Source organism: Ovis aries, chromosome 1 (assembly GCF_016772045.2).
Source record: "Ovis aries strain OAR_USU_Benz2616 breed Rambouillet chromosome 1, ARS-UI_Ramb_v3.0, whole genome shotgun sequence".
Classification (NCBI taxonomy): domain Eukaryota; kingdom Metazoa; phylum Chordata; class Mammalia; order Artiodactyla; family Bovidae; genus Ovis; species Ovis aries.
Window position 1 is genome coordinate 175,859,600 of NC_056054.1, and position 72,089 is coordinate 175,931,688.

Genomic DNA, 72,089 nt, shown 5'->3' on the forward strand with positions numbered 1-72,089 from the left:
TAGTTATGAGCCCAACTTTGCTTTTAGTTCAGAATTTATGTGTGTACATATAATGTATACATATGTACACATATTGATATATATACACATGTATTCTTGTGACTATATATATATACACATGTATGTTTGTAAGTATATACATATATATACATTCAATGTATATACACACTACATATACTCACATGCATATGTGTATATAAAAGTTTTAAAATTTACCTTCTGTCATTTAAAAGATTTTATCCTGGGCCCTACTATAATTTGTAAGTTTATAAAGTAGATTTCTTTTTTTTATTTCTTCTTTCTTTCTTATACTTGTCTAAAGACCTCATTCAAAACTCTCAAAATGAAGAGGGAAACTGTCTTCTTTTTTTTTTTTTTAATGAAAATGTGCTTATATTTTCCAATTACCAATTCTGTAAGATAATGGCATGATTGCTAGCTATGAACCAGCAGCTTCCTTGAGTGATGATTTTCTCTGACAATTCCTTTGATATTCCCTGAAACAATATGGTATACTGTAATTTTTATGTGTGTAAGTTTTTTGTCTTTCAAGCAGATTCTAAGTTTCTTGATAATGTATCCTCTCATCATCCCCCACCAGAGACTTTTGGAACTAGCTCATTGTCTCCATTGGGTAATGTTTGAGCATAAGAACAAAAGTTCAGAAAAGTTGGTAAAGTAGCTGGTTTGTCTTAATACTGTGTCTCACAGAAAGCAAGAACAGGAAATATAGACAGTTCTCATGAGAAAAACAGCTTAAACTGTAGAGTCAGTGTAAATGATATAGAATGAGACATTTTCTAATGTTCTGAGATTGCAACTAAGGCTAATTGTAAATTAAGCTTAAAACAGACTCCTAGTGCTTTATATTCTAAAGAGAATTATGTGAACGACCCATAGTGGTGGCCAGATGTCTTTCCCCAAAGCTTACCAATGATTATTCCACCACTCTCACCCTGGAGAGTAAAGAGAGACTTGAGGGGAGATAGAAGAGTCCTATTGTCTTAGTAGTACATGTAGGTATTTGTTGTTTAGTCACTAAGTCCTGTCTGACTCTTTGTGACCCCATGGACTGCAGCACCCCAGGCTTTTCTATCCTTCACTATCTCCTGGCATTTGCTCAAACTCATGTTCATTGAGGCAGTGATGCCATCCAACCATCTCATCCTCTGTTGCCCACTTCTCCTCCTGCCCTCAATCGTTTCCAGCAAGGGTCTTTTCCAGTGAGTTGGCTCTTCACATCAGGTGGCCAAAGTATTGGAGTTTCAACTTCAACAGCAGTCCTTCCAATGAATATTCAGGGTTGATTTCCTTTAGGATTGACTGGTTTGATCTGCTTTCTGTCCAAGGGGCTCTCAAGAGTCTTCTCCATCACTACAATTTGAATGCATCAATTCTTTGGTTCCGCCTTCTTTATGGTCCAATTCTCACATCCATACATGACTACTGGAAAAACCATAGCTTTAACTGTATGGACCTTTGTCAGCAAAATGGTATCTCCACTTTTTAATACACTGTCTAGGTTTGTCATAGCTTTCCTTCCAAGGAGCAAGCGTCATTTAATTTTGTGACTGCAGTCATTGTCCATGGTGATTTTGCAGCCCAAGAAAATAAAACCTGTCACTGTTTCCACTTTTCCCTCTTCTGTTTGACATGAAGTGATGGGACCGGATGCCATAATCTAATTTTCTGAATATTGGGTGTTAAGTCAGAGTGGATCTCTGTGGGTAGAGTGCCACTGAAAATGCTAAGAGGGTCCTAAGTATCCCTCTTGGATCTCCCCCTCCTTCTCAAATACAGAATAGAGAAAGTAAGAGCTATTTACTGATAAATAGCCAAGTATGAGAGATGGTTGAAGAGAATCTCTAGAAGAGATTGAGAATACATCCAAGAAATAGAATTGGGCATCTCATTCCATGAACTGTTGTTGGGAAATTGCAGAACTTGAAGACCAGTTGTTGTCATCATGAGAGAAGAGAATAATGAGGAAACTCTTGGAGACCTTAACTTGTATCCTTTAAATTTGGGGTGTGTGCATTCATTGTCCACAGCTTTTGGCAGGCTGGGGGTCATCTGGAGAATCCCATGCTATTACGACATGGGGAAAGCATGATGAATCAGATTCGGAAGAAGAGTCAACCTCTATTCCATCCTTGCTGTCTTTGATTCTCAGTTCATAAGAGAGCAAATCTCAGCAGTTACTGGATGTTTCAGTGAAGGAGAAAGATAATTAATGAAGTAGCAGAAGACAGAGAGCTGGCCAGACAGCTGTCAAGCAAAACAATGAGATGTCCAACATTTTAAGAAAGGACCAGTCACAGGACTTCAAGCAGAATCACACAGGGACAAAGCTGCCTCTGTCCTAGAGGATGATCCACACTACAGGGGTCTAGGATCAAGGTGATGCTCATTCTTAAAAATCAAATGTATCTCCTCTGGAACATCTGGAATCAGATAGGATCAGACTAAACCAAAAGATCCAGGGATATTTATCACCAGAGATAACCTTTCTGACTTAAATTTGGGCACCTTTTCTCATATTTTTCCACCCACAAGCTGTTGAAAGAACAAGTAACTAGGAGGAGTGAGTGGGAGTGGGGCAGTGTGGGGAGTAAATCATTTGAATTAGATGTGTGACTGGGATATTACACTAGACTGAATTAAATTTTAGTGATGGACAGTGACAAAAGCATCTTTCTAAGGCAAGGGAAAGGGATCTAATAGGGCACATTTTTAAAGGGATAATCACAAAATAAAACCAACCAATGTTAATAAAATCTAATATTTTAAAGTCAACCTTTACTTCTCGCATGGGTTATCTTTTGCCTCTTTCAATCACAGGTATCATGCAGACTCATTTTCTTTTCTTCTTTACCTTTATCTTCTTGCTACATGAGTTTGCTGTCCCTGAATATAATTTGACATGGCCCGAAGGTTATATGATGTTATGTCTTCTAATATGTGTTTTCAAGAGAAGATATTTAATTTGTTTAACTCATCTAGCAAACTGATTCTCATTAGGTATGTTATTGGCCCAGTTAGTTTTGGATATGATGTGGACATATGGTCCAAAAAAAAAAAATGGATTGTAAATTTTCTCAGGAAGGGACATAGCAAGTAAATAGCCATTATTAGAATGAATGTTCACTTAATGTTTTGTGGATTGTGATACTTTTTGGATGAGTCAGTGTCTTGAACATGTATTGGAAACTTTCTCAAATCACAGAGTATTATATCAAGGTGAACCATAATAAACCTATTTATGTACTATTGGGGCTACCTGGATAGCTCTTGTGGTAAAGAATCTGCTTGCCAATGAAGGAGACACAAGAAATGTGAGTTTGATCCCAGGGTAGGAAAGATCCCCTGGAGAAGGAAATGGCAACCCACTCCAGTATTCTTGCCTGGAAAATTCCATGGACAGAGGAGCCTGGAGGGCTACAGTCTATGGGGCCACAAAGAATCAGATACAACTGAGTGACTGAGCACACACATACACCTATCTATTGCTCATGAAGAGGAAGTTTTGTTAAGCAGGTCAGATATGACATCTATTTTTGATCAGGAAGAAGAAGTGAAACAAGCAAGATAATCTTCCTTCAAATTATTTGCTCATGGTTAAGCAAAGAGCTTCCAGAAAATGAAAAGTGCAATTGCGTTAGTAAGGTACTTGTTCCTCAAAGTGAACCATATACTAATAGCTGACTGTATTCAGCTATGCAGATAGCTAGCTGAATACCTCTGTTCTTCAGGTTAGATGGGCTTGGACCTCCTGTGGCAGTGCTCTGAATGATACCTCACCCGCAGCATGTCCTTGAGAGCAAAAGAAGGCTTTGCATTTGATATGCAACTGAGGAGACACACATATGTGCTGGACACTGTATTTTCTTGTTACTTGGCAACAGTTTCTTTTTCCTCTTAGCAACAGTGCAGAGAAGAGCTTTTTGAAAACTTAAAAAAAAAAAAATGAGAGAACAGAAAAAGTCAAAGCCTTTCACATTTCCTCTGTCTGGAGGGCATAGTAGAAGGAACTGAATTCAGCCGTGGATAAAGTGAGCTATATTTGTTATCTAGCTGTGATTATGTTCCTATTGCAATATAACCAGAAGTTTTAACATCTTAGTCATATATTTATTTCACTCCTATACCACAGTTAGTTAAGTATTATAAAAATCATAGCCCTCTCAATCAATTTATATCCGCGTCAATTTTCCCAGTATGTGTGACTCACAGTGAAAAGGAACATATCAGGAAAGGTAATCATTTTCAGGTAACCTCTTATTGGTTAACTAGCCACTGCCTGGATTTCTCATTTAGTTGAGTTCTTAGAAAGACTGTAGTTATGGGTAGAGAAGAAAAAGAGACAAACTTATTTTGCAGAATTTTTGACTTATAAAGAAATTACTTGACCTCTCTTTGGATGGAAATGATTATCGCATTTAAGGCAAGAAATATATATTTACTAAGTCATTGAACATCCTCAGTTTATTATAGCAGCTTGTACCCAGTACGTTAGGTTACCAAACACACATACACACAAATTTATTAAAATAAATTTCAGATCTCAGATGGTCTTGTTTGGGAGGAAATAGTCATTGCCTTTGCTAGTGAGAGTGATTACCAGGACTGTACTGTATTTCAACATTCTTACCAGAGGCTGAGGCTCTGGCTGCTGAAGTGAAGCCCTGGATCTTTCTTGTTGTTTATGTTTGCTTCTCATAGGGAATGCACAGACAGATCTAAATTGTATGTTGTATAAGATTTGGTCAGAATGCTCCCTGTGTAACCATTATTTCAATTAACATCTCAAATATTTCTAACACCCCCTAAAAAGATCCCTCATGCCTCCTTCTAATCAATCCACACTGCCACCCAAGCAATCAAAGTCATGATATTTATAACCATAAATTAGGTTTTATTTCTTTCTTACTTACATAAGTAAGTAAAAATGAAACCATATCATATGACTCTTTTTTTTTTTTGTCTGAATTTCTAAACTCAGCGCGACTTTTTTAATGTCGTTTTTTTTCCCATTCATCCATTCTGTATATGTGCCAGTTGTTTTCTGTGGCATTTTTTGGTTTAATTGTTGAATAGTGTTTTATAACATGATTCATTTATTGATCCTTCTGTTGATATACATTCAGGTCCTTTCCAGTTTGGGGCTATTAGAAATAATATTTGTGTATTAGTTATAGATGTAAGTCTCCAGATTTCTTGAGCAAATACTTAAAGTGGAATTGTGCTTTATATAACAAGTATATGCTCACTTTCAAAAGAAGCTATGAAAAGCTTTTCAAAGTGATAGCATCATCCTACATTTTCACCTATGTGTGAGACTTCAATTTACTCCATACCATTACCAGTACTTGATACTGTCAGGCTGAAACAGTTTTCAGTGATTCTAGTGTGTGAGTAATGGTATTATGTCGTGATTTGTTTTCATTTTGCTGATGACTGTGATCTTAAGGATCATATGTCTGTTTTTGTGAAGAGACTTCTCAATACTTTTGTCTATTTTTTATTGTGTTGTTTGCCATTTTGATATTGATATGTAGGAGTCTGCTTTTTATGTTCTGCATACACGTGCTTTTGAAGACACACCCACCCACGCCCCTGCTCCTCAAACACATTTTTCTCCTACTCTGTTTCTTGCTTTTAAAAATTTTTTAAACAATGACTACTGATAAACAAACGTTTTTCATTTTAATGAAGTCTTTAATATCTTACTTTTATTTTGCGTTTTTTTTGGTCTCTGAGAAATCGTTACCAATTCATATTTTCTTCTAGAATAGTTCTCATTTTTCTTACATATTTAGGTCCATGACCAACTTGAAATTATTTTTGTGAGTGTAGTATGAGGAAACTTTTGAGATATCTTCTCCTCCCCCCTCATACTTTATCAACTTGTTCTAGAAAAAATTTGGCAAAATTTCCCCACTGAGTTGCCTTGGAACTTTTGTAGAAAATTGGTTACACATAAATATGTGGATCTATTTCTGGACTCTCTTCTATTCCTTGTTTCTATTTATGTATTAAAAAGTTACTTTTTAATTACATAATTTGAGCTACATAATATTTATACATGAAAATGTATGTGTATATGTACACACATAAGTACATGTGCCTTGACAATGCTCATTTTTTTCAGCTTTTCGAGTTCCTCATTCTCCTTTCATGCCATTGCATGTTCTGTGAAAACCACTATTACCTCTTCTTAAAAGGCACTATAGTATTAGGGAAGACCATGGACTCTAAGAGCAGACAGCTGATTTCAAACTCATTCTGCTCCTTACTGGTGCTGTGCCTCAGTTTCTTCACTTGTCAAATGGAGATGATGATAGCACCTTTAGTGTTAATACAAAGATTAAATGAGTTAAAGTATGGAAAGCACTTAGAACAAGTTGTCCTGCATTATGAGCACGTATGTGTTAACTACATACACCATATTATGTTTCCATGTTCTGCTCCAGTAACCCTTCCACTATGAAACTTTGCTGGTGCTTCTTGTCTGGGTGTTAGTCACCTCGAAAGTGTGTACATGGGACTTCCTTCTATCCCCAGTGTGCTAGAATCATCTACTACTGCCCCTAACATAAAACAAATAGAAAAATACAAAATCCTGAGACTCATCTCAGTAGCACTAGTCAAAGAGGTATAAAATTCAATATTTGAAGCTCAGCTTAATCTCTGCCCTCACCCTCCACAAACTGGCATTGCCTTTTATTAGTTTGTACATGAAAAAGATATCTGCTCACTCTCTTCCTCTTGCTCCCAATTTTCTCTTTTATTTTTATCCCCAAGCACACAAAGGAGCAATTAATAAGATAAAGTTTCAGATACACAAAAAATTGATTGATCACTTTCTCTAACGGGTAAGCTCAGTTCAGTTCAGTTCAGTCACTCAGTCATGTCTGACTCTTTGTGACCCCATGGGCTGCAGCACGCCAGGCTTCCCTGTCCATCACCAACTCCTGGAGCTTACTCAAATCCATGTCCAAGGAGTCAGTGATGCCATCCAACTATCTCATCCTCTGTCATCCCCTTCTCCTCTTGCCTTCAATCTTTCCCAGCATCAGGGTCTTTTCAAATGAGTCAGGTCTTTGCATCAGGTGGCTGAAGTATTGGAGTTTCGGCTTCAACATCAGTCCTTCCAATGAATATTCAGGATTGATCTCCTTTAGGTGGGACTGGTTTGATCTCCTTGCAGTTCAAGGGACTCTGAAGAGTCTTCTCCAGCACTACAGTTCAAAAGTATAAATTCTTTGGCAATCAGTTTTCTTTATAGTCCAACTCTCACATCCATACATGACTACTGGAAAAACCATAGCCTTGACTAGACATAACTTTGTTAGCAAAGTAATGTCTGTTTTTTAATATGCTGTCTAGGTTGGTCATAACTTTTCTTGCAAGCAGCAAGCGTTTTTTAATTTCATGGCTTCAGTCACCATCTGCAGTGAATTTGGAGCCCAAAAAAATAAAGTCTGTCACTGTTTCCATTGTTTCCCCATCTATTTGCCATGAATTGATGGGACTGGATGCCATGATCTTAGTTTTTTGGATGTAGAGTTTTAAGCCAGCTTTTTCACTCTCCTCTTTCACTTTCATCAAAAGGTTCTTTAGTTCTTTGCTTTCTGCCGTAAGGGTGGTGTCCTCTGCGTATCTGAGATTACTGATATTGCTCTCGGCGATCTTGATTCCAGCTTGTGCTTCATCCAGCCTAGCATTTCTCATGATATTCTGCATGTAAGTTAAATAAGCAGGGTGACAATATACAGCCTTGACATACTCCTTTCCCGATTTGGAAACAGTCTATTGTTCCATGTCCAGTTTTAACTGTTGCTTCTTGACCTGAGTACACATTTCTCAGGAACAGGTCAGGTGGCCTGGTATACCCATCTCTTGAAGAATTTTCTAATTTGTTGTGATCCACACAGTCAAAGGATTTGGCATAGTCAATAAAGTAGAAGTAGATGTTTTTCTGGAACTCTCTTGCTTTTTTGATGATTCAACAGATATTGACAATTTGATCTCTGGTTCCTTTGCATTTTCTAAATCCAGCTTGAACATCTGGAATTATGTGGTTCACAAACTGTTGAATCCTGGCTTGCTGACTTTTGAGCATTACTTTGCTAGCGTGTGCTGCTACAGCTTGAGCATTCTTTGGCATTTCTTTTCTTTGGATTGGAGTGAAAACTGACCAAAAGTTCTGGAAAAGCCAGTCCTGTGACCACTGCTGAGTTTTCCAGATTTGCTGGCACATTGAGTGCAACACTTTAACAGAATCACTTAGGAAATGGGCAAGCTTACTTTGCGTAAAAACTTACTGTGTGTACACCCACTCTTCTATGTCAGACAGTGGTGAGCCGATTCAGAATCCTTTCGGAACTCATCCGTCTTGCTCTCCACTCTTTCTTTCACCTGGTTTGAAGAACAGTCATGAATACTTTTCTCCCCTCTACCTGCAGTTCAGCCCAAGATTGGTAAAATGCCAGAATTTTAGTTTTGTATGTTTAGTTTTGTACATCTCTTGGGCCTTTGTGCTTGGCCATTTTTTTTCTAACTGAGCTTTACCATGCTTTTGCTTTCAACATCTCAAACATGAGACTAATTAATATCAAATTGACATTTTCTTCCATTTATATGTATCCCTTGTATGCAGAATGAGTCTCATGGTAAATTTATAAGAAAGGGTCACTTATCAAGACAGGATTAGCATTAGGATATTGAGATGAGGATTGATTATAATTACTTCTCGAGAATCTGCTTTGTTTCTAGATTTTCTCTCAGATTAAGTTTTATCCTGAATTCATCATGATACAGAAATTACTATTTTGTAAAACAGGCGTAAATAAAATTAGCATTCACAAATCAAATTTGTAGAATTATATAACTCTCTGCCAGAGACCTGGACTCCAAATTTACCTCTACAAACAAGAACCTAGTGTAGTACTGTGTGGCATTAGGCAAATCATTTAAACTGTGACCTATTTCTCTCAAAGAGAGAGATGTAAAATACATTCTACTCACTTTAGTATATTATGTGTGAGTGTATGCTTAGTTGCTCAGTGGTGTCCAATTCTTTGTGACCCTATGGGCTGTAGCCTGCCAGGCAAGTCTGTCCATGGGATTTCCCAGGCAAGAATATTGGATCAGGCTCCATTTCCTACTCCATAGGACCTTCCCTACTCAGGGATCAAAGCTATCTGTCTTGCATCTCCTGCATTGGCAGGCAGATTCTTTTACGACTAGTGTCACCTGGGAATGTGGTTGTTTAAACACACACACACACACACACACACACACACACACACACAGAAAGCCTATATATGGCTTCCCAGTTGGCCCTAGTGGTAAAGAACCCACCTGTCAATGCAGGAGACATAAGAGATGCAGGTTTGATCCCTGGGTCAGGAAGATCCCATGGAGGAAAGCATGGCAACCCACTCCAGTATTCTTGCCTGGAGAATCCCATGGACAGAGGAGCCTGGCAGGCTACAGCCCATAAGGTCACAGAGAATTGGGCACAACTGAAGCGACTTAGCATGCATGCACACATACATGTATATGGGCTTCCTTGGTGGCTCAGACTGTAAAGAATCTGCCTGCAATTCAGGAGACCTGGGTTTGATCACTGGATTGGAAAGATTCCCCTGGGGAAGGGAATAGCTATCTACTCTAGTATTCTTGTCTATAGAATTCCATGGTTAGAGAATCCTGGTGGACTATAGTCCATGAAGTCACAAAGAGTCAGACATTGCTGAGCGACTAACACTTTCAATATGTGTGCGCATATATATATATATATATATATATATATATAGATATATATATTTATAACATTATTTTAGAGATGGAGAAACTGGAAAGTTAACTAAATTGTTTAAAGACACAGTTTTCCAGTTCAGTTCAGTCGCTCAGTCATGTCCGACTTTTTGCAACCCCATGGACTGCAGCATCCCAGGCCTCCCTGTTCATCACCAAATCCCAGCGTCTACTCAAACTCATGTCCGTTGAGTCAGTGATGCCATCCAACTATCTCATCCTTTTTTTTGTCTCCTTATCCTCCTGCCTTCAATCTTTCCCGGCATCAGGGTCTTTTCAAATGGGTCAGTTCTTCACATCAGGTAGCCAAGGTATTGTAGTTTTAGCTTCAACACTAGTCCTTCCAATGAATATTCAGGACTGATTTCCTTTAGGATTGACTGGTTGGTTCTCCTTGTAGTCCAAGGGACTCTCAAGAGCCTTCTCCAACACCACAGTTCAAAAGCATCAGTTTTTCAGCCCTCAGCTTTCTTTATAGTCCAACTCTCTTATCCATACATGACTACTGGAAAAAGCATAGCTTTGACTAGATGGACCTTTGTTGGCAAAGTAATGTCTCTGGTTTTGAATATGCTATGTTTGTCATGACTTTTCTTCCAAGGAGTAAGCATTTTCTAATTTCATGGCTGCAGTCACCATCTGCAGTGATTTTGGAGCCCAAGAAAATAAAGTCTGTCACTGTTTCCACTGTTTCCTCATCTATTTGCCATGAAGTGATGGAACCGAATGCTAATTTTCAGGCCATTATCACTTGCATCCACTTTTGTATCATTCTTCAAAATGAAGAAAATTCCATAATGTGAGGTAATTCAGGGCAGCCTGGAATTCTGTCTTATAATTCTTTAGCATCTTAGGTATGGGAACAATAGTATATAAATGTTGTACAAATAATTGAAAGTTTTTACTCCCAGAATTAGATAAATATGCAGGCAGCAGCACTGATGAGTCTGAGCCCCAGCTGTATCATCTAGTCACCTACACAATGACATATCTGCCTGCTATGTTACAGATTGCCCTAATATCTCAATCACATGACCTCCTTCTCATGTCCTACCCTGGAGCCACTGTCTCCTCTTCACCTGTCTCTGTACTCCCATGACTGTCCTCTGGACTCTGAGGTGAGTGAGTTCTGAGATGGAACAATCCCCAGTAATTAATGCGGCCTCTGGACTCCAGGCCCTTTGCCTATTCATTTGCCTGTTAATCTTGTTATATACAGATCAGATCTCTCACAACTCCCTGAGAGTCGGTGGAATAGCAACCTCAAAGCCAGAGCCACACAGTCTATTTAGACAGAAAAGGACTCCTTCCAGGGAGAATAGAGTCTCCTGATCCATCAGATTCCCCAAATTTCTCAAAAGTGAAATCCACCCAGGCTATAACTGTCTTGTCTCTTTTCATCAAGCAAAACAAAAGCATTTTTTTTTCTTTTTTTTGCTATCATTGATTGTTTAGTTGCTGACTCTTTTGCAACCACATGGACTATAGCCTGCAGGGCTTCTCTGTCCATCGCATTTCCCAGGCAAAAATACCGGAGTGGCTATTTTGACACCCTGGCTATCTTGACCTCACTATCCTGGCTAATCCATCAATCTTTACCCTCATCCTACTTGTGTATTTTCTGTGGAAAACTCACTCACCAGTTCTTTCGACTTTTTTTCCAAATTTATGTCCCCCAGATTTCATGTTTTACATCATTTTTTAAAATCTTTAACCCTCATTGTGACTAATGTTTACAAACTACTTGGTATCACATCATCATTCTTTACTTTTATTACCATCCTGGGTGATTTTCATATTTATATGAAACACTTGTGTAAAACCCTATCCTCTCAATTTCTCAGCCTTCTTTTCCCCTGGATCATTACCTTCATTTCATTTGTATTAGTACTCCCACAGCTCTTCTTTGCATCTCTTGATCAAATTTGGAAGCATTTAGCTTTCAGAGTTGAGATGGAACACTTGTCAATGATGAAAACTCCTATATTTCCAATTATTTAACTCAGCTATGCTCATTATATATATTTAAGATAAGTCATAAGGAGGTGAGAAAAAGGTTGGACACCAGGGATTAGAGGCTTTAATGAAGTCAGTTTTCATGATTTAGCATCTCGAAGACTATATCATAAACTTAAATAAATATATGTTCAAATATATTTTGCCTGTTTTGTGCTGCTTTTGGAAAACTATTTTTTGAATGCTCATTCTCTTCTTTATCTCTCTCTATATGTAAATATATAAAATACAATAATATAAAAGCACATAATATTAGTTTTAACTTATTAAATATATTAAATAATTATCTAAATCACTTTTAAATATTTGGAAAATGGACAAAATAAAGTTTATAGAGAAGTACAACTTTTAAAATTTTCTTGTGACACCGCAATAAATCAACTCCTACTTTGGAAACAGTGCTCTAGTTTTTAGTCCCATTTTCCTTATATAAAACTTATTTAGAAAGTTCTGATTCTGAATGCCATCACTAGACCATTGAGCTCTTCCAGAGTAAGAACCACAAATGCAGATCTTACTCTTTGTTATAGACATGCTCTCCATTTTAACTGAGTACTCAATACCACCAAATGGAGAAGGCAATGGCAACCCACTCCAGTATTTTTGCCTGGGAAATTCGATGGACAGAGGAGCCCTGCAGGCTATATAGTCCATGCGGTCACAAGAGTTGGACATGATTCAGTAACTAAACCATCAATGATACCACCAGTTAATCAGTTCTTGTTCTAGCTAGCTTTCTCTCATTTCATACAGCTGGCAATTCAATGCTTTCTACTCTCTGAACTCTAACCTAGCTACTCACCTTTATTTTCACCAAGGCACTTGCTCTCAGTCTCACTAGATGACTATATATTTCACAGAGTGTATAGAAACTGTCAAGTAAATTCTCTCAACTTTCTGCCGCTTTATTAACAACATGACTCTGCACCCATGGTTTTTTTTTTTTTTTCTTTCTCTTTATTAGAAATGTCAGAGTTTGCCTAGAACAATCTCTTATGCAGGTCATCCCTGGATAATTATTAATAGTGCCTCCTTACATTATTGAAATGTTACCCTAATCATACTGGAAGCTCCCCCTACCCTCTACTTCTGTCCTAATAACAGGATGTTATTACTTTTCACCTATCTGTTGATTATGCCATCCTTTTCTTGTATCTTATACATTTGATTATCCTCTGGCTTCCATCAGTATTAATGTTTTCCTATAATAACAATTAATTTATTCCATGATTTCTTTAGCTACTTCTCTTTCTCAGCTCACACCTCTTGAAAGAGTCCTCAGATTAAATAAAAACTGTTTATAGTTTACAGTATATAAGCTACTTGAAAAAGTTTCCTTGATACTATAGTTAGAGAAATTTGGGCATCGTCCCTATCTACTGTTTTTATAATACTTTTTTCAGGGAAATAGAGACAATAGGAGATATATATGTAAAAAAATAAGGCATTGGCTCATGCAGTTGTGGAGGCTGAGCAGTTCCAAGATCTGTAGAAGACAACTTGCAGACTCAGGAAAGATGATGATACAGCTCTAGTCTGAGTCTGAAAGCCTGAGACTCAGGAGAACCAACAGTGTAAATTCCAATCCAAGTTCAAGTCTGAGGGCAGAAGAAGACTGATATCCTGGCTTGAAGGCAGTCATGCAGAGAATGAATTCTCCCTTAGCATAATTGCACCATTCAGCCTTCCATGAATTGGATGAGGCATACTCACACTGGGGAGGGCAACCTGCTTTCCTTAGTCTACTAAATCAAATGCTAATCTCATCTAGAAACACCTTCACAGAAATACTCAGAATAATGTTTTAAGCAAATATCTGGGCAACCCATGGCCTAGTAAATCTGACATTTAAATTAACCATCAGAAGTCTATCATGTCAACTTGGCACCTATATGCATCTCCTTTAACTATAATTAATTTCCAAGTAAAAAAAAAAAAAAAGACCAAAATGCTACTTAATGTGATACGGCTATGCTATGTACTGTCAAACTACACTGATCTCTTCCCTGTAATAGTGATGTTTAGTTTTCTCCTTGATATCTTATAAATTAAATACTATGATATAAAGCGAACAATACTTAACTAATTAGTATTAGTTAGTAATCCTGTCTGGATTGGCTTATTATAGTTTTAAATTGATCTTAAACAAAGGGCATTTGGGATCACCTATATTGCAGACTATGCCAAAACCTTTGACTGTGGGGATCACAATAAACTGTGGAAAATTCTGAAAGAGATGGGAATACCAGACCACCTGACCTGCCTCTTGAGAAACCTCTATGCAGGTCAGGAGGCAACAGTTAGAACTGGACATAGAACAACAGACTGGTTCCAAATAGGAAAAGGAGTACGTCAAGGTTGTACACTGGCACCCTGCTTATTTAACTTATATGCAGAGTACATCATGAGAAACGCTGGGCTGGATGAAGCACAAGCTGGAATCAAGATTGCTGGGAGAAATATCAATAACCTCAGATATGCAGATGACACCACTCTTATGGCAGAAAGTGAAGAGGAACTAAAAAGCCTCTTGTTGAAAGTGAAAGGGGATAGTGAAAAGGCTGGCTTAAAGTTCAACATTCAGAAAACGAAGATCATGGCATCTGGTCCCATCACTTCATGGGAAATAGTTGGAGAAACCGGCTGACTTTATTTCCGGGGGCTCCAAAATCACTGCAGATGGTGATTGCAGCCATGAAATTAAAAGATGCTTACTCCTTGGAAGGAAAGTTATGGCCAATCTAGATAGCATATTGAAAAGCAGTGACATTACTTTTCCAACAAGGGTCCATCTAGTCAACGCTATGGTTTTTCCAGTGGTCATGTATGGATGTGAGAGTTGGATTGTGAAGGAAGTTGAGTGCCAAAGAATTGATGCTTTTGAACTGTGTTGTTGGAGAAGACTCTTGAGAGACCCTTGGACTGCAAGGAAATCCAACCAGTCCATTCTAAAGGATATCAGTCCCAGGTATTCACTGTAAAAGACCCTGATGCTGGGAGGGATTGGGGGCTAGAGTAGAAGGGGACGACAGAGGACGAGATCGCTGGATGGCATCACCGACTAGATGGACTTGAGTGTGAGTAAACTCCGGGAGCTGGTGGTGAACAGGGAGGCCTGGTGTGCTGCGACTCATATGGTCACAAAGAGCCGGACACGACTGAGAAACTGAACTGAACTGAATATTGCAGACATACTCTTCCTTTCCTCCTTTGTGAAGCAGCAGTTCAATTCCCATTTGTAGTCACAACCAGGCACTCCATTTCACACAGTAATAAACTTTGTTGATTCAGAAACTCAGGAGTCCAACATATCTGGGTAGCCGCAACTTTCAGTTCAGTCAAATCATTGTTGTGGCTCTAGATAGAAGGATTCCTCCCTTTGGAACCAATACCATTAAGTCAACAGAGCATAAGATTGCAGTAACAGCCAGCAAAACTCTTACTGGAAGGTCATTTAGGGTAGTAAGGAGTGCTGCCATTCCAGTTTTACACCTTTATTCCTGGACACGTGAATTCTGGATTTGGTAGAAAGATCATCATATATTGGATACTTATTCAGATAAGAAGCTTTTCCCAACCCTGAAAGACATTGTCACCTAGCTGACACTTGATCTTCAAAATGCTCTTCTACCAGTTCATTAAATTAGCTACTTTAGGATGGTGGGAAATATTGAGTGACCATGGGCATATACCCATTGTGCTCACTTCATTTGTTATGAAGTGAATTCCTTGATCAGAAACTATGCTCTGTGTAATGACTTGATGGTGGATAAGGCATTCTCTAAGTCCACAGATGATATTTTGGCAGAAGCATTATATGCAGGGATTAAATACATAGCCATAGTAAATGTCTATTCCAATAACAATATCATGCTGCCTCTTCCATGATGGAAGTTGTTCAATATATTGAACCTGCAATTAAGTAGTTAGTCAATCAACCAATGGGATGGTACCATATTGGTGACTTGGTATTGATGTCTGATTGGGAACTTGAAACCAGTCATAGCAAGATAGCTTGTGGTGAGTGAAAGTCTGTATTGCTGAGCTCATGTGTAGCCTCCATCTCTGTTTCTATTGTCATTTTGTTAACGAGCTCATTGGGTAATGACAGGGATGGTTTGGGATGAAGGCTGATGTGTATTCATAGAACAGATTGATAATTAAATCACTTGATAATTAAAATCATCTCCTGCTAAGATTACCTTTTGGTGAGTATTTACATTGAAGACAAATATCTTCATTTTTTTTACCCACTTATGTACAAAAAAGATCTTCATGATCAAGATAATTGCAATGGTATGATCACTCACCTGGAGCCAGACATCCTGGAATGTGAAGTCAAGTGGGCCTTAGAAAGCATCACTATGAACAAAGCTAGTGGAGGTGATGGAATTCCAGTTGAGCTATTTCAAATCCTGAAAGATGATGCTGTGAAAGTGCTACACTCAATATGCCAGCAAATTTGGAAAACTCGGCAGTGGCCACAGGACTGGAAAAGGTCAGTTTTCATTCCAATCCCAAAGAAACACAATGCCAAAGAATGCTCAAACTACCACACAATTGCACTCATTTAACACGCTAGTAAAGTAATGCTCAAAATTATCCAAGCCAGGCTTCAGCAATATGTGAACCGTAAACTCCCAGATGTTAAAGCTGGTTTTAGAAAAGGCAGAGGAAAGAGACATCAAATTGCCAACACCTGCTGGATCATCAAAAAAGCAAGAGAGCCCCGGAGAAACATCTATTTCTGCTTTATTGACTATGCCGAAGCCTTTGACTGTGTGGATCACAATAAACTGTGGAAAATACCAGACCACCTAACCTGCCTCTTGAGAAATCTGTATGCAGGTCAGGATGCAACAGTAAGAACTGGACATGGAACAACAGACTGGTTCCAAATAGGAAAAGGAGTATGTCAAGGCTGTATACTGGCACCCTGCTTATTTAACTTATATGTAGAGTACATCATGAGAAATGCTGGGCTGGAAGAAGCACAAGCTGGAATCAAGATTGCTGGGAGAAATATCAATAAACTCACATACGCAGATGACACCACTCTTATGGCAGAAAGTGAAGAGGAACTAAAAAGCCTCTTGATGAAAGTGAAAGAAGAGAGTGAAAAAGTTGACTTAAAGCTCAACATTCAGAAAACGAAGATCATGGCATCTGGTCCCATCACTTCATGGGAAATAGATGGGGAAACAGTGGAAACAGTGTCAGACTTTATTTTTTGGGACACCAAGATCATTGCAGATGGTGACTGCAGCCATGAAATTAAAAGAGGCTTACTCCTTGGAAGGAAAGTTATGACCAACCTAGATAGCATGTTCAGAAGCAGAGACATTACTTTGCCAACAGAGGTCCATCTAGTCAAGACTATGGTTCTTCCAGTGGTCATGTATGGATGTGAGAGTTGGACTGTGAAGAAAGCTGAGCATCAAAGAATTGATGCTTTTGAACTGTGGTGTTGGAGAAGACTCCTGAGAGTCCCTTGGACTGCAAGAAATCCAACCAGCCATTCTAAAGGAGATCAGCCCTGGGTGTTCTTTGGAAAGAATGATGCTAAAGCTGAAATTCCAGTACTTTGGCCACCTCATGTGAAGAGTTGACTCATTGGAAAAGACTCTGATGCTGGGAGGGATTGGTGGCAGGAGGAAAAAGGGACGACAGAGGATGAGATGGCTGGATGGAATCACCAACTCCATGGACATGTGTTTGAATGAACTCCGGGAGTTGAGAATGGACAGGGAGGTCTGGTGTGCTGTGATTTATGAGGTCACAAAGAGTTGGACACGACTGAGCGACTGAACTGAACTGAACTGATACTGCTTTCCCAAATTCTTGTCATCAATTTTCTAATCATATTCTATTTAGTTCCCTGATCATCTAGCCAAGCCATGAATTCAGTATATAATTGCACATCTGGTCATTTATTCTTCCAAGCAAATTGAAAAACCAGGTGCACTGCTTGAAATTCTGCCCACTGGGTGCTATAGTGATCCACATTCTGGTGCTGCGTGCTTATTTTGTAGAACCATCTGAGCCTCTTGATGAAAGTGAAAGAGAAGGGTGAAAAAGTTGGCTTAAAACTCAGCATTCAGAAAACTATGGTCAAGGCATCTGGTCCCATCACCTCGTGGCAAATAGATGGGGAAACAATGAAAACAATGATAGACTATATTTTGAGGCTCCAAAATCACTGCAGATGGTGATTGCAGCTCTGAAATTAAAGGACACTTGCTCCTTGGAAGAAAAGCTATAACCAACGTAGACAACTTATTAAAAAGCAGAGACATTACTTTGCTGACGATTGGAAGGACTGATGCTGAAGCTGAAACCCTGATACTTTAGCCATCTGATGTGAATAACTGACTCATTTGAAAAGACCCTAATGCTGGGAAAGATTGAAGAAGGGAGGCGAAGGGGATGACAGAGGATGAGATGGTTGGATGGCATCACCGACTCAAAGGACATGAGTTTGAGTAAACCCTGGGAACTGGTGATAGACAGGGGAGCCTGGCATGCTGCAGTCCGTATGCTCGCAGAGTCGGACATGAATAAGTGACTGAACTGAACTGAACTGATCTGTAACCAGGCCAGAGTCTTCTCTTCCTTGGTCTAGTGATCATAGGCAGCTACCTATGAGGTAATATTTGCAGGCTGGGAGAGAGACTCCAGTGTGGCAGTGTAGCAGGAGTGGGGATAATGGACATTTAGGCCACTTTTCCATATAACTGGCATGAGCCTTCATGACATGTTCAGGCCCAAATACTTATATCCTACTTCTATGTGATGATGGCTTGCTGCTATGCAATCCACCTTTATAGCTTGATGGGTCATGTAATATCTAGTTCTTGATGGGTAGCTTAAGTCACATAGTAACTAAGGGGCTTAGTTAATCATTCCATTTTTTTGCTAGGGCCCAACAGGAGGATAGAAACTATTTCTTAAAAGAAGCTTAGCTCATTGTGATTTAAATTTGCATTTCCCGGGTGTTTAGTGATGCCGAACACATTTTCATAAATCTCTTGGCCACTTGTATATCTTCTTTGGAGGAATGGTTAAGTCCTTTGTCTATTATGGGTTATTTGGTTTTTGCTATTAAGTTATAACCCACTCCAGCGTTCTTGCCTGGAGAATCCTGGAGACAGGGGAGCCTGGTGGGCTGCCGTCTATGGGGTCGCACAGAGTCAGACATGACTGAAGCGACTTAGCAGCATTGAGCTATAGGAGTTCATTATATATTTAAGATATTAGCCCTTTATCAATCATATGGGTTGCACATATTTTTATCTGTTCTCTAAGTTTTCTTTTCATTTTGATTTATTTTTTTCCTTTGCTATGAAGAATCATTTTAGTTGGGTGTAGTCATACTTGCCTATTTTTGCTTTTGGGCCTATGCTTTTGGTGTCATAGCCAAGAAACTATTACCAAGGACAATGCCAAGAAGCTTTTTTCCTATTTTCTTCTAGAAGTGTTGTTTTCAGGTGTTAACATTTAAGTCTTTAATCTATTTTGAGTTGTTTTGTGTAGGGTATAAAATAAGTTCAATTTTATTATTTTGCACATGGATATTCAGTTTTTCCAACACCATTTATTGAAGGGAATATCCTTCCCCATTGTCTGTTCTTAGCATCCCTGTTGAAGATCAGTTTATCATATTTGTTTGGTTTATTTCTGGGCTCTCTATTCTGTTCCATGGTTTATATGTTTGTTTTTATGCCAGTTCCATACTGTTTCGACGACTGTAGTTTTGTAATATATTTATATATTGTATTATTTTCCTGATTTTTTTAGTTGTTCATGTTCTTTTGTAGTTCACTGAGCATCTTTAAGATGACTACTTGAATTCTTTGTCAGGCAGTTTGTAGGTCTCTATTTCTTAAGTTCAGTTTAGGAACCTTATTTTGTTCCCATTTCCTTCTCCAGGGGATTGAACCTGGGTCTCCTGCATTGCAGGTAGATTCTTTACCATATGAGCCACCAGGGAAGCCCCTTGGTCATGTCATATTTCCTTAATTCTTTGCAATTCTTGTGGCCATGCATTGGTCTCTGCAGATTTGAAGACAAAAATCCACCTCTTCTTTGTAGACTGGCTTCAGTAAGGAAAGCCCCTCATCAGTCAACCTGGCCAAAGAGTAGTGTATGAGTGGGCTGGCTGCCAGGATCTACATGTGGGCAGGCCCAATAACAGGTTCCCAGAATGGATAAGCCTGTTTCCTGCAGAAGTTGGGGAGCGATGAGCCAGGTGTTGAGATCCTTACTCTAGCCATTGAGAGTTTCTGCCCCTTTCTTTTGTTCTTAGCTAACACCAAGTGATTCAGCCATGCTGGTTCCCTCAGTGTCTTCCATGAGGCTTTGACAGAAGTGGTCTTAGAAGGTCTGGGAAAGTCAGATGCTCATTTTACTTTCTCTTTCCCCCATGGGGCTATGATGTGCTGCTTTAGGGGAGGGGCAAAGCAATACTGCTTTTCTTACTGCTTTCAATATACTTTTTCTTATTTTTATACTGCTCCAGGACCCTGTAGCTTCATCTGAATCGTGGAGATTTCATGAAGTCATATTTATCCATGGATGATGGTTAAACAGGTGTTTCAGTGAGAAAGGCTGGAACTTTCCATTTTTTTTTTATTATGCTGACATCACTCTTTCTTAAATTTAATATATATTAATCAGTGATGACTTTGTGATCAACTGAATCACTCATAATTATTGGCTTAATTATATTTAAGAGTTTGGTGTAACAGGTAAAACTATCATCAGTATTTTTCTAAGTTAGTAGTCATTTTAGCATAAGTAAAAACATCTATTTCTGCTTTATTGACTATGCCAAAGCCTTTGACTCTGTGGATCACAATAAACTGTGGAAAATTCTGAAAGAGATGGGAATACCAGACCACCTAACCTGCCTCTTGAGAAATCTGTATGCAGGTCAGGAAGCAACAGTAAGAACTGGACATGGAACAACAGACTGGTTCCAAATAGGAAAAGGAGTGCATCAAGGCTGTATATTGTCACCCTGCTTATTTAACTTATATGCAGAGTACATCATGAGAAATGCTGAGCTGAAAGAAGCACAAGCTGGAATCAAGATTGCTGGGAGAAATATCAATAACCTCAGATATGCAGATGACACCACCCTTATGGCAGAAAGTGAAGAGGAGCTAAAAAGCCTCTTGATGAAAGTGAAAGAGGAGAGCAAAAAAGCTGGCTTAAACCTCAATATTCAGAAAACGAAGATCATGGTATCTGGTCCCATCACTTCATGGGAAATAGATGCGGAAACAGTGGAAACAGTGTCAGACTTTATTTTTTTGGGTTCCAAAATCACTGCAGATGGTGATCGCAGACATGAAATTAAAAGATGCTTACTCCTTAGAAGAAAAGTGATGACCAACCTAGATAGTATATTCAAAAGCAGAAGCATTACTTTGCTGACTAAGGTACGTCTAGTCAAGGCTATGGTTTTTCCTGTGGTCATGTGTGGATGTGAGAGTTGGACTGTGAAGAAGGCTGAGCGCCGAAGAATTGATGCTTTTGAACTGTGGTGTTGGAGAATACTCTTGAGAGTCCCTTGGACTGCAAGGAGATCCAACCAGTCCATTCTGAAGGAGATCAACCCTGGGATTTCTTTGGAAGGAATGATGCTAAAGCTGAAACTCCAGTACTTTGGCCACCTCATGAGAAGAGTTGACTCATTGGAAGAGACTCTGATGCTGGGAGGGATTGAGGGAAGGAGGAGAAGGGGACGACTGAGGATGAGATGGCTGGATGGCATCATGGACTCGATGGACATGAGTCTGAGTGAACTCTGGGAGATGGTGGTGAACAGGGAGGCCTGGTGTGCTGCGATTCATGGGGTCACAAAGAGTCAGACACAACTGAGCGACTGGACTGAACTGAACTAAGCATAAGTAAAATTTTAATTATCTGATACATGGGAATTTTGAAGAGTAAAGAATTATTAAGGTGATCTTAGACCTGAATTTTGAGAAGTTGTACTATTTCCAAGGGCTTTCCAGTGGTAAAGAACCTGCTTGCCAATGCAGGAGACATAAGAGAGGCAGGTTTGATCCCTGGGTGGGGAGGATCCCTTGGAGAAGGGCACGGCAACTCACTCCAGTATTCTTGCCTGGAGAATCCCCATGGACAGAGGAGTCTGATGGACTACAGTCCATAAGGTCACAAAGAGTTGAACAAAGCTGAAGTGACTTAGCACACTCACCATTTCCAAGTATTTGTTGTTTCATGAAGCCAGCTGTATTGTTTTGCTATCTACTCATATTATTTGAAAATAAACAACTAAAATCTTGGAACTCACCCATGGGATAAAGGGTTAATTAACAATATAGATTTACATTTCTCTCTGATTGCATAAAATTCTTATTATAATTGGCTTTCATCATAGATAAGCTGTTTATGTTCATTTATGTTAATTGTTGACCTTTTCTTTTGATTAACTGTAACCAATTAAAATTAGAGACATATTTCATGCCCACCTAACATGGTATATATCTAGACTAAATGTGGAAATGAGTGTTTTATGCAGGTAGTGTAAAATTAGGCACACAAAGCAGAGATTTTTTAACAAACTCTTCTTCATTGTGAGAGCAATTGCTAATTCACTACAAAATGAAACTGTGAGAATTCTAAGAAACAAACAAAAATTAACATTGATTAAGTGTTCCAGGCATACCTAATCAAAGGCCTAAGATATCCAATTGTTGAATATGCTTGGAACCAAACTGTGAAAATCTAGAATTGTCAGAGTTTAGGGAGATGATCTTCCCAATATATGTAATACTATAAAGGCCAAAATGTAAGCATTGTGTTTGCTTCTGAACATCACCCTTGAAAGGAAATATTTATATGCTGGAGCTTGTCTAATACATGGATTGTTGGGACCTCAGACAACATAATTAGCTATTGGAATAACTGGGGAACTGGCCTGGAAGAAAGACCAATCAGAAAACAAAAATAAATAAATAAATAAACTTAACAGTTGTCTTCAAATATTTGAGGGGCTTTTATATTAAGCACCAATTAGAATTGGTTTCTTAGACTTTCAGGGGGTGGGAAGTAAATGAAAAATTAAGACTATAAATTTCACCTTAACTTAAAGAAAAAAATCTCCTTCTAATATTGAGTCACTTAAAAATGCTATAACATTTGCTTTACAAGAAGAGTGTTATCATTGGAAATAGTCAAGGATATTAAACTGTCATTGAGTTGTGAGGATATAGATTAGATTCAAAGATCTAATAGATACTTGGCTTAGCTATGTAATTAGGTTAACTCTATCAATGCCCTTTCTAAATGTGATTATTTTTGAATATACAATATAAAAATGATTATAGAATCTAATTTATAAAGGAATGACATACTAAGAAATATGAAATAGAGAGACATTTATCAAAATAGGTACTGGTCATACACACTGGAAACTACAAAATAATACTGAGAAACAAGAGTCCTAAATAAATGGCAAGATATGCCAAATTGATTTGAAAATCCAAACAACCTAGAATAGTTAAAGCAATTTTGTAAAATAACAACAAAGTTAGAGAAATAACACTATGATTCAAAATTTTACATGGACATATTTATATAATCTATATAATCTATATTTTGTAGAGAGAGATATACAGATATATAGATAGAGAGTTGTCACAGAATGAAAGATAAATTAGTGCAATGGGAAATGGGCAAAATCAAGACATTGAAACAAACATCTCACAAAGTAAGATATATGAATGTGAAGTAAGTATTGAAAGGATGCTTAGCATCTTTAGTAATCAGGAAAATGTAGCTAAGAACACAATTAGATACAATTCCTCACCTATTAGAATGGCTGACATTGAAAAAACAAGTGTTAGCAGGATGCAGAGCCACTTTATCACTTATACATTGTAAGAATGCAAAATGATAGAGCCACTTTGGAAAACTATTTGACAGTATCTTTAAATGTGTTCCTATTATACCATCCACATTTTCACTGTTATCAAAGAGATGTGAAAAAACCCATTCATAAAAAACTTGTACAGTAATATTCATAGAAGCTTTATTCATAAGGGTGAAGAACTGAGAGCAACCTAAATATTTATTAGCAAGTAATTTAACAAACATATTTTCATGAATTCATACAATGGGATGCTTCTAAATAACAGAAAGAAACAAGCTGCTGATATAGGAAGTAATATGAATGAATATAAAAATTAGTTTGCTGTAGGAAATAAGCCAGATGAATACAAGTTCATAGTGTATGAATCTATTTAAATGAAATGTTAGAAAGTCAAAACAATCTTTAGTAGCAGAAAGTAAGTCTGAATTTCATTGGTACATTGCACTGACTGTAAAGAGGCACTTTGGAAAATTTGGGGTTGGTAGAAATGCTTTATATTTTAATTTTGATAGTGGTTAAACAGGAGTATGCATTATCCAAATTCATTAATTGTATAATTAAAAATAGCACACTTTATTTATATATTCATATCTCAAAGTTTATTTTTTTTAAAGATAATGAAAAATGTGAAAAGATATACATGTTTAACATAATCAGAATGTAAGGAGCTAAGCAGTATGTAAACATCTTGAGTGATTATTTTAAGAACAAACAGTAAAAAATGTTGCCCCCAAACTACTGAATGATCAGGTCACTAAAGAAAAAGATACAGAATGGATAAAAAAGGATGTGGAAAAGGAAGGATAGACTGTTTGTATTAATTGCTACTTTTCTGCGTAAACAATGACTAAATATGTCAATGTAGACATAACATCTGATTATAAAGGAAAATGGTAATATTCTCCTAGTGTTTTCAGGAAATGATGTTTTTGTAAGTAATATAATTTGAAGCAGGCTTGAAAGAATGTTCTGCTGCTACATCATCCCAAACTGTCTTTTCAATAAAAAAGACATATGGCATTAATTATGGGATGGCAATGTGAAAGGCACATGTTAATTTTCATGTGAAAGAAACTGCATAAAATATTTTTATGACTGTCATCATCATTATTATAACACTTCTTATATACTTGCCCAGCCGTGAAAAAAAATTTTCAAATTTTATGTCAATTGCACCAGGCTGAAAAACAAATATGTTGTTCTTATCACATTAAGAATAATAATCCTTTTTCTTTAATATCTGAGTAAAAAATATCAGGGAGATGAAATGCACTTGCTGATATTTTTGAATTTTTTAGGTTATACACATACACCTTAGTGTAAAACCTCAGATATATATGGGGACATAAGTATGTATATATATATATACTGTGTGTGTGTGTGTGTGTGTGTGTGTGTGTGTGTGTGTGTGCGCATACTCACTCATGTCTGACTTTTTGCCACTCCACTGAACTGTAGCCCAACAGACACCTCTGTCCATGGAATTTTCCAGGCAAGAGACACTGGAGTGAGTTGCCTGCCCTCCTCCAGGGGATCTTCTTGACCCAGGGATCCAACCCGCATCTCTTATGTTGCCTGCATTGGCAGGGAGGTTCTTTACTACTTGCACCACCTGGGAAGCCCAAAGGGAAAGTGTTAGTTGATCAGTTGTAGCCTGAGACCCCATGGACTGTAGCCTGCCAAGTTCCTCTGTCCATGGAATTCTCCAGGCAAGAATACTGGAGTGGGAAGCCATTCCCTTCTTCAGAGGATCTTCCTGACCCAGGGAGCAAACCCAGGTCTCCTGCATTGCAAGCAAATTCTTTACCATCTGAAAGTGAAAGTGAAAGTGAAGTTGCTCAGTCGCGTCCGACTCTTTGCAACCCCGTGGACTATAGCCCACCAGGCTCCCCTGTCCATGGGATTCTCCAGGCAAGAATACTGGAGTGGGTTGCCATTTCCTTCTCCAGGGGATCTTCCCAACCCAGGGATCGAACCCGGGTCTCCTGCATTGTAGGCGGACACTTTATCCTCTGAGCCACCAGGAAAGCCATAGTGAAAGTGAAGTCGCTCAGTCATGCCTGACTCTTTGCGACCCCATGGACAGTTGTCTGCACCAAGCTCCTCCGTCTGTGGGATTCTCCAGGCAAGAGCACTGGAGCGGATTGCCATTTCCTTCTCCAGGGAATCTTCCTGACCCAGGGATCGAACCCAGGTCTCCCACATTGTAGACAGACACTTTACCGTCTGAGCCACTGGTAATCATAATTATTTATAGATTTCATATATAAGAATTCATCTACTTGCTAAAATTTATTTGTAAACTCCAAGATCGATATTGACGGCACTTTCACAGGCATTCTCAGAGATCAAAGGTCTTAGTCAAGTTTTGTGTACTTTTCCATCTGAGGTCAAAGCACATTCTCAAATGACTTGGAACAAAGTGATTCTCTGCTTTCTTGTTCCAACTATCATACAGTGAACAAATGTCCCTTCCATGATCTATTTAGTGCCATATTTCTCAGTATTCATGTTTTTTGGTTAGTGACTTCATTGTTTAAAAGCATAGTGCAAATGTATCCTGGTGTCTGTAAATACAAAAAAAGCTGTGACATTCCTCACTGAGAAAATATCAGTAAACATGGTAGATAAGCTTTATTCAAGCGTGAGTTACAGTGCTGCTGGCCATGAGTTCAATGTTAATGAGTCAGCAATATCTATTTAATAAAGTGCCTGTAAATAGAACACATATAAATCAAGACTATACATCAATCTGTGGATGAAAATGTTGTGACCAAAGACTCATAGGAACCTAACCTTGATTTCTCCTGGGAGCAGTGGTTCAGTATTCGCTAATGCAATGTTCATAGTGACTCTATAGAGCATGAATGCTCAGTTGCTTCAATTGTGTCCAACGCTTTGCAACCGTATGAACCCAGTAGGTTCCTCTGTCTGTGGGATTCTCTAAGCAAGAATACTAGAGTGGGTTGCCATCTCTTCCTCCATGGAATCTTCCTGACCCAGGATCAAACCCATGTCTCCTGAATTGAAAGGTGGTTTCTTTAACAGTGAACCACCTGTGAAGCCCTCTATAGAGCATAGTAACTATGAATAATGAGAATGGGTTATACCAGTTAAGAAAGTAGACACTGACTTCAGTAATTTCTTGTTCATATTACTTAAAGCAGTGACCATACAATTGTCAGGCAAGAATCATTTTGGGAACTTCCTGGTGATTCCATTATTTTTTTCCCAGTCTCTAACTGGCTATAATACTTCCCATCTCAGTTAGCACTTGAGGATCCAATGAATAGACAGAAGCTTCAGACAAATTCAGACTGGCTTATCAGTATTCTTTTCTCTCATAGCCATATTTTGTGAATATCTACTTTTGGGGGTCTAGGCTCTGCTTGTCTTCATGAATTTTTAGTACCTACTAGTTTTCTGCATTTCCCTGGTGGTTCAGATAGTGAAGAACACACCTGCAGTGCAGGAGACCCAGTTTGATCCATAGGTCTGGAATGGCTAACCACTCCAGTATTCTTGCCTGGAGAATTCCATGGACAGAGGAGCCTGACAGGCTATAGTCCATGGGGTTGCAAAGAATCAAACATGACTGAATGACTAAACACATAAACACTAGTTCTCTACTACTTTAGCTATTTTCTCTAAACTTCAACTCTGGCTTTATTGTTGAAGTATCACCATAGCTGGGTAGCTCCTAAGCCTCCTCCTGCTCTGGTTTTTTCCTGGGTGACTTATACCATGGCTAGAGAAGATATCAAGGCAAGATGCTTTTATATAACTATCTGAGAAAAAGGCTGATCTATTTGTTGTAACAGTTATATGGGTGTGAATGCTTAATTCTCAGTCATGTCCAACTTCTTGTGAGCCCATGGCCTATAGCCTGCCAGGCTCCTCTGTCCATGAATTATTTATGCACATGGCAATACAGAAGTAAAAGCAACACAAAGTCTATTAATAGTAAAAAGCTACCTACCTCCAGCTCCAGCTTAAGCCTTTAAGCCCTCAGTCCCTTCCCCTAGAAGAAATAATTTTTAAAATCTACTTTTCATTCCTATTGATGATTATTCCTTAAAAAAATAAACCATAGGCATAAAACATTATTTATTATGTAGGCATGATTTATTTACTTTGTGAAAAGAAAGATTTTTCATTCACATACTTATCTACCATTCTTACCCCTCCACTCTATACTTAAAGTAGTTATTTTTAATTTACCCTTTCATATCCTTGATTAACTTCCAATAACTAATAGTTATTTTAATGTTTGACTTTGTACCATATATTCTTTCATTCTTAAACTTTACGACTCTGTTTGTTGTGTTTTACTTTATTAGTCCCAACTTTTCCCCCACACCTCTCTTTCGTCTTTAAACCTCAATTTTTGTCAACTGTTTTACTAAACGTTCAGAATATATAATATTTATTTTATTTTTAAACCTTATTTATTATTTTAATGTTTTCCCTGTCTCATTTTTACTGAAATGTAATTGATACATAGCACTGTGCACCTTGAAGATGTACAGCATAACGATTTGCCTTATATATATCATGAAATTATTCTCACAATAAGTTTAGTGAATATACATCATCTCATCAGTTCAGTTGCTCAATTGGGTCCAATTCTTTGTGACCCCATGGACTGCAGCAAGCCAGGCTTCCTTGTCCATCACCAACTCCCAGAATTTACTCAAACTCATGTCGATTGAGTCGGTGATGTCATCCAACCATCTCATCCTCTGTCATCCCCTTCTCCTCCTGCCCTCAATCTTTCCTAGCATCAGGGGCTTTTCAAATGAGTCAGGTCTTCCCATCAGGTGGCCAAAGTACTGGAGCTTCAGCTTCAACATCAGTCCTTCTAATGAATATTCAGGACTGATCTTTAGGATGGACTGGTTGAATTTCCTTTCAGTCCAAGAGACTCTCAAGAGTCTTCTCCAACACCACAGTTCAAAAGTATTAATTCTTCAGTGCTCAGCTTTCTTTATAGTCCAACTCTCACATCCATACATGACTATTGGAAAAACCATAGCCTTGACTAGAGGGACCTTTGTTGGCAAAGTAATGTCTCTGCTTTTTAATATGCTATCTAGGTTGGTCATAGCTTTTCTTCCAAGGAGTAAGCGCCTTTTAATTTGTTGTTGTTGTTCAGTCACCCAGTTGTATCCAGCTATTTGCAACTCCATGGACTGCAGCATGCCATGTTGCCCTGTCCTTCACCATCTCCTGGAACTTGCTCAAACTCATATCCATTGAGTCTATGATGCCATCCAACCATCTTATCCTCTGTTGTCCCCTTCTCCCCCTGCCTTTAATCTTTCCCAGCATCAGGGTCTTTTCCAGTGAGTCAGCTCTTCACATCAGGTGGCCAAATATTGGGCTTCAGCCTCAGCATCAGTTCTTCCAATGAATATTCAGGATTGATTTCTTTTAGGATTGACTGGTTTGATCTCTTTGCAGTCCAAAGGATTCTCAAGAGTCTCCTTCAACATCACAACTTGAAAGCATCAATTCTTTGGCACTCAGCCTTCTCTATGCTCCAAGTCTCACATCCATATATGACTACTGGAAAAGCTGTAGCTTTGATTATACAGATGTTTGTGAGCAAAGTAATGTCTCTGCTTTTTAATATGCTATCTAGGTTGGTCATAGCTTTTCTTCCAAGGAGCAAGTGTCTTTTAATTTCATCACTGCAGTCACCATCTGCAGTGATTTTATAGCTCAAGAAAATAAAGTCTGTCTCTTTTCCACTGTTTCACCTTCGGTTTGCTATGAAGTGATGGGACTGGATGCCATGATCTTCATTTCTTGAATGTTGAGTTTTAAACCAGCTTTCTCACTCTCCTCTTTTACCTTCATCAATTGTCTCTTAAGTTCCTCTTCACTTTCTGCCATAATGGTGGTGTCATTTGCATATCTGAGGTTATTGATATTTCTCCCAGCAAAGAATGATTAAGAAATAGGAAAAATGTCTTTTTCCTTGGGGTGAGAACTCTTAGTTTTGACTCTCTTAATAACTGTCATATATTACTGATGACAGTGTTAATTATATTCATGTTATACATTTTATCCTTAGAACATGTTTTGTAACTGGAAGTTTGTACCTTGTGACTGCTTTCATCCATTTCCTCCTCTCCTCACCCTCCTGCCCCTGGTAACCACAAGTATGATATTTTTTCCTATGAGTTGTTTGTTAAACTCTATTTAAACACTGTTGTTTGATCTCAAGGTCAACTCTGAATGTTAAAAACAAATCAGAGGATTTGTTTTACAATGAAACATTCTCTCTCTCTTTCTTTAGTCGCTAAGTCATGTCCGACTCTTGTGACCCCATGGGCTATAGCCTGCCAGGCTCTTCTGTCCATGGGATTCTCCAGGCAAGAATACTGGAGTGGGTTACCATTTCCTTCTCCAGGGGATCTTCCTGACTCATGAATCAATCCCTAGTCTCCTGCACGGCAAGCAGATTCTTTACCAACTGAGCTGTGAGGGAAGCCCTTACTACGCAGTATGAAAGCAAGTAGAGTGATAGGATATTGTTTCTTTCTCATAGATTTATTATAACCTTATGGAATCAAAAACACACAAAAGTAAAAAAGTTGAAAGTGTTGGTCACTGAATCATGTCCTACCCTTTGCGATTCCATGGACCATAGACCACCAGGCTCCTCTGATTATGGTATTCTCTAGGCAAGAATACTGGAGTGGGGAGCTGTTCCCTTCTCCAGGGCATCTCCACAATGGAAGGACTCAACCTGTGTCATCTACATTGCATAAATATTCTTTACTGTCTGAGCCACCAGGGAAGCCCTGAAAACACATGGTTCTACTATATCAGTGATTTAAGATTTGGCAAGTCAGTTTATTTCATATTTGGGCCACAACTTTGTTGTAGTTTTTCTCTCCACTTATTATACTATACAGAATAATATATACTATATATACTCATTATATATATTTCTAAGTAAGAAACCAAAAGCAATTTAAAATCTCAGTAATACACTATGTAATATTTATAGTATTATATATTATATAATTTAAAATATCAATAATATATGATACATATTATTGATATAATTATATTATAGTTTATATATAATAAATGTTATTAAATTACTAACTTATATTATTAATATATAATATATTATGTATGTTATTGAGATTTTAAATTATATAATATATAATACTATAGATATTATATTATTGAGATTTTAAATTGCTTTTGGTTTCTTAGAATTATATACAAATATCTTCTTAAACTTGTGGCTGATATGTTTTAGGTTTTTATTCTGTTACTTGAATTTGGAGGCTCTTGATTTCCTATTTTATTTTGGATGGTTACTATTCAGGTCTATCATAAACTGCTATGTCATTCTGGACTTCATTTGTATTAAAGCTTTGGAGTAAGCCCATTTTTTTCCTTCTTTTAGTCTTCACACTTATTTGATTAAAGTACATTCTCCAAATAACTTCCTTAGATAAAGTGTATTGAATGTGAACTTTCTGAATCTTTGTCTCTCTAAAATTACTAATTCATGTGGTATGAGGAGGGAGGTGGGAGGGGGGTTCAGGATTGGGAACACGTGTACACCCATGGCAGATTCATGCTGATGTATGGCAAAACCAATACAGTATTGCAAAGTAAAAAATAAATAAATAATAAAATTTTTAAAAAAGAAAATTAAAAAAATTACTAATTCAGTCAAGTATAGAATTTCATAGGGTACAATTATTTTCTCAGAATTTGTAAGTCATTGATCCCTCTACCACTGCTGCTGCTGAAAAATAACATGGATCTTAGTTCCTCAGATGATTCTAGTCTTTCCCTCCTTGCTCCCTTTCTTTCTCTCTCACTCCCCCTCCTGTCCTTCCTTTGCTGAAATGTATCTATATCTATCTCTCTCTCTCTCTCTCTCTATATATATATATATATATATATATATATACACATATGTATATATATGTATATCTCAGGACCTAGAAATAAGGAACTTTGATATCTGAGGACAGGAGCAGAATGATGTCTTAGCACAAGAAAAGAAAGAGAATTAGCTCTACTTTTTGCTCTCTTGGGTACCTCAGGAGTTTGAGTAATGCCCACCACACTGGTGAGGGTGGATCTTCTTTACTCAGTTTACTGATTCAAATAATTATCTCTTTTAGAAATATTCTGTCAGACACACCCCAAAATAGTGTTTTACCAGCTATCTGGGCATCCCTTACCCTAGTCAAGTTGACATATAAAATTTACCATCATATCTGTGTTTTCTTGGCTTGTATTTTCAGACCATCTAAGATTTTACTCTGTTGACAATATCTTCAAATCACATTTTCTGGTGTTTTTCCATGGTAACTTCAGGTGGGAAAAAAATCCATCCTGGATGATTTAAACTGGCCATTTTTCAGTTTTCTATTCCCTGATAGTTAAATTGAGCTGAACAAAAATCAACAAATCACCCAGACTAGTGCTAATACAAAACTATGATGCACAAACTGAAACAAGATTTAAATTGTTATGTTATTTATATATTTCCCTGCTCTATTATATTTCTATTCTTCACAGCTACTATTTAAAATTTAGTTATCTTATAGTTCACATCCTCACATCTCCCCTTGACTTTCTTCAGGCAAATGGCTTCCTAACTTATTTACAGAGACATCAGAAGTCACAAACAAGGGCTTGTCTCAACTCCTATATTATTGGCTATACACTTAGCTGCATTTTAATCCATCTGTGGTTTCTTTCCTTTTATACACTAGAAAAGAGTTCTCTGCAAATACCTCTTACGAGGCTTGCTTGTTTTTCTGTGTTGAGACTACACAGCACCAGAAAAGAGATTCTAGCATAGGAACACACTAGGAGATAGTGCATAGTTTAGCTGAAAAATTATGGTAGCTTGGTCTAGGGGTATAGCAGTGGAAATTATGAGAAATGGTCAAATCCTGATGTAGCTTTACAGCCAGCAATATTGGCTTAAGGACTAGATGGAATGTGTGAGAGAAAGAGAAGTCAAGGACATCTCCAAGGTTTTTAGCAATTGAAGATTAGACTACCAGTTGCTGAGCTAGGTAAGACCTAAAAACATAGAAGGATTTGGGGGGAAAAAATCAATTTTGACATCTTAGGTTTAAGATAACATATCCAAGTGGATATGTTAAGTAGTCAATTGTATTTATAATTGTGAAATTCAGGGAACACTCCAAGTTGGGTATTTATATTTGCATTCCATAAATATGCAGATGTACTGAAAGGATAAGACCAAATAAAGCCACCAAGGAAATACACTTAAGAAGAAAAGAAAGTCCACCTAAGAACTAAATCCTGGGGCATTTAGCTAGCAAGATTTGTTTTAGTTACAAAGATGAGGAACAGCTACAAAGTGAAAGAGAATAAGATAGGATGAATTACCAACCTGGGAGTCAATGTAGGAATTGTTTCCAGCGAAAAGAGTGATAAAGGCATGTCAAATTACAGAGATGAATAAAATGAGAATTTAGAATTATCTGTTGGATTTAACATTGTAGATGGAGATTATTTGTGGCCTTGTCGAGAGCAGTTTCAGTGGAACAAAGGTGAGAAATGGAGTTACAGAAAGCACTTATATCACCAGGTATTTTGATAGGATATAAAATATTATATAGAAGCATTAGAATGTGTATAGGGCTTCCCTGGTGGCACAGAGGTTAAAGCATCTGTCTGCAATGTGGGAGACCTGGGTTTGATCCCTGGGTTGGGAAGATCCCCTGGAAAAGGAAATGGCAACCCACTCCAGTATTCTTGCCTGGAGAATCCTATGGATGGAGGAGCTTGGTGGGCTACAGTCCACGGGGTTGCAAAGAGTCGGACACGACTGAGCGACTTCACTTTCAGAATGTGTATATTGTGGTAACAGTAATATGGAACAGAGAGAAAAATTGTAACTGTACTTGTAAGGAGACAGTTGCTGGGTCAAATATCCTTGAGAAAGTGATTGACCTCTGTTAGAAGCAAAGAAAATTCTGTCTATCTATGTATCCATCTATCTGTTGGTAATAGAAAAGAAGCCAGAATATATGGACAGGTAGGTGGTAGACATTTTAGAAACTTGTAAAATGATGTTTTAATTACATATATTTTCTCAGATAATGTGAAGCAAGGTTATCAGTCAAGAGTGAAGATGGTGGAGGAGGTTTTTGATATTTGAGAAGACATTAGAGTAATCATTTAGGAAAATGGGAGAACAGTTGACTCTAGAAGAAAATAATCAGTTATACAATGTTAAGTTTATATATTTTGTCATTTTCCATAGATCTATTTTTAAAATCATATTTTATTACCACAACTATGCATACAAATAAATTCAGTATTCAAAGCTCTTTTCTAGTCTTCTAGAAGGAAGCTGGTGACATTTCTACTAAAATGTCAACTATTTTAAACCCTCTCAGGGGACAGTGCTAGGAAAACACACACTTATACAGACACACAAACACAAACAAAAATCCTTCCTTCAGTGATATATTATGTATATCATTGCAGGTATATGATGCAATGATATAGTACATTATACTATAATATAATAGTATATTATACCTATATTACTCCATATGATATATTATAAAGTATACAATATATTATGGTATACCTTTGCAGGATGGATTTTTGTGTGTGTTTTTGTATGTGTGTAAGTGTAAGTAGGAATGAACATACCAACCACTCTGATCTTGGTTTCTAAAGGCCATGTTCAAATAAAGCTCCTTGGAGAAGTAGTTGATTCCAGAGCAGGAGGAGGGGAAATACAAGATGAGACTATAGAGTGTCTTGTAATGTCAGAAAGTAAATATTCAGAAAAAGGAAAGGGGTACATTAAAAGGGCAAAGGAGCCAACCTTAAAGATGTCTTAATTGTAAAGTTAGAGCAAAGTGAGTAATGAAATAATAATAATAGTATTTAATTATAACCTCTAGAAGAAAATAATATTCATGATGTAAATAAATAATAGATAAATACATGGAGAAGAGATAGTGTTTTGTTATCAAATTATAATGAATGTGGAAGAAGCAAGGGATAGAGGAAAATTGCCATTAGTAAAATACAGTAATACTTGTTGCATGGTGAATGTTAGAAGTTGTGGGTGAAAGTTTGAAGAACTACAGGACATTTACAGTCCCAAAGTGTGCCTCCCAAGATACTTCTTTTTTTAATTTAAATTTATTTATTTTAATTGGAGGCTAATTACTTTACAATATTGTACTGGTTTGGAGGATAGTGATCTTACAATAGAAACCATGTGTGATACCACCTTGACAAATAAAAAGATATATTGGAATCGTGTACTCCTAATACACGACTTTTATGATACTCATCAGGAACATCAGAGAAATCCAAAGTGAGGGGCACTAGAAAATAGTTTCTCAGTACTCTTTGAAAGTGTCAAGGTTAAGAAAGATGAAGTAAGATAGAACTCTTGAAAACTGGAGGAGGCTAAAGGAGGAGGAGACACAAGAACTAAATGTATTATTGGATTCTGGATTGGATCAGGTAACAAAAGGACTTCAAAGAAAAACTAAGAAAATTCAAATAATTTCTGTGGTTTAGTTTAAAAAATAAATAAAAAATTAAATATCCATTTTTAGGCAGAACACACAATGTTTGAGCTGCTTCCTCTTCTCCCTTCTAAGCCCCAGAAGGTCAAAGCCTATGCACACTGTAGTGGATCATGAAGTATTTGTTGAATGACTACATTACAATTGAATTTTATCTATGACACTTTTATAATGACATGTTATGAAATTTAAGTTCCCTCTCTACTGTGAGGTTCTTAAAGCCAATGATCTCTTATATAAAAACTAGATCTGGAATACAAATATAAATATTTGTTAAAAGTTTAAGTGAAAATTGCTGAATATCTAATTTTAAATAGGACCCCCTAACTGTGGAAAATTCTTCAAGAGATGGGAATACCAGACCACCTGACCTGCCTCTTGAGAAATCTGTATGCAGGTCAGGAAGCAACAGTTAGAAATGGACATGGAACAACAGACTGGTTTCAAATAGGAAAAGGAGTATGTCAAGGCTGTATATTGTCACCCTGCTTATTTAACTTCTATGCAGAGTATATCATGAGAAACGCTGGGCTGGAAGAAGCACAAGCTGGAATCAAGATTGCCGGGAGAAATATCAATAACCTCAGATATGCAGATGACACCACCCTTATGACAAAAAGTGAAGAGGAACTAAAAAGCCTCTTGATGAAAGTGAAAGAGGAGAGCGAAAAATTTTGCTAAAAGCTCAACATTCAGAAAATGGAGATCATGGCATCTGGTCCCATCACTTCATGGGAAATAGATGCAGAAACAGTGGAAACAGTGTCAGACTTTATTTTTGGGGGCTCCAAAATCACTGCAGATGGTGATTGCAGCCATGAGATTAAAAGACGCTTACTCCTTGGAAGAAAAGTTATGACCAACCTAGATAGCATATTCAAAAGCAGAGATATTACTTTGCTGACTAAGATCCGTCTAGTCAAGGCTGTGGTTTTTCCAGTAGTCATGCCTGGATGTGAGAGTTGGACTGTGAAGAAGGCTGAGTGCTGAAGAATTGATGCTTTTGAACTGTGGTGTTGGAGAAGACTCTTGAGAGGCCCTTGGACTGTAAGGAGATTCAACCAGTCCATTCTGAAGGAGATCAGCCCCGGGTGTTCTTTGGAAGGAATGATACTAAAGCTGAAACTCCAGTACTTTGGCCACCTCATGCAAAGAGTTGACTCATTGAAAAAGACTCTGATGCTGGGAGGGATTAGGGGCAGGAGGAGAAGGGGACGACCGAGGATGAGATGGCTGGATGGCATCAGTGACTCGATGGACATGAGTCTGAGTGAACTCGGGAGTTGGTGATGGACAGGGAGGCCTGGCATGCTGCGATTCATGGGGTCGCAAATAGTCGGACAAGACTAAGCAACTGAACTGAACTGAACTGATCCTTTATACAGTTATGAGAACTGTAGGCTGTTAAAAATTCTTTGAATTGTGATATGTTGTTCTGAGTGCAAATATACTGTGTTCATATGATTTAAATATGTATATGTTGTTTTTCATCATTCTGGCACAGAAAATGGAGAATAGAGAGATGCCATTTGTAAATATGAATGATATATAATTCTTATTAAATAACGCAAATAGAGTTTTGATTTCTTATAGCATTGTGTTCTCCCTCAATATGATCAGCATCAACAATAATTCTTAAAATTATAAAGATTCTTTGAAATAGGAAAAACTTTGTTATTTTGCTATTTTGACATTCTATAACTATGGGCTGGAAATTAACACAAAAGGTAATGGCAATTAATAGTGAAACCAATTTAGAATTGACTTTCACGCTTACATACTTACTGATGGTTGTTACAACAAGCAAACTAAAAGAACAAAATAAAATTTTAATACTGCTTTCATCAAATACGTTGAAATACATTAATTAAGATAAAGATATTTGTCAAAATTTGCAGTTTGTAAAATAAATCTTTTTCATTTAAATAGATGAAAATAATCATAAGAAAAAATCGATTTAATTTACTTTGCAAAAATTAAATTCATAAGAGGAAGATAATTAATATTTATATGTAAAAATACTAAAGATGGCATTTTCCACCTAGCATCATTTTAGTGGAAAATTCCCAAATTCAATTTTAAGAAGAGGTAAAATCTGAACAATTTCTTATAAACGTATTTTAAAAGAGTAAGAGCATTAAATGACAGGAGTGGTAACTCGAATGTTGCGACCTGAGCCCCAACCAGTAGCTTACTTATCCTAGAGTCTCAACCCAACTGCCTAAGGCTGGTCTCCCTGCCTTCAAAATCTTGCAGCTTTTGGAATCCTGATAGAAGATGCTTTAAAACTCTCTTTTGGGGACAAATTAACTATTTTAACCAGCCATCAAGTGAAAAACTCCTAAATCTGAGAGGCCATTTGTGGATTTCTGATCAAAGAATCCTCAGATACCAGGTAGTGCTGATGGAAAATCCTGGCCTCATTGTATCCCCTTGTGAGGTTCTTAACCCAACCACCCTCCTGCTTACCCCCGAGGGCTCTCTCCACTTTCAGTCTTGCGACCACTGGACAAAACCCCAAGAGGGATTGTCAGAAGATCCTCTGACTAATACTGAGGAAATCTGGTACTCTGATGGAAGCAGCTTTGTCTTGGATGGAAAAGGAAGAGCCAGATATGCAGTAGTGTCCAACTTTGAGACCACAGAGGCTAAACCTTTGCCACCAGGTACTTCAGTCCAATTAGTTGAGCTCATAGCCCTGACTTGAACTTTAGAGTTGGGAAAAGGAAAAACAGTAGCCATTTACACTGACTCCAAGTATGCCTTTCTGTTGCTATATGAACATGCTGCTATTTGGAAAGAAAGGGACCACTTGACCACCCGAGGGTCCCCAATCAAATATGGTGATCAAATCCTTAGACTCTTGGAGGCAATCCATCTGCCCACTAAAGTTTCAGTCTCCCACTGTAAAGGACACCAAAAACGGAGCACAGACATGGCGCAAGGGAACCAAGCAGCTGAGCAGGCAGCTAAAAGAGCAGCATTACAGAGCAATGACCTAACGGGGTTGCCACCTTAGTTCCACAGACTAATTTAGCAGAAACTCCTTCATATACTGAAAGTGAAACTCTTAAAGCTAAGAGTAAGGGCTTTCAAGATCGTATGGGATGGTTCCAAAAGGAGGGACTCCTTTTTCTTCCTGGGAACCTCCAATGAAAGTTGGTTAACTCCTTACATGCCACCACTCATTTAGGGGAAAAGGCCCTCCAAAGATTACTAGAAAAGTGCTTCATAGGAACAGGCCTCCAAACAACCATAAGGCTAGTGGTCTTCTCTTGCCCCACTTGCCAGCTAAACAACCCCCAAGGAGCTCGAAGACTCCAGCTGGCCCAGCCTGCCCAACAATGTGGGACCTACCCAGGAGAGGACTGGCAGATGGACTTCACCCAGAAGCCAGTTTCGCAAGGGTATAAATACCTATTACTCATGACAGATACATTCACAGGATGGATTGAAAGCTTTCCCACCCTAAGAAGGCTGAGAAGGTGGTAAAAACACTGCTCCATGAAATCATTCCTAGATTTGGTCTGCTCAGGTCATTACAAAGTGACAATAGGACATCATTTACTTCTAAGGTCACGCAAAGGGTCTTAAAGCATTGGGCATTATTTATTATCTCCATTGTGCCTGGAGGCCTCAGTCTTCAGGAAAAGTAGAAAGAGACAACCAAGTCTTAAAATCAACGATTAAAAAAAGATAACCCAGGAGACCTCCCTGGGATGGAAGGAGGCTTTACAAATAACTCTCCTCCACACCCATATTGCCCCTTAGGAACAGGTTGGTCTTAGTCCTAACGAGATGCTATATAGGAGACCTTTTGTTTAAGTCAATGACCTCTTCCTAGATGCAGAGGCTCAGACCCTCCAATCTGGTACATGGCCATTGGGCAATTCCAACAGGATATACACTTGTGGGGAGTCAACCAGGACCCAAAAGATTCTAAAGAGTCACCACTATATGCTCCAGGGACTCAAGTCCTAATTAAAGTCTGGAAAGATGGGTCCCCAAAGGCTCAACTCCAGCCCACATGGAAGAGCCCCTACCCTGTAATACTTTCTACCCCCATAGCAGTCAAAGTACCAGGACATGATTCCTGGAATCACTATCCATGAGTCAAGCTGTGAAAGAAAACATAAAAGGACACTCAATACACCTGTGAGCCCCTGGGAGATCTCAGATACGTATTCAGAACTACAAATGAGTGCTATTCTAATGAATATCCCCAAAATTAAGTTTCTCGGGATAAGATTTCTCAGGACAGCTCTAATGAGCCAACACAGCTTGGCAGGTGTTGTACTCCAAAACAGATAGGAGATAGATCTTCTGATCCCTGAACAAGGAGGGACTTGAGCCATGTTGAATGAGATGTGTTGTTTCTAGTTAAATACCTCTAGCTAAGTTGAAGAAAGTCTCACAGTCCTCAAGAAAAACATTCAGACCCCACAGGATCTCAAAGAACAAGCTGGAGAGTTCTCTGGGTGGCTACAATCTCTCTTTGGGGGATCCTCCTGGTGATGAGAAAGTTGGAGTTGGCTAATAGGATTGGGGGCAGGAGGAGAAGGGGATGACAGAGGATGAGATGGTTGTATGGCATTACTGACTCAATGGACATGGGTTTGGGTAGTCTCTGGCAGTCGGTAATGGACAGGGACTCCTGGTGTGCTGTGGTTCATGGTGTCACAGTCAGACACGACTGAGCGACTGAACTGAGCTGAACTGAACTGAATGCCACTACTAGTCCCTGTCACATTGATGCTGCTTGTGATTGCTCCATGTATTATCAACTGTCTAACCCATTTTGTCTCTGCCCAGGTCAACAAGCTGCAATATGTAGTGCCAGTTCAACAAGGATATATAAAACTGAAGCTGACCATGGAAAATATCACTCACCTTTAGATGGACACTGCTATAAGGACTCTGAGGCTTGAGACTAGCAAGAGGGGGAGGCCCAATGCCCCTTGCCATCCCCGTTCAGCAGGAAGTAGCCAGAGAGATCTTGACGCCCCTTTTCCCAAAGAATTGGGCCTCCCATCTCATGAGGGGGAAAATGTTAGGCAGTTAAAGTAGGAAAAATGAGTCCAAAATGGCAGTGGCTAAAAGACAAGGAAGGGAAAAGCCTGTGAAAATAGAACAAAGGAAGATCCGATGACTGAAGTGAGGACCTCAGGTAAAACAAACAGCACTCCTGTCTAGCCCAACTTACATAGGGCAGGCCCAGGGGGAGGAGAAAAAAATCATATAAAAAAAGAAGCCAAAATTGGGCCGGGAGCCTCTCTTCTCTTCGTGTATTTTGGGTTGGCATCCCCTCACGCCTCAAGGATGTATTTTCCTTTACTTTCTAAATAAAACTGTGCTGTAACACTGAGCTATAACACTGGTTCCTCCGAGGGCTGTAACACTGGTCCATCCCTTCACATTTTTGTTGTGACGAGACAGAACCAAGGAAATTACAAACTCCCCTGACACCCCTGGAGAAGGGAAAGGCTACCAACTCCAGTATTCTGGCATGGAGAATTCCAAGGACTGTATGTATAGTCTGTGGGTTGCAAAGAGTCAGACACAAATGGGTGACTTTCACTTCACTTCACTTCACTTCACTATATATTTAAACATTTATTAGTTTCTATAGAGAATCTTGGGCTATTCTGGTGGCTCAGGTGGTAAAGAATCTGCCTGCAATGTGGGAGGCCTAGGTTCAATCCCTGGGTCTGGAAGATCCTCTGGAGAAGCGCGTGGCAACTCACTCCAGTATTCTTGCCTGGAGAATTCCACGGACAGAGAAACCTGGTGGGCTACAGTCTATGGGATTACAGAGTAGGACATGTCTGAGCAACTAACATGTATCCTTTGTTTAGCAACCAAGGAGATTGAATTATCTATAATCCTAAAGCACTATTATTATTATTTAATACAATGGAGTTTATTGAGAAGAGCCCCCTCTAGGACACCCAGTACCAGGAGTCTATTCCTCAGCACAACTTCTCTGTCTCCTAAGTAGATATTTAATTATGGATAAACTAATGTTAGTTTTCTTATATGTAAAATGGGAAAATAAAATTATATAAACAATTCACAGGGTTTTTAGAAAGGACCATATATGTAATGTTCTGAGGTGCTCTGTTGTTGTTTAATTGCTAAGTCATGTCCAACTCTTTGAGACCCCCATGGACTGTAACCTGCCAGGCTCCTCTGTCCATGGGATTTCTCAGGCAACAATATTGGAGTGGGTTGCCATTCTCTTCTCCAGGGGATCTTCCCAACCCAGGGATGGAACCCACATCTCCTACATTTGCAGGCAGATTTTTTACCGCTGAGCCACATGGGAAGTTCAAGGGTCTCTGTAAAAACTAGTAAATGTTTATATGTGTGCACGTGTGGCATTTCTGCTGAATTTAGAAATAAACATATTTTATTATTTCTACAATATTTTTTTGCAATTTTATTGTACAACATTATTCTATTCTATACAATATAATTCTACAATAGCTACAGTTCTACATTGGCAATATTTTCTAAACAATGCATGCATTCTTTATTATAAATATTTTATGAGTAGTGTCTGAAGTAGTCTGTGTCTTTTCTCTCTATATCCCTAGCACCTAGGATGGTGTGGAGTATATACCATTTTTTAAAGTTGTTTTTTGAATAAATGTTATAATATGTAACGTAGTATATTAGTTTTTCCCTGGAGTTGGAAGCAGAAAGACTAGGTTTAAACCCTAGTTTTTTCTGGATTCTGGTTCAGTGACTTTGAGAAGAATCTTAAACTCTGATTCTTCATTGTCCTCAATTTATATTTTTAAAACACTGGTGCACATTTAACCAAAGCTATTTTTTTTTAATTGGAAAAAAATGTAATGTGTTTATTTCTTTTTAAAATTTATTTATTTTTAATTGAAGGATAATTGCTTTACTGAATTTTGTTGTTTTATGTCAAATCTCAACATGAAGCAAAAACTATTGATTCTTTTCTCTTAGGATACACTCACAACTGCATGAAATTTAAATAGGCTAATTGATTCAGAGAGTCCCATTCATTAACTTATTTTGCATAAGTATCTCTATTTACATGATAAATATATATTAAGCACCTACACTGTGACCAGAAATCTGATAGGTAATGGATTCCAGCCAGGAAGAATAAAGACAAATTTTATGCTTTTGTTATGTTTATAATCTGTGGAGAGTGAATAACCAGTAATAACTAACTAATAAGAATTGTCATGAAGGAAAGGAACCTAGGACTCTGGGAGTACTGAAAAATTAATGATCATGAAAGATTTCCCTGAGAACATAATAACTGAGCTGAAATTTTAGTAATGAGTTATAGTTAATAGGCAACTGTGAACATGGGAAAAATGTAATGTAGGAGGAAACATAAGATGTGCAAAGGACTAATGGCAAGAGAGAGCATGACTTACAGGAGGAAATGTGAAAAGGCTGATTTCCTGGAGAGCAGGAAGGAAAGAGAAGACTCTGAGAGGATGGGGAGGCAAGAATGTCCTTGTGTGATGCACTAAATTTAGTTTCTATCCTAAGAGAATTTGAAAAAATATCTCTTAAAGTTTCTCCTTATGCCAAATTTGCATATTAAATGAGATGAAAAAATTAGTGAAGCTCTCCTTGACCTTCAAAAAATTTGTGTTGTTTCCTTACAAAATATATCCTATATTGTTTTCAACATATTTCATGATAGTTGTACTTAAAACCAAGTTTATCGGAATGAATGCTTTTTTTTTCTGAGCTATCTGCAAGCTCCAAAATAAAAAGAAAAATTTTTACTTTCTAAAATTGTCATTTTCCAATCATTAACTACAAGAAAATAGAAACTTAAAAAAAAAAATTAAAACTACAGCTTTGGTCCAGAAACCATCTATTTTATGTAACTATGATTTTCTTTTCCAGAAATCCACTAGAGGAATACATACAAATGTAGTCCTAAAAATATTCACTAATTAAGCCACCACTTACTTCATTAGTCCCCACTCAGACATCCCTCTTAGTTTAACATAACATTTGTCTTAACCCATTACACTAGTTAATTTGTCAACATCTGAATAAATTTATTGATAAAGTGCATATGATGCAAGAAGGGGGACACCTTCCAAGGCCCAAAACTGGGCTGTCTAACACTCAGAAATGAATTGTCTGAGGAGACACATGTGCTGACAAAGCAAGAGATTTTATTGGGAAAGGGTGCCCAGGTAGAGAGCAGTATAGTTGGGAACCCAGGAGAACTGCTCTGCCATGTGGCTTTATGGTGTTTTATGATGAAATAATTAGTTTCTGGGTTGTCTTTAGCCAATCATTCTGACTCAGAGTCCTTCACTGTTCAGCTGACTTGGATGCCAGCAAGGATTCTGGGAGGTGATCGAACATGTGGTGTCTCCTTTTGACCTTTCTCGAGCTCTTCTGGTTGGTGATGGCTTATTAGTTCCCTGTTCCTTACCAGGACCTCTTGTCATAAAACATCTCATGCAAATGGTTACTATGGTGCTTGGCCAGGGTGGGTGGTTCCAGTCAGTGTGCTTCCCCTAACACATATATACATATCTATCATTATCATCTATATATCCTGAAAAATCAAAATTTATTAAAAATGCAACTCAGTTGCAAATTTTAAGCTGTAAAACTCGCAACTGATGTGTGGTTTCAAGGTATTGAAAGAAATGTTATTAGGGATATTCTGACATCTGAGACAAAACATTATCAAATAAAGATGATAGCAGTTTACACCTATTGAACACTTGCTATGGGTTAGGCACTATTCCAAGACATTTACTTATTTAGCCTTGTCAACAAACGTATGAAGGAGGTTATTTAATTATCTTCATTTTGGGGTGAAGAAAATAATTCATACAGAGTAGTTTGTGTCTGCAACTTAGTTCGAAAGCAATGAGCTAGCTTGGGTGCAAATGCAAGCAGTCTGCATCAGAGCACAGAGCACTCTACTTTTTCTTGAAATGGCAAAATTAAACCAGTTAAAAGTAAAGTAAAAGAGTAATAATGATTGGCATTTCAAAGAGACTGGCTTGATTATCAAAGGATTATAAGAAGCTATTGGGAAAATTGGTAAGGTCCTTGAATAATTTGCAGATGTGACTATTTTTATTATTGTGTTTTTAAAAATTTAAATTTTAAAAATCACAGCATTGGGCTAATATGAAATTTGGTTGGAACTGTCACAGATAAACAACTCATGATTTCTCAAGATTAACGTACAAGCTACTTTCTGTCAAATATACAACATATATATTATGCTCTTTTTAAAATAGAATGTAGTAAAAAATTTAAAGTCCTGATTAAAACATGCGTCCTGTATTTACCGAGAAGTTTTGGTCTGCCTTTGCCGTGAATGCTTTTGTTTGGTTTGTTTTCAAATGCTTTTAGTATTTAGTATATTTATTTTGCTTTTTACTGCATGAAATATTTGTGGAATGCAGTACACCATCATCCTATAAAATAATCTAAAGGACAACATTTCGTTTTTCTTTCGCTGGCAGCCCAGACACATATTCAGGCTCAGCTAATCATTCACTACTTCTTAGGACTTCAAACCTTTGAGGGAGTCATGTGAAATACAAGTACAAGTGAAAAAATATTTATTATAATGGGGCTGGTTGCAGGAGAGACAGTAGCTGGAGTCTGGCTGCAGCAGCAGTGACTGTTTTTGATGATGCTAAGGGGCAAAGCAGTGACAGTGTTGGAACTGGCTGTTCCTCTGGATTGAGCTTGGTGGTGGGTTTGTGATTCAGTTCCTCTCCCTTGGCGTGTGTCCATTTTTAAAAAACCTTGGTAGCCTACAAGAAGTACACACCAGATGGATTAAGGTGTGATAAAGATTTCATATGTAGAAATGTGTGAAGAGGATGAAGAAGGGGGTGGAAGCAGCAATAAACTAGAGTTGGCTTCAGACTGCAGTGTGGGTCTGACACCCATGAACAGAGAGGGATAAGAAGGGCAGGATTGGGTGTTTCTGAGAGTTTTGGTCAGGTCACTGAGATGTTCCTAAGAAAAAGTTGCACATTAGTGAAACCTGGGTTAGGTAGAAATAGCCCAGGTTATCTGCAGTACTTTGCTGTGGTCAGTCATTGGCTGGGAGTGGCTTGGAGGAAGTATCATCTGATGGGAATATTAGGGTGTTCTAAAAAGACTCATTGAAAAAGACTCTGATGCTGGGAGGATTGGGAGCAGGAGGAGAAGGGGACGACAGAGGATGAAATGGCTGTATGGCATCACCGACTGGATGGATATGAGTCTGCGGGAGTTGGTGATGGACAGGGAGGCCTGGCGTGCTGCGATTCATGGGGTTGCAAAGAGTCGGACACGACTGAGTGACTGAACTGAACTGAAAATGTACATGTTCATGGCCATAACAATGAACCTCCAGAATTTACATCAATTCTGTAAACTTTTGATATTATTTCAAATATATTCTTTTTTGTAAGTTATTCAAGGTGTTTTTTTTTTTTTTTTCCCTTGCTGCTAGGAGGGTCAACTTGTACCATATTATGAAGTCTTTGTTTTTCCATGTATTTTTAAAAATTTTTAATGGAAGAATAGTTGCTTTACAGAATTTTGCAATTTTCTGCCAAATAACAACATTAATCAGCCATAGGTATACATATGCCCCCTTTCTCTTATTTAATTGGATTTTTACTAAGATACATTATTATTGAAGTTTGGTACCTGTTGTCATTTACAGACTTAGTAGCTTAGGTTTGAGCTTCCCGGGTGGCTCAGTGGTAAAGAATCTGCCTGCCAATGTAGGAGACTCAGGTTAGATCCCTGGGTTGGGAAGATACCCTGGAGAAGGAAATGGCAACCCACTCCAGAATTTTCTCCTGGAAATCCCATGAAAAGAGGAGCCTGGCAGGCTACAGTCCAAGAGATTGCAAAGAGTCAGACATGACGAAGCAACAGAGCAAAAGCACAAGCTTAGGTATGTTTGTTGTATTTGCCTATAGTTCATTGTAGAAAATATAGCTGAAGAAAAATATACAAATATGTGCTTCTTGCCAGTGTTTACATTCAAACAGTCTTGAAGTGTTCATATTAAAACACACACACACACACACACACACACACACACACATTTTCTTATAGGGTTTCCTTGGAATTGCCTTTTTAAAGAGAGTTCTCATTTTTCTTAGGGTAAAGATAATACAAAATACAAAACATAAGCCCTGAGATGGTCCAGTGATTTGGGTCTGCTTGCATCTATCGTCTAATCTAACACCATGCTTCACCTCACTCTGTTTTCCCACTACGCTGCTGTTTCAATTTCTCTCAAGTGTTATGTTGGCTCATGTCCTCCAGGAGGCAGTTGCCAGCACAGGAGTAAATGTACAAGTTATACTTAATTTGCAAGGATAAAGGGCAGGGGGGCAGACGAGAAAAAGAACCTTCATACTGAAGTGCAGGTCTGATATTTGTGAAGGGAAGGCAGAGAAAGGAAGAGTCAACAACTGCAGAGCAATTCCAGGGTTTCAGCCAGGTTGATAACAAATTCTTGAACCAATTTCCTATTAGAAGAGTTCTATGTCTTGCAAGAATGGTCCTGTGTTAATACTCCCAATTGTGTTTAAAACTTGGCCAGGATCAAGAAGGGAAAATAGTAGACTTAAAATGCTCATTTTTATGGCTACTGTGTCCCTCTTGCTCCAAACCACCCTATTTCATCATGAAGATTTGGAAAACAGCTTCTTTATAGTTCTTCTGAGCTTTTATTTCTGAGGGACAATGTAAAAGAAAGAGGTTAGTGGGAAGAACAATAGCTCATGTTTCCTAGATGGTCTCAGGGATTTAGTTGATACTTAGCCTCTATGTGGTGCCTTCCATTCTGCATTCCTCTCATCTTCATCTATTACTTGGGCATATTATAAAGACTTATCTGGTAGTTTGATATAGACTTTCATTCTTCAGCAGTCTGACCCCTTAGCAGTCATGCTATTTTCAGGCCAGAGTTGATACACATGTCCATTTACAGTCAGCAATGGGAAGAACCCTACCAGAAGATGCCCAAGTGGGTAACCTGGATCTATACATATTCCTCCATGACTGAATGGTATAAAGGCATTCCTCCCTTCTCTAACTGATGGTGTTTAATTACTCCAGTCAGGATGGAGACTACTCTTCCTACTTTGTTGGTCCATGTACACAAAAAGCCTCAAAAACTTGGTGGCAAACTTAGCTGGTTCTTGTACCTCTCTTCTATAGCCATTATATTGTAGAATTCCAGACATAGATTCTTTCTTTATTCTAAACTTCCACAACTTGATACCAAAATAGTTAACACAGACAATATTTTTCCAATTATTAATTGTTTGGGGAGGATGACTGATCCCTGCAGCTTCATGCTTTCATCTTCTGTGATATTTTATATGTCTAATCTTGATCAATGAACCACATTTTTTCAAAATACTTTTATATGATTTGTGAATGCAGCATTCTACAAATGTTAATTAGATCATGGGAGACTAGGACATCCAACTTGCCATTGACTATTCAGTCAACTGCTACATTTTGGGAACCAGGACACCCATTCATGCAGATCCCAGAAGTGTGGGGATGAGATGTCCAGAATCTCCCAGTGGGTCACTGGGAGTGATAGCCAGTGGAGTCACTCTTCCTATTCATAGTTTCCTATGGATGTGATGACAAAGTAACACAAACTGAGTGCCTTAATAGGAGACATGTATTATCTCACAGTTCTGGATGCTAGAAATCTGAAATAAAGGTGTCAACAGCATCCATTCCTTCTGGAGGCTCTGAGGAAGAAATCATCCCATGCCTTTCTTCTTATTTCTGGTGGTGGCCAGTAGCTCTTATTATTTTTTTGGTCTGTGGAGACATTGATCCAGTCTCTGTCTCTGTCTTCCAATGACCTTCTGCTTCTATATCTTCATGTCATCTTCTTTCTGTGTGTATCTTTCTGTTGAATTTCTCTCTCTTTTTTAATATAAATTCATTTATTTTAATTGGAGGCTAATAACTTTGCAATAGTGTATTGGTTTGCCATAAATCAACATGAATCTGCCAGGGGTGTACACATGTTCCCTATCCTGAACCCCCCTCCCACCTCCCTCCCCTTACCATCCCTCTGGGTCATCCCAGTGCACCAGCCCCAAGCATCCTGTATCATGCATTGAACCTGGACTGGTGATTCGTTTCATATATGATATTTTACATGTTTCAATGCCATTCTCCCAAATCGTCCCACCCTTTCCCTCTCCCACAGAGTCCAAAAGACTGTTCTATACATCTGTGTCTCTTTCGCTGTCTCACATACAGTGTTATCATTACCATCTTTCTAAATTCCATATATATGCATTAGTATACTGTATTGGTGTTTTCCTTTCTGGCTTACTTCACTCTGTATAGTAGGCTCCAGTTTCATCCACCTCATTAGAACTGATTCAAATGCATTCTTTTTAATGGCTGAGTAATACTCCATTGTGTATATGTACCACAGCTTTCTCATCCATTCGTCTGCTGATGGACATCTAGGTTGCTTCCATGTCCTGGCTATTATAAACAGTGAACATTGCTGTGATGAACATTGGGGTAGACATGTCTTTTTCAATTCTGGTTTTCTCAGTGTGTATGCTCAGTAGTAGGATTGCTGGGTCATAAGGCAGTTCTATCTCCAGTTTTTTAAGGAATCTCCACACTGTTCTCCATAGTGGCTGTTCTAGTTTACATTCTCACCAACAGTGTAAGAGGGTTCCCTTTTCTCCACACCCTCTCCAGCATTTATTGCTTGTAGACTTTTGGATAGCAGCCATTTTGACTGGTGTGAAATGGTACTTCATTGTGGTTTTGATTTGCATTTCTCTGATAGTGAGTGATGTTGAGCATCTTTTCATGTGTTTGTTAGCCATCCGTATGTCTTCTTTGGAGAAATGTCTATTTAGTTCTTTGGCCCATTTTTTGATTTGGTCATTTATTTTTCTGGAATTGAGCTGCATAAGTTGCTTGTGTATTTTTGAGATTAGTTCTTTGTCAGTTGTTTCATTTGCTATTTCCCCTTGCTTATAGTTTCCTTTGTTGTGCAGAAGCTTTTAATTTTAACTACGTCCCATTTGGGAGGGCTTCCCTGGTGGCTCAGAGGTTAAAGTGTCTACCTGCAATGTGGGAGACCTGGGTTCGATCCCTGTGTCAGGAAGATCCCCTGGAGAAGGAAATGGCAACCCACTCCAGTATTCTTGCCTGGAGAATCCTATGGATTGAGGAGGCTGGTGGGCTACAGTCCCATTTGTTTATTTTTGCTTTTATTTCCAATATTCTGCAAGGTGGGTCATAGAGGATCCTGCTGTGATTTACGTCAGAGAGTATTTTGCCTATGTTCTCTAGGAGTTTTATAGTTCTGGTCTTAAGTTGAGATCTTTAATCCATTTTGAGTTTATTTTTGTGTATGATGTTAGAAAGTGTTCTAGTTTCATTCTTTTAAAAGTGGTTGACCAGTTTTCCAAGCACCATTTGTTAAAGAGATTGTCTTTTCTCCATTGTATATTCTTGCCTCCTTTGTCAATGATAAGGTGTCCATAGGTGCATGGATTTGTCTCTGGGCTTTCTATTTTGTTCCATTGATCTATATTTCTGTCTTTGTGCCAGTACCATACTGTCTTGATGACTGTGGCTTTGAATTTCTCTTTTCTTATAAGGACACCAGTCATCAGATCCAGATTCATCCTAACACAGTATGGTCTTATCATAAGTTGATTACATTTATAAGACCCTATTTCAACTTAGGTCACATTCTTAGGTTCTAGGCAGACATGAATTTTGGTGGGATGTTATTCAACTCAGTATATACCCCATTCTCCATTCTGTCCAAGCTAACTCCCAATCTTTCTTCAGATTCAGGCTGATTGTCACTTCCATGACTGGGTCCATTTTTCCTATTTATACAGATTCATAACATGGTATACTCTTTGTAGCACTTACCTCAGGACAATATTATATTTATGTACGTGATTCTTTTCTTGATGTCTATCTTTCCAAACTCAACTAGCTGTAGGCTTAAAGGGCACAAATCATTTTTCTTATTTTTCACTCACTGCAGTATCCCTAGAATCTAGCACAGTTCCTAAAACATATAGTACGTACAAAGAATAAAATGTGAATAAGTAAACAGATAGCTCAGATTCTGAAATAAAGAACAAGAGGGATGGTGGAAGACAATGATAATGACTCTGTGGAAACAGGTCTGTACTCAGCTGGAATAAAAAGGGGCCCCATTCACAATTCTACCACTAAAGAGTCTGCTGTACATTGACGTTCAACTTTGGTGAGGGAAGTTGGAAAACTGATTGGAGATATGATGACTCCTAAGGCAGAAAGGGAGAAAAGGAGAGAAGGAAGAAAAATTATTTGGAGAAGCAGTTCACTGAAAGAGGTGAATTGGACTGCCCTTTGAAGTGAGAGCAACAATAAGTTAAGGATAAGCAACACAGGCCCTGACTGCATGACAGTAAGGATGGGTTAATGTCTATCTACAATCAAAATTAGATTACAAGTTTCTTTTCTTAAGCAACAGAAAGATGCACATTATTAGCCCCATGGAGATTTCCAACTGTAGCAAAGTATACTTCATTTGGAAGTCTCTATTTTGTCAGTGTGAAATAAAAAAAGGAGAAAAAATAGAGGTTGGTGAAATAAAACCAGAATAGAAGAGGAACAAAGGGAATTTTCAGTGTCAGCGTTAGCAGACAGAAGGCACTATCCACAGGTGGCTTCTCTAATTAGAGACTTAAAAATATGATCCAACCAAGAAACAAGTGCAAAGAAACAACATCTGAAGAAAACGGAGGAAATAGATAACCAAATGGAACCGAGATGAAGGAAACTGATGATGCACCAAAAAAAAAAAAAAAGAAAAAGAAAAAAGTTTTCTAAATCCACCCACTAGGCAAGCTGTGTCTGTTTCAAACCCATGGAATTTTTGCAAAAGTTCAAACTTCTATGCTTTTATAGCTTTAAGTGTGATGTCATTCTTCTTAGTACAAATAGAAGAGCATGGGAGGTCACTTAACTCCTTTCTTGGTGGAACTTAGTAGGGAGGGGCAGCAGTGGATGTTGGTTCAAATCTGAGTTCTGAGTCCTTCAGAATTCAGAAGCCCTTGCAAACCAGGTAGGACTTGAAAATGCTAAATAAATTCACTTTAAGTTTCTATTCTTTTGTAAATTTTAAACTTCTGAAAAAATTTCAGTTGGAATCCTCCCAGTCTATGGTCGTTTGCATGTTCTCAATGAGGAAACACTGATAAAGAGTGTTTCTTTATCATAAAAAGACAACCTCTTAACAGTTGTCTTTATGACCACTGATAATTACTGTTCTATTATCGGCAAATTTTGGGGACATCCAATACTGCAGAAAGTGTTAAAATAGCACAGTTCTTGTCCTTAGGAGTTGTGATTGTAAATGAACGTTACACACCTGTGCCCAAATCTCTACTCTGAAATGATTTGGGGAGTTGATTTAAGCTTTAAGAAGGCTTAGAAATAATTGAATAAAATATTCCTAACGCTACCAAAGAGGGACAGCAGTTATTTTTGCCACTCAGATTTTGGAAATGCTTCGATTTAGGTTTTGTATTGACATGCAATTTTTAATTTATTTTATACCAGCTTAATGGTTCTCAGATATTGTCATATTTAGCGCCACTCAATTATAAAACATTTTTCTGAGTCAGAACACCTAGAACCATGTTTTAAAATCTTTAGTACTATAGGTAGCTTGCTGTTCAAATATTCCATGTTGCATTTATGTGGATTAATGGTTCATTAACTTGTATTTTTACTAAGCTCACATGATTCAGAACTATTAGTTAGAGGTCAGTGCTGTGTATTGGAAAGGCATGGTTTTGGACATCAGAGAGAAGTGACTATAAACATAAAGTCTGCATTTCTACTAGTTGTATAAACCTCAGCTACCTTTTTCTGAAAGATGCTTTAGCATCATTCAAACATTATTGAGAATACACTATTATGAAATAGATTAATGTAAAATAATAAATTTGTTGCCCTCTGTTCTGTTTCTAAGTGGTCAACATATAGTTCTTCAAACACTACTCAATAATTATTTGTTGATGATATCATAGGATTACAGATAAGCATCATATTGGCAGTTGGATTCCTACTGCGGTCTGTTTCCGCTTGTCATTTATCTGTTGCCCTTGTATTAACTCATTGTTTTTCCCATTGGCACATATTTATTGGCTTTTGCATAAGGGAAATATTCTAAACAACTATTCTCTGGTTTTTATTGACAATTTCATATCTTGCTTTTGAAGTATTGTGTCTTTCTGGCCCTAAGTGTCAGGAGTTAGAGTCTAAAATAAAATCTAGAAGAAATACTCTGCTGCTAAGTCGCTTCAGTCGTGTCCTACTCTGTGTGACCCAATGGACGGCAGCCCATCAGGCTCCCCCGTCCCTGGGATTTTCCAGGCAAGAGTACTGGAGTGGGGTGCCATTGCCTTCTCCAAAACAATACTCTAGCCACCAAAAATTACTGAATGAAAAACTAGTCTGCTTTAATTGTTATTTGCTTGGAACTTTCTTTACCCCAGGCTTCAAGAAATAAATAGAAGGAGTGAAACTAAAATAGAAAAAGAGAATATCCAAACACAGCTTCAAGCAGAGAAATTAATCAGGTTAACTTACAGAGATAATGATACATTAGCTTCTTAGAAAAGGAAAAAGAGGCATCTTACTATGCTAGTTATGAAGAACGGAAGTCACTGAACAGCTAAAGAGCTGCAGTGATGTACATATGAGAAAGGGCTAACTTACTAGATCTCTAATCAGCCTTAATAAAAAAGAACCTGATAGAAAGGTTAAGAAAACAGGAAAACGTTTAAATATTAGGAATAGTTCTAATAATTAACCTTAACAAAGGAAAAGACAATATATGACCAAAGTATACACACAGCAAATGAAATGGGGGAAAATGGAAAGAGAAAGAAGGAAAATGTCTAAAGTAGATCACAAATGGCACAGAAAATTGATCTTATAGTCAATTTCAGTAGTTCATCAGCAAATTAAAAAGTGAAACTGTTAGTCACTCAGCGGAGTCCCACTCTTTGTGACCTCACGGACTGTAGCCCACCAGGCTCTTCTGTCCATGGAATTCTCCAGGCAAAAATACTGGAATGAGTAATCTTTCTCTTCTCCAGGGCATCTTCCCAACCTAGGGATCAAACCCAGGTCTCCCTCATTACATTACCAGCTCAGCCAGAAGGGAGGCTCTAAAATATATGGAACGCTTCACAAATTTTTGTGTCGTGTTCCTGACCTTCATAGAAAAAAATGTATTTTGTGGGTTTCAAGAATGTAAATTGACTAAAATATTATAACCAGTCTACTCTCTAAGGGAGCTACCAATTTTAAAAGCCAAGAACCTTGAGTCATAGAATAAGTATGGCTTCAGGACTATAATGGATTCCCTAGTGGCTCAGTGGTAAAGAATCTATCTGGAATGCAAGAGACTTAGGTGTGATCCCTGGGTTGGGAAGACCCCTGGAGAAGGAAATGGCAACCCATTCCAGTTTTCTTGCTGGAAAATCCCATGGACAGAGGAACCTGAGGGGCTACAGTCCACAGTTTAACACTCTTCCTGAAGCCCTAGAAAAATTAAATAGTAAAAGGGAAGAAGCAAACCCAGTAAAAGTCAACATGAATGGACTTAAGAAGCAGTCTTACCAGACTTTTCAAAGAATATTTTCTAATAATTAGATTCTTCATTCTTTGAAACTTAGTAAGATAGTGGACTAATTATTAATATCACAATTATAGAATTTCACCACCTTTGAGCAGTTCTAAGTGGAAGTTCTAGGGGGCACCTCTTCCCTCTTGACCATAAACCATTGTAAACAAATTCATGAATTTGTCTCCAGGATTATGGATCTCAGTACAGAAATATTATTCAATTATTTCCTATTTAAGAATGATGTCTCAAAAATCACTTCTTTGTGTATGTAATTATGATTATTTATCTTTTGCCTTTGAGCATATTTGTATGGCTGGTCTTTCCAATATTGTTGTTTTTGAATTTCTACTTCCTTGAATTTCTTTGTTACAAATTATATGCAACATCACCTGTCCAGCCTGTGGTTTATATGTGATTTATTCATAAGGTGCCCATGAGCTCTTAGGGATTAATGGCTTATTATTTCTCTTGTCTCCTGAAATGTCCACAATTCTTCTTCATTGATCCTTATATGTTTGCCAAACGATTGCTTATTGCCACTTCTGCAACACTCAGATGTTCATTACTTAACTTGTGAAAATGTTTGCATTACTTCACTAGTTATATTCATCTATACTATTTTGTCTTAAGAAATAGTGAAGAAAAATATGAGAAATAATTTAATACATCAAAACAATCACTCATCATCTAAAATAAGGTCCAGGACATTTTAGTTTTAAATGTCTTTTTTAAAATCCATTGGAAATTAGAAACAGATGTAATCTGAATGAAGCCAATTTAGTTAATGAACTCAGTATCCTCTGACACAAATGCTAGCTATAAACAAATCTTGCAATGCAAGTCATATGTTATGATCTCTACAGAAAGAAGAACCATTTATGAAATTGACTGACTACATGAAGAATATCACAATAGCTTCACAGAGATATTTAAAATGCCATTTATTTATTTATAGATTTCAATATTTTAAAAAGTAAAATTCATCACCTAATTGTAATCATGGATTCATAGATAATTTCTAGAATTTTGAACAATAGCTAAGTGCTTCCTATGTGCTGTGAACTCTTGTAAGATCTAAGGATTCAGCAATAGAGAAGATGCACATAGTTATTACTCTCAAGAGCTTACTTTCTAGAAAGGAAACAAATAATATATAAGTAAATAACTGGACAAGGAAATTTCAGAGACTGGTAAATATCCATTAATTAATTCAATGAAGATTTGCTAACCTTCAAATATTCACTAGGTGCTAGATGCTAGGACCATAGCTGTGAGGGAAAAAATGTCCAGCTCTATTCTCAAATTTTTATTTAGCAAGAGAGGTAGATAATAAATGTCATGATTTTATGTCTATATTGCATATTATGTGTATATTAGGTAGTAATGAGTACTTTTAAAATGAAAATGAAATAGGAGGTTCTGATTTAGAGACTTGAGAAAAGTAAGAGAGAGTTCTTTATACATATGGTAACAAAGAAAAAGTGAAATTTGATGTGAGACCTGCTGAAAGTGAGACAGAGTGCCCTGAGAGAATCTATATTTTCTACAACTGTTGTTCAACATTAGGAAGTCAAATAGTCAACCTGCATAGGTTATTTTTTTACCACCCATTTATTGGAAAATTAATTTTGTGGGAATCTATGTAATGAAATGTAAAAAGGGGCATCTTCCTTAACTTCCATTCTGAATATTTCAAGGGTGTGTGGTACATCAATAGCAAGTTGAGTGTGAACCCAAACTCGATATCATAATTTACCTGAAACAAAAGAGTTAGCTCTATGTCCCTTCACTCACTTTTAGAATGTACAAGGTTCTTGAGAGAGAATAGCATGTGAGACATCTTCCTGAGATAGGAAGAGCCTTTGTTATTCCAAGAAATTTCTTCAGTTACCTGGGAAATTTTTGTTTGTTTAAAATTTTAATTTACAATTTTTTAACATATACAAACATTATTGATTTTATTATATTAATCTTATATCCTAGGCCCTTTGTAGACTTCTTGGGATTTTTAATGTAGATGATTGTATTGTCTACAAAAAAAGAGATTTTAGCCCACTACTTAGCAGTTTTTAAATGTTTTTCATGCTTTATTACCTGGATTAGGACCATCATTATTATGTGGAATAGCTGTTTGATTTAAGAACATTTTGTCTCTAAGTTCATAAGAGATATTAGCCTGTAGTTCTCCCTATTCTTTTGATAAATGTCTGTCTGCTTTTTGTTTCAGGGTAATTTGAATTTTAAAAATAAGTTGAAAAATATTTTCTCTTTTCTGGTAATATTAGTGTAGAAATTGTATTGTTTCTTCCTTGAATATTTTGTAGAATTCACAAGTTACACAATCTGGGTCTGGGTTTTTTAATTTGTGTAATGGCTTTAAACTTTTTGTAAAGTTATTGACTAAAGGAGATCTCACCCTGAAATGGCTGAGATGGGGCTCTTTTGACATTCGAACTTTTCTTTTTTTTCCATATACCGCTAGAGAAAGCTGGCAGTAAAATCAGAGAGATTAAGTGAAAACTTGTTTTGACTGGTATTTAGGTGCTTCTGAAAAAGGAAATAGTAACTTCTTTACAGGAAATCGATTTTTTAAATTGCTTGAAATCATATCAAAGTTTAAAATTGCAACTGATGCTGTTCAGGCTTTCCCTTTGCTCCTCCCTGTTTTTCTAAAAGGGCTTCCCAGGTGTCACTAGTTGTAAAGAACCCATCTGCCAATTCAGGAGACATAAGATACTTGGGTTCGATCCCTAGGTCAGGAAGATCCCCTGGGGAAGGGCATGGCGATCCACTCTAGTATTCTTGCCTAGAGAATCCCATGGACAGAGGACCCTGGTGGTCTACAGTCCATAGGGTTCCAAAGAGTCTGTTCATGACTGAAACGAATTAACACGCACATATGCACATTTTTCTAAATGCCCACCACAGTGATCTTCTTGCTGTCTTTCTCTCTCTCTGAACTTCCTCTTATAACACCAAAATTGATTTTCCAGAGAAGGCAACAATAATTCTAAAAACCAATTAAAATGTGTTTGATTATTATGGCCATTTTGAAAAAAACAATTTTTTTTAAGTTCTGCTCTTAAGGGAACCAAAGCTTTTCAGGAGGAACTTTCATTACCTTTGTGTGCATTAGCTATAAGTGTTCTGCCTGATCTTAGGTGTCTTGTCCTATGTCTTGAAAGTTTGATGTATTTACCAGTTAGAAAAATTCTCTGTGGTCTCTGCCATCTGAAAGGTATACATATTAATGTATTTGATGTTCAATCTATTACCTTTTTATCCATCCAAGCTAGCCTCATAGAAATGTGTTATAACAGATCCAAGTCCATTAGGGGCCTTTATCATTTCAACTGCCTTTGTTTCTATCTATACAATATAAACTTTATTTTCTGAACTTTTTTGTGGGGGAGTACACTTTCTAGATCTTATGAATCTACATCGTTTGTACTCTCACATGGAGATGCCTCTTGCATCTTTGAGTTTGAGTAGCTATTAAGACGGGGAAGGCAATGACACCCCACTCTAGTACTCTTGCCTGGAAAATCCCATGTATGGAGGAGCCTGATGGGTTGCAGTCCATGGGGTCGCTGGGAGTTGGACACGACTGAGTGACTTCTTTTTTGCTTTTCACTTTCATGCATTGGAGAAGGAAATGGCAACCCACTCCAGTGTTCTTGTCTGGAGAGTCCCAGGGATGGGAGAGCCTGTTGGGCTGCCGTCAATGGGGTCGCACAGAGTTGGACATGACTGAAACGACTTAGCAGCAGCAGCAGCTATTAAAATCCTCAAAAATAAATAAATAAATAAATAAAATAAAATCCTACTTATCAATGGTCAGATGATGGATTCTTTAAAGAGGAAAATCTTCTAAATTGGTAATTTTTAGAAAGCTCTCATCATAAACAGCTATGGTCTTTCCAGTAGTCAGGTATGGATGTAAGAGTTGGGCCATATAGAAGACAGAGCACCAAAGAATTGATGATTTTGAACCACGGTGCTGGAGAAAATTCTTTTTTTTTTTTTTAATTTTAAAATCTTTAATTCTTACATGCATTCCCAAACATGAACCCCCTCCCACCTCCCTCCCCATAACATCTTTCTGGGTCATCCCCATGCATCAGCCCCAAGCATGCTGCATCCTGCGTCAGACATAGACTGGCGATTCAATTCACATGATAGTATACATGTTAGAATGTCATTCTCCCAAATCATCCCACCCTCTCCCTCTCCCTCTGAGTCCAAAAGTCCGTTATACACATCTGTGTCTCTTTCCCTGTCTTGCATACAGGGTCGTCATTGCCATCTTCCTAAATTCCATATATATGTGTTAGTATACTGTATTGGTGTTTTTCTTTCTGGCTTACTTCACTCTGTATAATCGGCTCCAGTTTCATCCATCTCATCAGAACTGATTCAAATGAATTCTTTTTAACCGCTGAGTAATACTCCATTGTGTATATGTACCACAGCTTTCTTATCCATTCATCTGCTGATGGACATCTAGGTTGTTTCCATGTCCTGGCTATTATAAACAGTGCTGCGATGAACATTGGGGTACATGTGTCTCTTTCAATTCTGGTTTCCTCGGTGTGTATGCCCAGCAGTGGGATTGCTGGGTCATAAGGTAGTTCTATTTGCATTTTTTAAGGAATCTCCACACTGTTCTCCATAGTGGCTATACTAGTTTGCATTCCCACCAACAGTGTAGGAGGGTTCCCTTTTCTCCACACCCTCTCCAGCATTTATTGCTTGCAGATTTTTGGATCGCAGCCATTCTGACTGGTGTGAAGTGGTACCTCATTGTGGTTTTGATTTGCATTTCTCTAATAATGAGTGAAGTTGAGCATCTTTTCATGTGTTTGTTAGCCATCCGTATGTCTTCTTTGGAGAAATGTCTATTTAGTTCTTTGGCCCATTTTTTGATTGGGTCGTTTATTTTTCTGGAGTTGAGCTGCAGAAGTTGCTTGTATATTTTTGAGATTAGTTGTTTGTCAGTTGCTTCATTTGCTATTATTTTCTCCCATTCAGAAGGCTGTCTTTTCACCTTGCTTATATTTTCCTTTGTTGTGCAGAAGCTTTTAATTTTAATTAGATCCCATTTGTTTATTTTTGCTTTTATTTCCAGCATTCTGGGAGGTGGATCATAGAGGATCCTGCTGTGATTTATGTCTGAGAGTGTTTTGCCTATGTTCTCCTCTAGGAGTTTTATAGTTTCTGATCTTACATTTAGATCTTTAATCCATTTTGAGTTTATTTTTGTGTGCGGTGTTAGAAAGTGATCTAGTTTCATTCTTTTACAAGTGGTTGACCAGTTTTCCCAGCACCACTTGTTAAAGAGATTGTCTTTACTCCATTGTATATTCTTGCCTCCTTTGTCAAAGATAAGGTGTCCATATGTGTGTGGATTTATCTCTGGGCTTTCTATTTTGTTCCATTGATCTATATGTCTGTCTTTGTGCCAGTACCATACTGTCTTGATGACTGTGGCTTTGTAGTAGAGCCTGAAGTCAGGCAAGTTGATTCCTCCAGTTCCATTCTTCTTTCTCAAGATTGCTTTGGCTATTCGAGGTTTTTGTATTTCCATACAAATCTTGAAATTATTTGTTCTAGTTCTGTGAAAAATGTGGCTGGTAGTTTGATAGGGATTGCATTGAATTTGTAAATTGCTTTGGGTAGTATACTCATTTTCACTATATTGATTCTTCCAATCCATGAACATGGTATATTTCTCCATCTATTAGTGTCCTCTTTGATTTCTTTCATCAGTGTTTTATAGTTTTCTATATATAGGTCTTTAGTTTCTTTAGGTAGATATATTCCTAAGTATTTTATTCTTTTCGTTGCAATGGTGAATGGAATTGTTTCCTTAATTTCTTTTTCTACTTTCTCATTATTCGTGTATAGGAATGCAAGGGATTTCTGTGTGTTGATTTTATATCCTGCAACTTTACTATATTCATTGATGAGCTCTAGTAATTTTCTGGTGGAGTCTTTAGGGTTTTCCATGTAGAGGATCATGTCATCTGCAAACAGTGAGAGTTTTACTTCTTCTTTTCCAATTTGGATTCCTTTTATTTCTTTTTCTGCTCTGATTGCTGTGGCCAAAACTTCCAGAACTATGTTGAATAGTAGCGGTGAAAGTGGACACCCTTGTCTTGTTCCTGACTTTAGGGAAATGCTTTCAATTTTTCACCATTGAGGATAATGTTTGCTGTGGGTTTGTCATAGATAGCTTTTATTATGTTGAGATATGTTCCTTCTATTCCTGCTTTCTGGAGAGTTTTTATCATAAATGGATGTTGAATTTTGTCAAAGGCCTTCTCTGCATCTATTGAGATAATCATATGGTTTTTATTTTTCAATTTGTTAATGTGGTGAATTACATTGATTGATTTGTGGATATTGAAGAATCCTTGCATCCCTGGGATAAAGCCCACTTGGTCATGGTGTATGATCTTTTTAATGTGTTGTTGGATTCTGATTGCTAGAATTTTGTTGAGGATTTTTGCATCTATGTTCATCAGAGATATTGGCCTGTAGTTTTCTTTTTTTGTGACATCTTTGTCAGGTTTTGGTATTAGGGCGATGGTGGCCTCATAGAATGAGTTTGGAAGTTTACCTTCCTCTGCAATTTTCTGGAAGAGTTTGAGTAGGATAGGTGTTAGCTCTTCTCGAAATTTTTGGTAGAATTCAGCTGTGAAGCCATCTGGACCTGGGCTTTTGTTTGCTGGAAGATTTCTGATTACAGTATCAATTTCCGTGCTTGTGATGGGTCTGTTAAGATTTTCGATTTCTTCCTGGTTCAGTTTTGGAAAATTGTACTTTTCTAAGAATTTGTCCATTTCTTCCACGTTGTCCATTTTATTGGCATACAACTGCTGATAGTAGTCTCTTATGATCCTTTGTATTTCTGTGTTGTCTGTTGTGATCTCTCCATTTTCATTTCTAATTTTATTGATTTGATTTTTCTCTCTTTGCTTCTTGATGAGTCTGGCTAATGGTTTGTCAATTTTATTTATCCTTTCAAAGAACCAGCTTTTGGCTTTGATGATTTTTGCTATGGTCTCTTTTGTTTCTTTTGCATTTATTTCTGCCCTAATTTTTAAGATTTCTTTCCTTCTACTCACTCTGGGGTTCTCCAACTCTTCCTTTTCTAGTTGCTTTAGTTGTAGAGTTAGGTTATTTATTTGACTTTTTCTTGTTTCTTGAGGTATGCCTGTATTGCTATGAACTTTCCTCTTAGCACTGCTTTTATAGTGTCCCACAGGTTTTGGGTTGTTGTGTTTTCATTTTCATTAGTTTCTATGCATATTTTGATTTCTTTTTGATTTCTTCTGTGATTTGTTGGTTATTCAGAAGTGTGTTGTTCAACCTCCATATGTTGGAATTTTTAATAGTTTTTCTCCTGTAATTGAGATCTAATCTTAATGCATTATGGTCAGAAAAGATGCTTGGAATGATTTTGATTTTTTGAATTTATCAAGTTTAGATTTATGGCCCAGGATGTGATCTATCCTGGAGAAGGTTCCATGAGCACTTGAAAAAAGGTGAAATTCGTTGTTTTGGGGTGAAATGTCCTATAGATATCAATTAGGTCTAACTGATCTAATGTATCATTTAAAGTTTGCGTTTCTTTGTTAATTTTCTGTTTAGTTGATCTGTCCATAGGTGTGAGTGGGGTATTAAAGTCTCCCACTATTATTGTGTTATTGTTGATTTCCCCTTTCATACTTGTTAGCATTTGTCTTACATATTGTGGTGCTCCTATATTGGGTGCATATATATTTATAATTGTTATATCTTCTTCTTGGATTGTTCCTTTGATCATTATGTAGTGGCCTTCTTTGTCTCTTTTCACAGCCTTTGTTTTAAAGTCTATTTTATCGGATATGAGTATTGCCACTCCTGCTTTCTTTTGGTCTCTATTCACGTGGTATATCTTTTTCCAGCCCTTCACTTTCAGTCTGTATGTGTCCCTTGTTTTGAGGTGGGTCTCTTGTAAGCAGCATATAGAGGGGTCTTGTTTTTGTATCCATTCGGCCAGTCTTTGCCTTTTGGTTGGGGCGTTCAACCCATTTACGTTTAAGGTAATTATTGATAAGTATGATCCCGTTGCCATTTACTTTATTGTTTTGGGTTCGGGTTTATACACCCTTTCGTGTTTCCTGTCTAGAGGATATCCTTTAGAATTTGTTGGAGAGCTGGTTTGGTGGTGCTGAATTCTCTCAGCTTTTGCTTGTCTGTAAAGCTTTTGATTTCTCCTTCGTATTTGAATGAGATCCTTGCTGGGTACAGTAATCTGGGCTGTAGGTTATTGTCTTTCATCACTTTAAGTATGTCTTGCCATTCCCTCCTGGCCTGAAGAGTTTCTATTGACAGATCAGCTGTTATCCTTATGGGAATCCCCTTGTGTGTTATTTGTTGTTTTTCCCTTGCTGCTTTTAATATTTGTTCTTTGTGTTTGATCTTTGTTAATTTGATTAATATGTGTCTTGGGGTGTTTCGCCTTGGGTTTATCCTATTTGGGACTCTCTGTGTTTCTTGGACTTGGGTGATTATTTCCTTCCCCATTTTAGGGAAGTTTTCAACTATTATCTCCTCAAGGATTTTCTCATGATCTTTCTTTCTGTCTTCTTCTTCTGGGACTCCTATAATTCGAATGTTGGAGCGTTTCATATTGTCCTGGAGGTCTCTGAGATTGTCCTCGTTTCTTTTAATTCGTTTTTCTTGTTTCCTCTCTGATTCATTTATTTCTACCATTCTATCTTCTATTTCACTAATCCTATCTTCTGCCTCCGTTATTCTACTATTTGTTGCCTCCAGAGTGTTTCTGATCTCATTTATTGTGTTATTCATTATATTTTGACTCTTTTTTATTTCTTCTAGGTCTTTGTTAAACCTTTCTTGCATCTTCTCAATCCTTGTCTCTAGGCTATTTATCTGTGTTTCCATTTTGTTTTCAAGATTTTGGATCATTTTCACTATCAATATTCGGAATTCCTTCTCCGGTAGATTCCCTACTTCTTCCTCTTTTGTTTGATTTGGTGGGCAACTCTCCTGTTCCTTTACCTGCTGAGTATTCCTCTGTCTCTTCATCTTGGTTATATTGCTGCGTTTGGGGTGGCCTTTTTATATTCTGATAATTTGTGGAGTTCTCTTTATTATGGAGCTTCCTCACTTTGGGTGGGGTTCTATCAGTGGCTTGTCAAGGTTTCCTGGTTAGGGAGGCTTGTGTTGGAGTTTTGGTGGGTGGAGCTGGGTTTCTTCTCTCTGGAGTGCAGTGGAGTGACCCTTAATGGGTTATGAGACATCAAAGGTTTTGGGATAATTTTGAGCTGCCTGTATATTGAGGCTTAGGGGAGTGTTCCTGTGTTGCTGGAGAATTTGCGTGGTATGTCTTGTTTTGGAACTTGTTGGCCCTTGGGTGGAGCTTGGTTTCAGTGTAGGTATGAAGGCTTTTGATGAGCTCCTATTGCTTAATGTTCCCTGAATTCAAGAGTTCTCTAAAGTTTTCAGGCTTTGGGTTTAAGCTTCCTGCTTCTGGTTTTCAGTTTTATTTTCACAGTAGCCTCTAGACTTCTCCATCTATACAGCACCGATGATAAAACATCTAGGTTAAAGATGAAAAGTTTCTCCACCTTGAGGGACACTCAGAGAGGTTCACTGAGTTACAAGGAGAAGAGAAGATGGAGGGGGTAGTTAGAGGTAACTGGAATGAGATGTGGTGAGATCAAGAGAGGAGAGAGCAAGCTAGCCAGTAGTCACTTCCTTATGTGCGCTCTACAGTCTGGACGGCTCAGAGGTATTTACAGAGTTATACGGGGAAGAGGAGAGGGAGGAAGTAGACAGAGGTGACCAGGAGGATAAGAGAGAGGAATGAGAAGGAGAGAGACAAATCCTGCCAGTAACCAGTTCCTTAGGTGTTCTCCACCATCTGGAACACACAGAGATTCACAGAGTTGGATAGAGAAGAGATGGGGGAGAAAAGAGACAGAGGCCACCTGGTGGAGAAAAAGGAGAGGCCAGAGGAGGAGAGAGTGGACAAGCCAGTAATCTCGCTCTCAGGTAAACTTGGGTAGTGAAGTTTGGGTTTTTAAATGTACAAAATTGACAACAAAGATTAAAAATCTGGAGTAGAGGTTGGATTTTCAAAGATACAATATTAAAGAAAAGCAGAAGGAAAAAGGAAGAAAGAAAAAAAAATAATTATTAAAAAACAAACAAACAAACAAAAACAAAACAAAACACCAACAACCATCCAAAGAGTATATATGGTGTTTGCCTTAAAAAAAAAAAAAGTCTTTTTTTTTAAAAAAATAGTAATACTAGGTTATAGAAATAAAAATTAGAGGAGAAATAGAAGATTTAACAATTAAAAAAAAGCTCGGAAAAAAAAGAGAAAAAAAGCAAAAGGCAAAAAAAAATGATTTTAAAAATATTAAAAAATTAAAAATATATCTGGCTCTTCTCTGATGTTATGGGCCGTGTGGGCTCACTTCCAAGGTGGTTCCCTCTGTTTAACTTCTTCTGTTTGCTGGTTTTTAGGCTCACTAGTTCAGTCGCGCTGTGGGGAGGGGGGATGCTGCAAACAAATAGCACTGTCGTGTGTACACAGTATCTCTGCCCCGCTTGACCTGTCCTTTCTCGCGGCGCACAAACCGCTCCGGCTCTACGATGCTCAGCCGGGAACCGTCTGGGGCCGGCCCTAGGCTGCGTGCACTTCCCCGGTCCAAGCCGCTCAGGTTCGGCACTCAGGGAGCCGGCTGGGACTGCGCTTTGTGCCCTTCCCAGGTCCGAGTAGCTCAGGAGTTTGGCGAGCACGATCGCTGCGGCTTGTCACCTTTTCCGCCGCTGCCGCTCAGCTCTCTGGGTGGACCGCTGGCGCACCCCGTGAGGCAGACTGTGACTGTCCAGCACCCCCAGAAGTCTTAGCAAAGGAGCCTGCTTGCAGTTAGGTAAGTAAAGTCTCTCCGGGTCTGCAATTGCCCCTTTCCAGTCCTTACGGCTCTGGCTGCCTGTCCCCGGCGGGGAATGGTCTGCAGCCGGCTTTTTCCGTTCCGTCCTTTGTTCTGTGCTGGGTCCTGGCGGTGTCTTATGTTCGAGCTTTTCGCGTGGTAGCTATCCCACAGTCTGGTTTGCTAGCCCAAGTTAGATCGTTCTGGTGGAGCGTGGGGCGTTCCTGCCCGATTCTTACAAAGCACTGCAGCCCGCGCCTCCCGCGCGTCCCTGCCCTGCCCCCACTTCCCAATGGCGGATGCAGGCGTCTGTGCTGCTTTTCTGCTGGGGGAGTTACTGGTGGGTTTGTAATCTCTTGGTTTTAATTATTTATCTATTTTTCCTTCCTGTAATGTTGCCCTCTGTGTTTCCAAGGCTCGCCACAGACTCGGCAGGGAGAGTGTTTCCTGGTGTTTGGAAACCTCTCTTCTTAAAATTCCCTTCCCGGGACGGGCTTCCCTTCCCGGGACGGAGCTCCCTCCCCACCTCCTTTGTCTCCTTTTTCGTCTTTTATATTTTTTCCTACCTGATTTTGAAGACAATGGTCTGCTTTTCTGGTTGCCTGATGTCCTCTGCCAGCCTACAGAAGTTGTTTTGTGGAGTTTGCTCGGCGTTGAAATGTTCTTTTGAGGAATTTGTGAGGGAGAACGTGATCTTCCCGTCCTATTCCTCCGCCATCATTCCCTCCCTCCTGGAGAAAATTCTTGAGAGTCCTTTGGACAGCAAGGAGTTCAAACAAGTCAATATTAAAGGAAATCAAACCTGAATATTCTTTGGGAGGACTGATGGTGAAGCTGAATCTCCAGTACTTTGGCCACCCGACGCAAAGAGCTGACTCATTGGAAAAGACCCTGATGCTGGGAAATACTGAACACAGAAGGAGAAGAGGATGACAGAGGATGAGATGTTTAGATGGCATCACTGATTCAATGGACATGAACTTGGGCAAACTCTGGGAGATGGTGAGGGACAGGGAAGTCTGGTGTGCTACAGTCCATGGGATCACAAAGAATGGGACATGACATGGCAACTGAACAACAACAGCAATGGAAAGACTGAATTGGGAGCGAGAACTGGGAACAGGGATCATGGTAATTTGGTTTCTACTGTTACTTGAATAAGCACTGAGAATGACCACCGCTACCCCATGTGGACCACCTAGGCCTTGGGTCTATCTCTGCTTAGCTGTGACAGTATCTTTTTTCAGGTTCTGGCTGGCTCAGATCCTGTGCCAAGCTGTGGTGTTGAGTGAGCAGGGCCTGGGTGTTTGACCTACTCAGATTGGGAAATGCAACAAGATGGTAGCTACTAGTGCAGAGCTTTCTCCACCCTGATTGTTGTCAACCTAGCACATGTGCACTTTTTTTGAGTAGAGTCTAGGCTTTTCCAGCCTTTATATCTGTCCCAGCAGTTTTTCCATCAGGCAAGGGGACTCGTCTCCTCAGCAATAGGACCCCATATGTGGGACACTCAGTCTGTGCCTGAATTTCATCACTCTCCAGGGTGAGGGTCCACCCATGTGGACCTTCTCTTCCTTTCAGATCTCTCCTAGGGGTGCAGGTCCTGATCTGATGCCTTTTCTTTATTTTCCATTCTGCCCAGTTCTGTGGACATCTTCCTTGAAGTTTTGGTTGTATAGGAGCTATTCTTCTAGTTTCCAGTTAGTTTTCTGTGAGTATTGTTCAGCATATAAGCATATTTTTGATGTGTTTGTGGGGGGAGGTGAGCTCCAAATCCTCTTTCCTGGCCATCTTGATCTGATCTCCTACAGATCAAGATGTGACTTATAAAACAGTGGTAAAGTGTGTCTTTGTACATGAAGATGAAACCTTTATCTTTTGCTCTCTACCTGGTCCTTGCAGAATTTGGCTTCTTCATCTTGTTTACCTCCAGACCTGGTGTCTTATGGCAATCTAGATTGAAACTAGTTGCACTAATAATTGTCCTAATTAGTCCTCTGTTTGTTATTTTTAAACTATTTATAATTTATGTCTATTGCTTCTATGATATGACCTTATTAATGTTATTACTGGTATTACTGTTATTCCTTGTATTACCCAATGTATAACCAGATCTCTCACAAAATTAATGATGGCTAAATGTCTTGAGGCAATTGATCACATATATAGTTCTATATAAAATTAATTTTAATAAAATAACTCTAGATATTAGATGAAGCAATCAGGGAAAAATACTTCCTGGTTTGTAATAGAACAGTAAGACAGATAATCCAGAGAATTTCTAGCACATGAATGTCCCATCAAGAAAATCCTTATCTGACCTATGAATGTACTTTCCTTGTGCTGTGCGACAAATTCATCATAAAATACCTCCCAAATCTTGATTGAATTTATGACCCAAACAGGGGAGATTGTGAACAAAAAAGAACAAAGAGTGTTGTTTCTTTGTACAAAGGTTGAAGTGCAACCCACTGCAACTGCCTACCAACAGTATACCCTTTGAGGATGCAGGATGAAAAACAGAATTAGGCACTCTCTGCATTGGATAAATACACCTCTAGATAGTTAAGTACATATCTCAGGAAAAGTTTCAATGACCCGTAATTCTGGCATCTTCCTGTACAGAGAAGAGCACTGAAATCATTACCTTGAGAATCTGTGATTAGCAGTAATCTTTACCAAGATACCTGCTTGAAAGTATGTATTTCCTAGCCCCTCAAAATTCACACACACACACACACACACACACACACACACACACACACACACACACAGGCTTCTCCCCTACCTCTGTGGAGCCATTTACGCAGAGCTACTGATTGACTATGGAGAGTTATCTCCCAGGCTATAGTCCTCAGTAAGACTCTGAGTAAAACCTAAATACACAACTTTCAAGTAGTGCATTTTTCTTTAAGTAGACAAGGTATAAGAGTAAAAATGCTGAAATACAAAGACAAAGAGAAAGTTTTGTTTGTTTTTAGTTTTGTTTTAATGTGTAAAGTCCAAGGAAAGCAAGATAGAAAACAGATTAGTGGTTGTTTAGGGTTAAGAAAACATAAATAGAGATAAGGAGGTGATAGCTAATGGGAACAGGGTTTCATTCTTGAGGTAATGAAAATGCTCTGGATTACAGTAATGATTGCACATATTTGTGATTATACTAAATAATATTGTATACCTTAATGGTTACATTGTACATTTTACAGATTATATCTTAGTAAATGGTTTAAAAGTAATTATATTTATAGAAGACCTATGAACGTGAAAGTGAAGTCACTCAGTCATGTCCGACTCTTTGCGACCCATGGACTGTAGCCCACCAGGCTCCTCCATCCATGGGATTATCCAGGCAAGAATACTGGAGTGGGTTGCCATTTCCTTCTCCAGGGGATCTTCCCGACCCAGGGATCGAACCCAGGTCTCCCACATTGCAGGCAGACGCTTTAACCTCTGCACCACCAGGGAAGCCCAAAGACCTATATTTATGTACATTTTGTTATTTATAATCTTAAAGTACTCTGAAGGAGCAAGTCCATATGTTATTGAATAAGATTAGTTTACACTGTACCTGCAGGACTTTCTCGTATCAGAAGTAAAATGTCAAATATTTCAGGACTGTGCCAGGAATTCCAGATACATTATAAGACTAAGAAAACTGGACATATAAGAAACTTGGCTGATTTATGCCAAATTGAGGAAGGCTTGTGAAAGGTCATACTTCAGTGAAGTGCATTGTTAATTGAGAGGCCACCTGTACCAATCAGTGTGTTATCACTGAGATTAGATACACTTGTGGATGAAAACATCTTAATCTTATAAGTACTCACTGAAATTTTCTAAGACATTTTTAGCCTCCTGTGAACAGGCACAGTTTCTCTTGACATTGAAGAGCAAAGCATACACAGTTAATAACAGAAGAAAAGCAAAGAATACTTAAAATCCAGTGATCTGCACTCAAGACGCCATATTTCTGTCCCCCTTTCAGCTTAATTCTCTTGGAATTATAGAGCTCTTGAAAATATCAAAAGGGCCACTCAGTGTCTTTGAGGAGAAATGTGCTCTGTTGGAGCATTCTTCAAAAAATCAAAGGCTTCTTGTGCTTCAGCTTTCCCATCAAGAAAATAAAAACGGTGATGAAAATGGTTGTCTTCTGGGGTCTTATTAGTAGAGTGTAGAATTTTTTGACTCTTCTCGAAAAAAATATGCACATCATTATATGAATGAAAGGGGGACAAATTAGTCATTTATGTAGCTCATCCAGAGTGTATCCAACTTCAATAGCTAGAGTTAAATAAAATACTCTTGGGATGTTATCACCGGAGCTACAGAGCAGATGTGCTGTGGCTTAGAAAGCATCTGTGCCCCTCAGCATTGAAAGGATACAATTTGATTCCGAAGGACTGAAGAAGTCAGGAAATGGAGTTAATAGATATCACTTTAATGAGTTATTTTTCACTTCTACTTTTCAAATCTTCTTGAACAACAAAAAATTCCCACCACACATTTAGTTGCATCTTCCTGATGCTCAGACCAATGTTACTGCAAATTCTTCTTTAATCTACTGTCTCAGAGGTAGAAGCACAAAAAAGACAAGATTCTAAAAAGTTGGCACAGATCTAATAGTCAGAAATGCTGTCTTGTGTTTCATGCCAAAAGTTGGCATTGTGGCTGCTACTATAAGAAAGGGGAAACAAGTGGCAAAGTGCTTTGTTTGAAAATGAATACAACACTGGCCCCAGGGTGAATGTGAAATCACCGCCATCGATAGTATTATACAAAGAGAGCATATTCAATGAGCCCACTTTTATAACAGGAAGTAAGAACTCATGTGGAAAAAAGCTTTTTATCTGTGGATTACAGCTACATCTGAAATCAAGAACTCAAGTGTGTGAGAATGGTATTTGGGGGAAAGAGTTCCTGTTGCTTACTGGAATGCATGGCCAGGATGTTTTGGGGAAAGTCATCTTCCCAGCCAAAAAAAAAAAAAAAAAATCAGAGTGTAATAGTGGGACTAATTTATTTGTATTTTAGTTTATATATATTATCACTACAAATGATATCCATCTTCTTTTAGAATTTTTAAGCTAGAATGGAAAGAGCTTACTGGTTATGGCCACTGGAAACTAGAGAAATAAAGGAGCAAGCAGTAAAGCAGGATGAAGTCTTATATCTTTTCCGAAAGCTTTCTTTCTCTGTGTCTATAGTGTGGCTCTGTTACAAACAAGATGCTCATGTCTATTTGGGGTTTTTGCCTGAGCCTAACAGTGACAGGCACATTTATAACAGACTACTGAGTAAAATTCAGATCTAAATTTAGAGAATCTAAAGTGTAGATTGAATGCAATGTCATTCTTATTGATCTTCATCAACTTTTACTCTATTGCCCTGTATATATATTATATCTCTCATTTCTCCCTTTTTTCTCCCATCTCATTTTTTATTACTCCTTTTATCTTAACCAAACTGAACCTCTATATTATTTGCTATGTTGATTCGCCTTCAATGTCTAAAATGATAGCAACTTTATCAAGTGAGAGTTTACTTGTGAGGTCTGAGGATAAACTGTGGTAGACCTGTGAAATGATCCCCATTATGTAAAAAATGTCCCAAATAGCTGGAATTTTTCTTCCATTCCCAACCTTAGCACAAAGTTTTCAGTCTCATGGTTCTGAGATACTTCTGTACCTATAAGTACAAAAGTATGGACCTCTATACATGCTAGAGGAGAAAAAGAATTAAGAAGGTCCCCTGGAGGAGGAAATGGCAACCCTTTCCACTATTCTTATATGGAAACAGCCATGGACAGAGGGGAGCCTGGCTGGCTACAATCCAAGGGGTTGCAAAGTGTCAAACACGACTGAACATCTAAACAACAACAAGGAGAAAACAATGAAAAACAGAAAAACCAACCAAACTAAAACATGTCAGCTGAATCTTTATACTTTGAAAATGGTTACAACTATTTGTATCACATTGGCCAGAGCTGGTTAATATGACCAACCCTCTATAATGGACTGAAAAAAAAACCTGGGATTCTCTTTAATAAAGAATGAATTTGGAGTAGTGTTTACTGCAGTGGCCCTACTGAGGTTAATACTGATTTCTGACTCCTGTTTTAACAATAATTGTACCGAAAGATTGTGATTACTTTTAATTAATTAAGTGAATTGACTCATTTTAAAGCTCCTTTCTGATACTAGCTCATTAAACTGGTGATTTTCAACATTTATTGTATATTGGCAGCACCTAGAGGATTTGTTAAAACACAGATCGTTGGACCTCATCTTCAGAGTTTCTGATCCAAGAAGTCTAGATGGAGTCTAGGAATTGGGATAACTAAAAGTTCCCTGGTGATACTTATGTACCTCATCCAACAGCCACACTTTAAAGGAAGAAGTTTGGCAATTTTGCAGAGAGAATCTTTCAAAGTTCATATCAGTTCTCAAAGTCAGTCTTTTATGGGTCATGCTTTCTGCATCTTCACAGGTTCAGTTAGTTAGTCAGTTCAATCACTCAATCCTGTCCGACCATTTGTGACCCCATGGACTGCAGCACACCAGGCTTCCCTGTCCATCACCAACTCCTGGAGTTTACTCAAACTCATGTCCATTGAGTCGGTGATGCCATTCAACCATCTCATCCTCCATTGTCCCATTCTCCTCTCACCTTCAATCATTCCCAGAATCAGGATCTTTTCCAACAAGTCAATTCTTCATATCAGGTGGCCAAAAAATTAGAGTTTCAGCTTCAGCATCAGTTCTTCCAGTGAATATTCAAGACTGGTTTCCTTTAGGATGGACTGGTTGGATATCTTTGCTGTCCAAGAGACTCTCAAGAGTCTTCTCCAACACCACAGTTCAAAAACATCAATTCTTTGGCACTCAGCTTTCTTTATAGTCCAAAACTCACATCCATACGTGATTCCTGGAAAAACCATAGCTTTGATGAGATGGACCTTTGTCGGCAAAATGATGTCTCTGCTTTTTAATATGCTGTCTAGATTGGTCATAACTTTTCTTCCAAGGAGCAAGTGTCTTTTAGTTTCATGACTGTAGTCACTATCTGCAGTAGTTTTGGAGCCCCGCAAAATA